Source organism: Oncorhynchus gorbuscha, linkage group LG09 (assembly GCF_021184085.1).
Source record: "Oncorhynchus gorbuscha isolate QuinsamMale2020 ecotype Even-year linkage group LG09, OgorEven_v1.0, whole genome shotgun sequence".
In the NCBI taxonomy this organism is placed as follows: Eukaryota; Metazoa; Chordata; class Actinopteri; order Salmoniformes; family Salmonidae; genus Oncorhynchus; species Oncorhynchus gorbuscha.
The window spans coordinates 49,396,153-49,457,100 of NC_060181.1; the positions used below are offsets into that span (position 1 = coordinate 49,396,153).

The 60,948-nt window shown below is 44.0% G+C and overlaps 2 protein-coding genes across 2 annotated transcripts in view; both read left to right on the forward strand.

Moving 5' to 3' along the window:
- The window catches only part of gpatch3 (G patch domain containing 3), a 22,812-nt gene extending 6,401 nt beyond the window's left edge, over window positions 1–16,411 (forward strand). The window contains exons 2-7 of the mRNA XM_046362629.1: window positions 10,788–11,227; window positions 11,515–11,689; window positions 11,813–11,872; window positions 13,026–13,150; window positions 15,840–15,967; window positions 16,136–16,411. Of these exons, the coding sequence (XP_046218585.1) occupies window positions 10,788–11,227; window positions 11,515–11,689; window positions 11,813–11,872; window positions 13,026–13,150; window positions 15,840–15,967; window positions 16,136–16,319 (1,112 nt within the window). The 3' untranslated portion in view covers window positions 16,320–16,411. The remainder of the gene's footprint in view (window positions 1–10,787; window positions 11,228–11,514; window positions 11,690–11,812; window positions 11,873–13,025; window positions 13,151–15,839; window positions 15,968–16,135) is intronic.
- A 32,406-nt stretch (window positions 16,412–48,817) lies between these two features.
- Window positions 48,818–60,378, forward strand: gpn2 (GPN-loop GTPase 2). The gene is made up of 6 exons (XM_046362631.1): window positions 48,818–48,917; window positions 50,402–50,859; window positions 51,569–51,725; window positions 51,869–52,029; window positions 52,317–52,447; window positions 59,679–60,378. Exons 2-6 carry the CDS (start codon window positions 50,440–50,442, stop codon window positions 59,749–59,751), a joined length of 942 nt encoding a protein of 313 aa, XP_046218587.1. The 5' UTR covers window positions 48,818–48,917; window positions 50,402–50,439; the 3' UTR covers window positions 59,752–60,378.
- The last annotated feature ends 570 nt before the right edge of the window (window positions 60,379–60,948 follow it).

Below are 60,948 nucleotides of genomic sequence, written 5' to 3' on the forward strand. Positions count from 1 at the left end.
AGAAAATAAAATGTGGCAGAAGCGCCAAGGCTGCTGGCCTGAAGCGGCTGACCCAGACCTCTGCCCTTCTCTCTCTGTCACTGAGTCCTCTCCACTTCCTCCTAAAATCTTATTCTACATAGAGATGATAAGCCAAACCATTACCTAGGATAACTATAGTTATTAGATAGCTATCATGAACATGTCACCTACTGTACACTCAGACACACGCACACGGTTATCTGACCAAATTATCAGGGGTACAGTATAGAGGTCGACCGATTTAATCGGAATGGCCGGTTAATTAGGGACGATTTCAAGTGTTCATAACGATCGGAAATCAGTATTTTTGGGTGCTGATTTTTATTTTATAAAATCCAATTTGATACCTTTTTATTTAACTAGGCAAGTCAGTTAAGAACACATTCTTATTTTCAATGACTGCCTAGGACCTGTGGGTTAACTGCCAGATTTTCACCTTGTCAGCTCAGGGGTTTCAATCTTGCAACCTCACAGTTAACTAGTCCAACGCTCTAACCATTGCACTCCACGAGTAGCCTGCCTGATACGCAAATGCAGTAGAAGCCAAGGTAAATTGCTAGCTAGCATTAAACTTATCTTATAAAAAACAATCAATCATAATCACTAGTTATAACTACTAATACAGTTTAGCAGGCAATATTAACTAGGTGAAATTGTGTCATTTCTCTTGCATTCATTGCATGCAGAGTCAGGGTATATGCAACAGTTTGGGCTGCCTGGCTCATTGCGAACTAATTTGCCAGAATTTTACGTAATTATGACATGCATCGAAGGTTGTGCAATGTAACAAGAATATTTAGACTTAGGGATGCCACCCGTTAGATAAAATACAGAACGGTTCTGTATTTCACTGAAATAATAAACGTTTTGTTTTCAAAACGATAGTTTCCGGATTTGATCATATTAATAACCTATGGCTCGTATTTCTGTGTGTTATGTTATATTTGATAGAGCAGTCGGACTGAGTAGCAGCAGGCCCGTAATCATTCATTCAAACAGCACTTTTGTGCGTTTTGCCAGCAGCTCTTCGCAAGCACGGCGCTGTTTATGACTTCAAGCCTATCAGCCTAATGGCTGGTGTAACCAATGTGAAATGGCTAGCTAGTTAGCTGGGTGTACGCTAATACTGTTTCAAACGTCACTCGCTTTTAGATTTGGAGTAGTTATTACCCTTGCGTTGCAAGAGCCGCGGCTTTTGTGGAGCGATGAGTAACGATGCTTTGAGTGTGGCTGTTGTCGATGTGTTCCTGGTTCGAGCCCAGGTAGGGGCGAGGCGGGGGACGGAAGCTATACTGTTACACTGGCAATACTATTAGTGCCTATAAGAACATCCAATAGTCAAAGGTATATGAAATACAAATGGTATACAGAGAAATAGTCTAAACCTCTTACCTTGGAATATTGAAGTCTCATGTTAAAAGGAACCACCAACTTTCATATGTTCTCATGTTCTGAGCAAGGAACTTAAACATTAGCTTTTTTACGTGGCACATATTGTACATGGCACATTTTTACATGGCACATATTACTTTCTTCTTCAACACTTTGTTTTTGCATTATTTAAACCAAATTGAACATGTTTCATTATTTGAGGCTAAATTGATTTTATTGATGTTTTATATTAAGTTAAAATAAGTTAACTCAGTATTGTTGTAATTGTCATCATTACAAATGTTTAAATAATAGTCCGATTAATCGGTATCTGCCTTTTTGGTCCTCCAATAATCGGTATCTGCGTTGAAAAATCATAATAGGTCGACCTCTAGTACAGTAGTATCTACCATTTCTATTATTAATTACCTGACATTCACACTCTTTCAAACATAATTATTTGGTAAGTTATCAGGCGTAGTAACTAGAATAATTTATGACTTTCTTTCACACACCTCATTGGCTAGGTTAGCAAGCTACGTTAGCTAGCTAGCTAACCACATCTAGCACAAGCTCACTACTTTACTGACCTGCAAATCCTACTATTGTGGACACTTGTCTCCAAGCAGTATTTTTTTGTGTTTATGTCCCTGTAGGTGTCAGTAGTTGTGTCAAAGACACGGTTTTGAGGATACTGCGAAAATGATTTTCTTCTCAATGTGTTCAACCGCATGCGACCAGCTGCAAAAGATACTTGCATCAGTATAGTTGCCTAGCTGCGCTACTGCTGTTATGCCGCAGTGATGCAAAAACACAGTCGGTGTGTTCGAAGCGTGAGGGTTTACGGCCGAGGGCTGTCTACTTGATTTTGAAACGCAGCCCTGGATTCGACGGGGATTCTCCCGAGGGAAAGTGGCTAGCGCGAGGGCTAAGGGGTTCAAATGTAATGTGATTGGACTCCAGCCCAATTCGGGATCTCGGGCGTCTTTTTTTAACTTATATATATATATATTTATTTATTTATTTATTTATTTATTTTTTATTAACAAAAATCAACAAACAAGTGGAATAGTCACATGCAAGCAAGCATACATAAACTTTTTATATTGCCAGGAATCCTAAACAAACAAATCATATTCATTAATAATACACGTTTTAATTGCCTTTTTGTTTTTCATTTTAGTTAATGAAGTAGTGCCATATTGTTTAAATTCATTTTATAAAGTAAAAAAAGCTAGGTTTGGAATTTGAGAATTTGCATTTGTGAATATAAAATGTACCTAGTATTACTAGCAGTTGAATTGAATTAAATGTATCTTTATTAATGTCAGAATTTCTGAAAAAATAATTTCAAAACCATTAAATTGTATGTAATAAAGTTGCGTGTGTCAATCCAAAACATTATACTATAAATACTGGTAAAAACTCACAATTATAGTCAATATTCAGCTTGAATCACATGTTTCACAGGATAAATTCTATGTAACATTTTAAATGAAACCTCTACCTTGTTACTGATACATTATTTTGTTAGCAATTTTCCATGCTTTCCTATGTTGTATATCACCATAGATATTCTACCCAAGAAATCCTGCTGAGGGAAGTGTATCACAAACAATATTCCTAATCTGTTTATTACTACATTTCTCTGAGGATTTTAATATTGCCAATGAATGTATTTTCATGTAACACTATTACTTCAACCACACAGGAATACAAATTTAAAAAATACAACTCCCCCTTGGAATTGAATCAAAAACAACATTCTCTAGTAAATTCTTATTCATTTTCCAGTAACCTATACTAACTTTTTTTGTTGACAAACCATTCATATTTATCTTTATTGAAATCCCTTTGTGGTCTGTTAAAATCGATGGTGCAATTGAGACTGTATCAACCTTGTCAGCCATAAATCAATATGGGATTGTATAGATACATCTTTGGTTCTCCATGTAACCATAATCTTATCTGGGTTCTTATGTCTCCACATATATAGAACACCTAACCATAGACATATATTCCTTATCTCACAAACAGATGGCCTCCTAAGGATAGCAATTATATCTAGATTATCATGTAATATTGTATTAAAATCTCCACCCCGTTTTACTTTGGCCAATGGAAATGTACACATTTTACTTCCTTTCCTCTCGATGTCTCTAAATAAAATAGTTACTTGACTTGTTATTGGTAGCATAAGTATTAACAACAAGGAATTGAATGTGGTTGACCTCTATCAATAGCACAATCCATCTCCCTGTATTACTTGCTTCATGACTTCATGACCCTTAAAGTTGCCTTTTAAAATTGCGTCACCTACTGACCCATTGGTGCCGAATATCATTCCCCCATTTGACATTTCCAATACGCAGTATCTGTGGAATTAAATAAAAGTTGTGACTCTTACCTTTTACAATACAAAAATAAAGATTTCCTTTTCATTTTACGGATTTCCCTGGCATTAATAGAAAAAACAGAAATCGACATTTACTATCACAGTGACTATATGAAGAATATTAAACTTGTATACGTTCACATGAACCGGGTTCTCACAAAATGAAACGTTCTTTCTAGTTGCAAATAAAAACAGTCCTTTGCACCATGCAGGTGGTAGACGTAAAGTATATTTTTATACAATTGCAAATAACATTGTGCCATAGATTGGTAAAACAAATAACAAATCAAGCTAACATTAAGTGAATTTCCCTGCCATAAAATAATTGGTTCACACACATAATGCTCTTTCTTTAAGAAATACATTTTATCAGTTGCAAATAAAAATCAGTCCTGCACCATTCACTTGGTAAATCCAGTAGTCATCAAGCTAGGCATCAGTGCAAATTTCCCTTCCATTTAACAAAGCCTTGGCTCCCGCAAAGTATGCACTTTTCCCCTCTTTCCTTGCTCTCTCAATCATCGGCCACAGACGATTCCGAGCTTCTTTGTCAACTGCTCGGGTTGTTGTTCTTTAAATAGTAATTTTTCTTTGCACTTTTCCATGTCCCTCGCTGTCCTGGAGATTAATTTCATGATCACTGGTCGTGGTGGCTGGTTCTTCCCATCTCTCAGCCTACCCAGGCACTGCACTACATCCAGAGAACCTGCAACAACATTTTGCTCGTCCTCCGGGACTATTGCCCTGCAAATGTCCTTCACTTTTGTTTTGATGTTCTCGTCAGATCTTTCTGTGATCCCATAAATTCGAAGATTCCATCTCCGACTATACCGGTCAGTCTTGTTTACCTTTGACTCCATTTCAGTGAGTTTCTTCTCCTGATTTGCAACCTGAGTTTTCAATGTTGCGTTCTGCTGCTTCAGAGTATTTACTTCCTCAGCATTGAAATCAATCGCTTTCCTCAGGTTAACGATGCTGAGTGTTCTTTTTAACCAAGTCCATGATGTCAGCTGCACTCTTTGATTTTAGCCGCGAGGATGCGGACGATGTTGTCCTGTAGCTGCCTCAGTGATGGTTCACTTCTCAACTTTGGAAGTTGCTCCTTGGTTGTGGTATTAGGGTATGAATCACATTCACCCCCTGTTTTACACTGCAAGCATATGAATGAGTTTCAGCAATGCTTCTTTTCTCCTTGGACGTTTCAACATCCATTATCTCAGCAACAGTTTGGTTATGTCCTGACTCCATGCTGCTAGTTATGAAGATGTTAGCTAGCTAACGTTAGCTAACTTTGATAGTTAGCTTGTTCTTTGGAAATCGTCCCCAAAAAAATATTTCAGTGGCTTGATTAATGACAAAATGTATATTACATTTACATTTACATTTAAGTCATTTAGCAGACGCTCTTATCCAGAGCGACTTACAAATTGGTGCATTCACCTTATGACATCCAGTGGGACAGTCACTTAACAATAGTGCATCTAAAACTTAGGGGGGGTGGGGTGAGAGGGATTACTTAACCTATCCTAGGTATTCCTTAAAGAGGTGGGGTTTCAGGTGTCTCCGGAAGGTGGTGATTGACTCCGCTGTCCTGGCGTCGTGAGGGAGTTTGTTCCACCATTGGGGGCCAGGGCAGCGAACAGTTTTGACTGGGCTGAGCGGGAGCTGTACTTCCTCAGTGGTAGGGAGGCGAGCAGGCCAGAGGTGGATGAACGCAGTGCCCTTGTTTGGGTGTAGGGCCTGATCAGAGCCTGGAGGTACTGAGGTGCCGTTCCCCTCACAGCTCCGTAGGCAAGCACCATGGTCTTGTAGCGGATGCGAGCTTCAACTGGAAGCCAGTGGAGAGAACGGAGGAGCGGGGTGACGTGAGAGAACTTGGGAAGGTTGAACACCAGACGGGCTGCGGCGTTCTGGATGAGTTGAAGGGGTTTAATGGCACAGGCAGGGAGCCCAGCCAACAGCGAGTTGCAGTAATCCAGACGGGAGATGACAAGTGCCTGGATTAGGACCTGCGCCGCTTCCTGTGTGAGGCAGGGTCGTACTCTGCGGATGTTGTAGAGCATGAACCTACAGGAACGGGCCACCGCCTTGATGTTAGTTGAGAACGACAGGGTGTTGTCCAGGATCACACCAAGGTTCTTGGCGCTCTGGGAGGAGGACACAGTGGAGTTGTCAACCGTGATGGCGAGATCATGGAACGGGCAGTCCTTCCCCGGGAGGAAGAGCAGCTCCGTCTTGCCGAGGTTCAGCTTGAGGTGGTGATCCGTCATCCACACTGATATGTCTGCCAGACATGCAGAGATGCGATTCGCCACCTGGTCATCAGAAGGGGGAAAGGAGAAGATTAATTGTGTGTCGTCTGCATAGCAATGATAAGAGAGACCATGTGAGGTTATGACAGAGCCAAGTGACTTGGTGTATAGCGAGAATAGGAGAGGGCCAAGAACAGAGCCCTGGGGGACACCAGTGGTGAGAGCGCGTGGTGAGGAGACAGATTCTCGCCACGCCACCTGGTAGGAGCGACCTGTCAGGTAGGACGCAATCCAAGCGTGGGCCGCGCCGGAGATGCCCAACTCGGAGAGGGTGGAGAGGAGGATCTGATGGTTCACAGTATCGAAGGCAGCCGATAGATCTAGAAGGATGAGAGCAGAGGAGAGAGAGTTAGCTTTAGCAGTGCGGAGCGCCTCCGTGATACAGAGGAGAGCAGTCTCAGTTGAATGACTAGTCTTGAAACCTGACTGATTTGGATCAAGAAGGTCATTCAGAGAGAGATAGCGGGAGAGCTGGCCAAGGACGGCACGTTCAAGAGTTTTGGAGAGAAAAGAAAGAAGGGATACTGGTCTGTAATTGTTGACATCGGAGGGATCGAGTGTAGGTTTTTTCAGAAGGGGTGCAACTCTCGCTCTCTTGAAGACGGAAGGGACGTAGCCAACGGTCAGGGATGAGTTGATGAGCGAGGTGAGGTAAGGGAGAAGGTCTCCGGAAATGGTCTGGAGAAGAGAGGAGGGGATAGGGTCAAGCGGGCAGGTTGTTGGGCGGCCGGCCGTCACAAGACGCGAGATTTCATCTGGAGAGAGAGGGGAGAAAGAGGTCAGAGCATAGGGTAGGGCAGTGTGAGCAGAACCAGCGGTGTCGTTTGACTTAGCAAACGAGGATCGGATGTCGTCGACCTTCTTTTCAAAATGGTTGACGAAGTCATCTGCAGAGAGGGAGGAGGGGGGGGAGGGGGCGGAGGATTCAGGAGGGAGGAGAAGGTGGCAAAGAGCTTCCTAGGGTTAGAGGCAGAAGCTTGGAATTTAGCGTGGTAGAAAGTGGCTTTAGCAGCAGAGACAGAGGAGGAAAATGTAGAGAGGAGGGAGTGAAAGGATGCCAGGTCCGCAGGGAGGCGAGTTTTCCTCCATTTCCGCTCGGCTGCCCGGAGCCCTGTTCTGTGAGCTCGCAATGAGTCATCGAGCCACGGAGCGGGAGGGGAGGACCGAGCCGGCCTGGAGGATAGGGGACATAGAGAGTCAAGGGATGCAGAGAGGGAGGAGAGGAGGGTTGAGGAGGCAGAATCAGGAGATAGGTGGGAGAAGGTTTGAGCGGAGGGAAGAGATGATAGGATGGAAGAGGAGAGAGTAGCGGGGGAGAGAGAGCGAAGGTTGGGACGGCGCGATACCATCCGAGTAGGGGCAGTGTGGGAGGTGTTGGATGAGAGCGAGAGGGAAAAGGATACAAGGCAGTGGTCGGAGACTTGGAGGGGAGTTGCAATGAGGTTAGTGGAAGAACAGCATCTAGTAAAGATGAGGTCGAGCGTATTGCCTGCCTTGTGAGTAGGGGGAAGGTGAGAGGGTGAGGTCAAAAGAGGAGAGGAGTGGAAAGAAGGAGGCAGAGAGGAAAGAGTCAAAGGTAGACGTGGGGAGGTTAAAGTCGCCCAGAACTGTGAGAGGTGAGCCGTCCTCAGGAAAGGAGCTTATCAAGGCATCAAGCTCATTGATGAACTCTCCGAGGGAACCTGGAGGGCGATAAATGATAAGGATGTTAAGCTTGAAAGGGCTAGTGACTGTGACAGCATGGAATTCAAAGGAGGCGATAGACAGATGGGTAAGGGGAGAAAGAGAGAATGACCACTTGGGAGAGATGAGGATCCCGGTGCCACCACCCCGCTGACCAGACGCTCTCGGGGTGTGCGAGAACACGTGGGCGGACGAAGAGAGAGCAGTAGGAGTAGCAGTGTTGTCTGTGGTGATCCATGTTTCCGTCAGGGCCAAGAAGTCGAGGGACTGGAGGGAGGCATGGGCTGAGATGAACTCTGCCTTGTTGACCGCAGATTGGCAGTTCCAGAGGCTACCGGAGACCTGGAACTCCACGTGGGTCGTGCGCGCTGGGACCACCAGAGTAGGGTGGCCGCGGCCACGCGGTGAGGAGCGTTTGTATGGTCTGTGCAGAGAGGAGAGAACAGGGATAAACCGACACATAGTTGACAGGCTACAGAAGAGGCTACGCTAATGCAAAGGAGATTGGAATGACAAGTGGACTACACGTCTCGAATGTTCAGAAAGTTAAGCTACGTAGCAAGAATCTTATTGACTAAAATGATTAAAATGATACAGTACTGCTGAAGTAGGCCAGCTGGCAGTGGGTGCGTTGTTGACACTACACTAATCAAGTCGTTCCGTTGAGTGTAATAGTTTCTGCAGTGTTGCTATTCGGGGCTAGCAGGCTAGCTAGCAGTGTTGTTTACGTTACGTTGCGTTAAAAGAACGACAATAGATGGCTAGCGAACCTAGAAAATCGCTCTAGACTACACAATTATCTTTGATACAAAGACGGCTATGTAGCTAGCTAAGTAGCTAGCTACGATCAAACAAATCAAACCGTTGTACTGTAATGAAAATGAAGTGAAAATGTGATACAACCTGTGAATGCGACCGGGTAGTTGAGTTCTATACAGAAGACGTTGGCTAGCGTTGGCTAGCTGTTGGCTAGCTAGCAGAGTCACCTACGTTAAGGACGACAAATAGCTGGCTAGCTAACCTCGGTAAATTAAGATAATCACTCTAAGACTACACACTCTAAACCTAAACAACACAATTATCTTGGATACGATGATACGATGATACGAAGACAGCAAAGACAGCTATGTAGCTAGCTGACACTAAACTAATCAAGTCGTTCAGTTGAGTGTAACAGTTTCTCCAGTGCAGCTAATCAGTGGACGTTAGCTAGCTGGCTAGTGAAGACTAGTGAAGACTACGTTAGGACGGCGAAATACGATAATTACGCAATTATCTTTTGATACAAAGACGGCTATGTAGCTAGCTGAGAAGAAATTGCTAAGATAAGACAAATCAAACCGTTGTGATATAATGATATAATGAGATATAATGAAAAAGTTATACTACCCGTTGGAGCGACGTGCAGATGCGACCACTCGCTCCAACCGGAACCGTGAGCAGTATATCTATGTACATATAATTTTTCCACATTTTGTTGTTACAGTTTGAATTTAAAATTGATTAAATTGAGATTGTGTCACTGACCTAGACACAATACCCCATCATTTCAAAGTATAATTATGTTTTTCAACATTTTTACAAATAAATAAAAAGCTGAAATGTCTTGCATCGACCCCTTTTGTTATGGCAAGTAAGTTCAGGAGTAAATTGCTGAACTCACTGTGTGCTAATAGTTAACATGATTTTTTTTTAAATGACTACCTCATCTCTGTACCCTACACATAAGATCCCTCAGTCGAGCAGTGAATTTCAAACACAGATTCTACCACAAAGACTAGGGAGATTTTCCAATGCCTCGCAAAGAAGGGCACCTATTAGTAGATGGGTAAAAAAAAACTGCCATTTGAGCATGGTGATGGCACATTATTCATTAAACTTTGAAGGGTGTATCAATATACCCTGCCACTACAAAGAGTCGTTCCTAACTGATAGGAGAGAACTGAGGATGGATAAACAAAATTGTAGTTACTCCGCAATGCTAACCTAAATGACAGTGGCAAGAAGGACTCCTGTACAGAATACAAAATATTCCAAAACATGCAAGCACTTAAGTAAAACTGCAAATGTGTCAAAAAAATAATATTTGTAAAAAAAAACAATTTGTCCTGAATACAAAGCTTTATGTTTGGGGCAAATCCAACGCAACACATCACTGAGTACCACTATTTTTCAAACATGGTGGTGGCTGCATCATGTGGGCATGCTTGTCATCAGCAAGGACAAGGGAAAAAATAATCAGAAAAGAGCTAAGCACAGGCAAAATCCTAGATGAAAAACCTGGTTGTCTGCTTTACAACAGACACTGGGAGACATTCACCTTTCAGCAGGACAATCACCTAAAACACAAGGCCAAATCTGCACTGGAGTTGCTCACCAAGATGACATTGAATGTTCCTGAGTGGCCTAGTTACAGTTTTGACAAAAATTGTCTTGAATATCTATGGCGAGACTTGAACATGGCTGTCTAGCAATGATCAACAACCAACTTGAGAGCTTTAAGATTTAAAAAAATAATAATATGCAAGTTTTGTACAATCCAGGTGTGTAAAGCTTTTGTAGAGACTTAAAGACTCCGCTGTGAAAGGTGATTCTAGCATGTATTGGCTCGGGGGGTTGAATATATATGCCATTTAGCAGACGCTTTTATCCAAAGCGACTTACAGTCATGTGTGCATACATTCTACGTATGGGTGGTCCCGGGGATCGAACCCACTACCCTGGCATTACAAGCGCCATGCTCTACCAACTGAGCTACAGAAGGACCAATAGAATCAATTTCAATCCCACCTTGTAACACAACAAAATGTGGAAAAAGTCAGGGAGGGTGTAAAATACTTTCTGAAGGCACTGTAACTGAACCATTACTCTAGTGTGGGCAATCTTGTCATGGGTTGTCTTGCGCATCAGACAATAGCCTGGGGATGAGGTCAGACATAAAACCATAAAATCTGCATCTTTGTATGCTATTCATAAAATGTAATGAATCTACATTTTTATTTCAGATGAGGATGAATTCCCCTACAAGACAAAGTCCGGGCACAGGCGCCACGTGGCACTAACAGAACGCTTCACAGAGGCGGACCTAAAGGGCTTACCAGAGCTGAACCCGCCTTCTCTTATGCCGGCTGGTAATGTGGGTACAACCGTAAAGGTATTCTTACAGCTTATTCAGTCATGCCGCCTACCCCCGCGCCTCATACGCAAGCTGGGCCTCGCCTTTCCCAAGACAAGCTGCAATCGGCGCTATGGTAATGTGCCCTTCCAGTACCATAACACCAGCTTAGCACCATCAACTGAGGAGAGTGTCTTCACAGCTGGTGGGCATGAAATATCAGGTCCTGGTAGTGTGGCCCCTCCCTCAGGAACCCAGGGGCCCACTGACCCCTCAGGGGACCCTGAAATACCAGAGGAAGACGAGGATGCCCAGTCAAATGCAGATGATGTGAGTCTAAATTTGTTACTGAGTATACTGTAAATATCCTATAACCTGTGAGCTACAGCACTTGCTGTGTTAAGTTCATAAGGGAATGATGTTGAAAAGAGGAAGGGCTTAAAATGGTAAAAAGCCAGAGTAAAGAAAAATACATCTCAAGGTAGAAACATCTGAGTAGCCTACATAACAATGGCTGGGTAATATGAGTGTATTCTTGTTGCTGTGAACTCTGGCTTTACAGATGCATTTGCCATTTCTTGTATTGCATATGATCCTTGTGTTCTTCTGTGCTGTAGGACGATGACCGCTGTGAGGAGTGGGAGCGCCATGAGACCCTACATGAGGACGTGACGAGCCAGGAACGCAGCAAGGAGCGGCTCTACGAGGAAGAGATAGAGCTGAAGTGGGAGAAGGGAGGCTCGGGCCTGGTCTTCTACACTGATGCCCAGTACTGGCAAGAGGAAGAAGGAGGTATAACAGGGGCTCCACTAGCCCTCTTAAAGATCTGCCCTTCTGATTTAATATTTCTGTCTTGTAAAACTCATAATTATACATTAGTCAAATAGTGATTATTGTTTTTTTCTCTCCGCCTAGATTTTGATGAGCAAACTGCAGATGATTGGGATGTGGACATGAGCGTTTACTATGACAAAGGTAACCTGACTTTGCATGTTTTCCTTCACAATTCAGGATCTATAGCTAGGCTTCCATCCAATTTGCAACAGATTTTCATATGAGTATTCTAAAATATGCATAAAGAAAATATGCTTGTGTTTCCACCAAACTGACTTGTTGCAAATACAAATCTGTGCGTGATTACGTAGTGCGCACATTTATTTTTACGTTTTCATGTACTAAATAAAACATTGAAGAATATTTAATGTCTTTCCATCGCATAGTTATGTCACAAATTGTTGCGTTTAAATAGCAAATGTGTCTACTATTGTTTTGGCACAAGCCAACAGCTTGCAGATACAGTATGGTTAGGCTAGTCTAAATGATGAGATTAGAGCGAGAATGTTTTGATTTGTCACAACGGCAGTCAAGCATCGATCATCATGTCATCATCATGTCATAAGACCCTCAGTATGTATTGGACCGGAGCATCAAGCTCATACCATGCACTTTCACCACCCTGTGAAGTTCATCATTAATGATTTAATCTGTAGCCTAATTTAAACTTTGTGGTTTCGAGCCGTAGTTGAAGGACCACACACCATGTCATTGCGTGACTCCAAATTGAATTCAATATTTGCGCATAAAGGCATTTCCACTGCCATTTCTAGCATAATTAATTTTACCAACACAAAAAGATCTCACCAAGTCGAACGAACAAATTATATTTTGGCATTTTATGAAATTATACCAAAAGTTCCTGTTTCCATCACAGCTGTCGAGACTTTACTGGCATAACTGGATTGAAACGTGGTTTACTGATTTGAAATCCTAGTGGACTAGGTAGGCATGCAGTCTTAAGACATTTGAAGGAACATTTAACCTTTGTTTTAACTTTGCAAGTCAATTAAGAACACGTTCTTATTTACAATGATGGCCTACCAAGATGTAAAAGGCCTGTGGGGATGGGCCTGGGATTCAAAATTTAGGACTACACACACAAAGATGTGAGAACCACATAAAGAGACATAAAACGACAACACATGACAACACAGTATGGTTGCATCATAACATGGCAGCGGCACAAACATGGTACAGACGTTGTTAGGCACAGACAACAGCACAAAGTGCAAAAAGGTAGTAATGGTGTACATAGAGAATGAATCTCGTGGGGGCCACTCTCTCCACACAGACGGGGGTGACATGGACTCCCGTGACTACGTCCGCATGCGGTATGAGAAGAGGCTGAGGGAGGGGCTGGAGGACCGGTCTGGAGGACAAGATCAGCCAATCGGCAACTTTGAAAAGTTCACAAAGGTATGGAAGCCCTTGTGCCAATCCACTTAATAAAGCATTTATAATGGATTACTCTATAAGATGTTTAATGTAGGTTTACTAATCTTTTTTTATTTATTTTAATTTTATCATTAGTTAAGTCTTTTTGTGTGGCCTTATCTAAAGTGTGGGCAATTTATACTTTGTAAATGTTTTGAGTGACCAGTAATTTCTTTCTCAAAAAATGGACATGCCATTGGAAGACATTCCAGCAGTACTGGATGCTCCTTACCTTAAGATTTCAAAATAGCCTAGAGCATATCAATGGTAAAACACAGGATGTTAAAGAACTACACTACATAATCAAAAGTATGTGGAACCCCCCCCCCTGCTGCTATAACAGCCTCCACTCTTCTGGGAAGGCTTTCCACTAGATGTTGGAACATTGTTGCGTGGACTTGCTTCCATTCAGCCACAAGAGCGAGGCCGGGAACTGAAGCGACTAGACCTGGCTCGCAGTCAGCATTCTAATTCATCCCAAAGGTGTTCGTTGAGGTCAAGGCTTTGTGCACGGGGGCATTGTAATGCTGAAACAGGAAAGGGCCTTCCTCAAACTGTTGCCACAAATTTGGAAGCACAGAATAGTCTAACATGTAGGTTGTAGCATTAATATTTCCTTTCACTGGAAGTAAGGTGCTTGAAGTATGGACAACAGCCCCAGACCATTATTCCTCTTCCACCAAACTTCAAAGTTGGCACTATGCATTGGGGCAGATGGTGAAGCGTGATTCATCACTTCATAGAACGCGTTTCCGCTGCTCTAGAGTTCAATGGCGGCGAGCTTTACACCACTCCAGCCGACGTTTGGCATTGCGCATGGTGATCTTAGGCTTGTGTGCGGCTGCTCTGCCATGGAAACCCATTTCATGAAGCTTCCGACGAACAGTTATTGTGCTGATGTTGCTTCCAGAGGCAGTTTGGATCTCAGTAGTGAGTGTCGCAACTGACAGATCATTTAAATGCGCTTCAGCACTCTGCGGTACCGTTCTGTGAGCTTGTGTGGCCTACCACTTTGTGAGCTGTTGAGCTGTTGTTGCTCCTAGATGTTTTGACTTCGAAATAACAGCACTTAGTTTACCTGGGCTGCTCTAGCAGGGCAGAAATTTGACAAACTGAATTTCTGGGCAAACCAAGATTAGACTGCTCTTAGGAGTGACTGCAATCCACGCAAAAGAAAAGAAAAGTCACTGCTGAGAAAAGCTTATGTTATTCTGCATATAGTGTGTCTGAAGCATAGGCGAAATTGCCAATGTAAAAGGCCTGCGGGGATGGCGATTGGGGGGAATATGTCCAGTTTTCGGGGGGCTTTCCACCTATACTGTGTTTTCAAAATACCTCTCTTTATACTCAAGACATAAGTCATGTCAAATTGTGTAGAACTGCAGGAGATGCGTTTTAAAATGTACAAAAATTTAATAATCTGCTCATCATTTAACCATTATGTTCTAGGGGTCATTTGGAGACCTGAAGGTTGTGGCGAAATCTGCACGGAGCCTTCACCGTGCACTGCCACTTTAACAGCGCATGAGCAGTAAGGAAGGAGGAAATAAAGAGAGCTCATTCAGCTCTTTGGGGAGGAGCTCTTGGGTGGCGCGACAGTTTGATTGTGTGGGCTGTGCTGCAGAAGTTTTGTTTGTTTTCAGCGTGTGTAGTTTATAAAGTATTTAACTCTATCATCGGTGTAATCGCTCTAGGTCGTGGTTGTTTTCGTTTGGGACCGCGCCTGTTATGGACTGCATGGATTAGTAGCAACATTGTTGCGAAGCTTTAACATACAAACCAACAAACCATTGGACAGTCAAGACAGTACACCGGCACGCCGGAAGACCACAGCTAATATCTCTCTTGTTCTCTTTCTCTTTTTCTCTTCCCTCTATCGTTCCAGTGCTTTACCCTGCAACAGACTCTCTATTTTTCCAATGCACTTCCCATTGAAGTTCATTAGAACTGGACTATTATTACCCTGCCAGAAGTATTTGGGTGGACATTTGTGTTAAAAGGGAGGTTGCTTGCAAGTTATGCATTGTAATGTGAACTGTATTGAGGTGTACTAATGACATGTGGCCGAGAAGATTGTGGACATTTTTAAGGCTTTTGTTGTCTATGAACACCCCCCACATTCATACCCTCTGCACTCCTCCACTGGACGATAATACATATTATTGCAAATCCTCTGTTGATGACTGGGTTCTTTCTTGTATGAAGTTGCTGTTAAATTGCTCTGCCATTATTAGTATTATTGTATGAGGTATTCTTGTTGGGGTTACCCCTGTGCTGTGATGTGGGTTTTATATGGTGTGTATTCTTTTTTTCTCTCCACTGGCTATCTGGTAAACAGGCTACACTCCAGGCAGTCTCTTCTGCTGATGTGTGTGGGTCTGGTAGTGGTACTCTCTCTATTCTACTCTTTTCCTTTCGGCATGGTTAATACCTGCCTGGCGCCCGAACAAAATCATTCTTTACCCCTCTCTAATAAATACCGCTACAAGGTACTGTTGGAATGTCTACCAATAGCATTTGCTGGAATGTCTACCCATTTACCTAGTACTCTGTTCTCATTTAGTGGGCAGAATGTAACTGGTGGGGTCTGAATTCCTCAAGCAGGAATGGGATTTTTCCACTGTCTGGTGCCTGGTACTAGGACTAGTACTGATCTTTTTATGTTGTCTAGGGTGTTGGTCGCCGGGTGATGGAGAAGCAGGGCTGGAAGGAGGGAAAGGGCCTGGGTAACAGTCAGGCAGGGATTCCAGAAGCCTTGGAGAATGAAGGACAGCATCCTAAATGCAAGAGGGGCTTTGGGTGAGTGCAACAATTACTATCACAATAATTACAATTACGATTAAATCTATGGCCTTTGTAACTTGGATATGTACAGGAAGGTAACGGAAAGTTGAAGGATATTACAAATTATTCTTGTTGACATCCAGGCAAATAAAAACCCTGATTACAATATGATGTTTTGTGCAGGTACCATGGAGAGAAGCTGAGCACCTACTTTGTGAAAAAGGCCAAACCAGACTTGTTCATATCCACTGTGTATGATAAACCCAAAGACATAGACCAAGGAGACCCCTTATTGCGGCGCAATCCCAAAACCAGCATGAAGTACAGAGGCTGGCAGCCAGGTGGCAACATTTTTCCAAAAAGATGACAACTCTGTATTTACATAATTTCTTATTACTAGAAGTTGTTACCATTAGAATTCATGATTTGTTTATATTAAAGCATTTATCATACAAGGAATTTGTTTAAATTATTTCGTCTTGTCTCCTAAATGAATTACACATTCGTAATTTTGACCATAGTATGATTGAAACCGAAGTAATTATTTTGGGCAGTAGAAGTTTGCATGACCTGCCTTCCGCCTGCAAGAATAAGGTCGTGACTGGCGATTTTCCTTCAAAAAAAAAATCCCGCAATGATGGTAAAATGTTTTATACCAATGGTAGAAATTTAACATTTTGAGGAAATGTTGGTATACTTAGAATTTTGTTTAACAATATGAAAGGAATACGGGTAATTGCCTTTTATAGCACATATTATAGCAATGGCATTCTTAACAGTATTAATTACTAGATATCATAGTAACAAGACATAATGCTATTAATAATATAATCAACTTTAGAAAACACTTAAATCCTATTGTTAATTAACTTATTCAATTTGCACGATGTTCAGCACGTTTTCCATACTGGACATACTACACAATTTCCTGTACATTGTGTCACAGAAATCAGGAGCACTTCTAATTTCCAATTTCATAGTGTACAACCCAAGGAGTGTCACCGCTCAATCTAAAGTGGCCTATCACCTTAAATGCAATACGTTTTTCATATTGGACATGCAGTATCAGTCAATTTGGACACACCTGCTCATTACAGAGTTTTTTATTTGTGCTATTTTCTTCTTTGTAGAATAATAGTGAAGACATCAAATCTACGAAATAACACATGGAATCATGTCGTAACCAAAAGTGTTACAAAAAAATCAACATATTTGAGATTCTTCAAAGTAGCTACCCTTTGCTTTGATGACAGCTTTGCACATTCTTGGTGTTCTGTCAACCAGCTTCATGTAGTCACCAGGAATGGGTTTAAATTAACAGGTGTGTTCATTTGTGGAATTTCTTAATACGTTTGAGCTAATCAGTTGTGTTGTGACAAGGGCTCTATTTGGCCCTATTTGGTAAAAGACCAAATCCATATTATGACAAGAACAGCTCAAATAAGCAAAGAAAAACAACAGTCCATCATTACTTTCAGACATGGTCAGTCAATATGGAAAATTTGAAGAGCAGTTGCAAAAAAAGCTGTGATGAAACTGGCTCTCATGAGGACCACCACAGGAAAAGTAGACCCAGACTTACATCTGCTGCAGAGGATGAGTTAAGTTACCAGCCTCAGAAATTGCAGCCCAAATCAATGCTTTAAAGTAACAAACATCTCAACATTACATTTACATTTAAGTCATTTAGCAGACGCTCTTATCCAGAGCGACTTAAAAATTGGTGCATTCACCTTATGACATCCAGTGGAACAGCCACTTTACAATAGTGCATCTAAATCTTTTAAGGGGGGGGTGAGAGGGATTACTTGATCCTATCCTAGGTATTCCTTAAAGAGGTGGGGTTTCAGGTGTCTCCGGAAGGTGGTGATTGACTCCGCTGTCCTGGCGTCGTGAGGGAGTTTGTTCCACCATTGGGGGGCCAGAGCAGCGAACAGTTTTGACTGGGCTGAGCGGGAACTGTACTTCCTCAGGGGTAGGGAGGCGAGCAGGCCAGAGGTGGATGAACGCAGTGCCCTTGTTTGGGTGTAGGGCCTGATCAGAGCCTGGAGGTACTGAGGTGCCGTTCCCCTCACAGCTCCGTAGGCAAGCACCATGGTCTTGTAGCGGATGCGAGCTTCAACTGGAAGCCAGTGGAGAGAGCGGAGGAGCGGGGTGACATGAGAGAACTTGGGAAGGTTGAACACCAGACGGGCTGCGGCGTTCTGGATGAGTTGTAGGGGTTTAATGGCACAGGCAGGGAGCCCAGCCAACAGCGAGTTGCAGTAATCCAGACGGGAGATGACAAGTGCCTGGATTAGGACCTGCGCCGCTTCCTGTGTGAGGCAGGGTCGTACTTTCAACATCAACTGTTCAGAGGAAACTGCATGAATCAGGCCTTCATGTTTGAGTTGCTGCAAAGAAACCACTACTAAAGGACACCAATAAGGAGAAGAGACTTGTTTGGGCCGAGAAACATAAACAATGAACATTAGACTGGTGGAAATCTGTCCTTTAGGACTGAGTCCAAATTTGAGATTTTTGGTTCCAACTGCCATGTCTTTGTGAGACGCAGAGTAGGTGAACAGATGATCTTTGCATGTGTGGTTCCCATCGTGAAGCATGGAGGAAGTGTGATGGTGCTTTGCTGGTGGCACTGTCAGTGACTAATTTAGAATTCAAGGCACTCTGCAGCAACACACCATCCCATCTGGTTTGCGCTTAGTGGGACTATCATTTGTTTTTCAACAATGACCCAAAACACACCTTCAGTTTTGTAAGGACTATTTGACCAAGGAGAGTGAAGGAGTGCTGCAACAGATGACCTGGCCTCCACAATCCCCCGACCTCAACCAAATTGGGATGAGTTGGACTGCAGAGTGAAGGAAAAGCCGCCAACAAGAGCTCAGCATATGTGGCAACTCCTTTTAAGACAGTTGAAAAAGCATTCATCATGAAGCTGGTTGAGAGAATGCCAAGAGTGCAAACCTGTCATCAAGGCAAAAGATGGCTACTTTGAAGAATCACAAATATAAAATATATTTTAATTTGTTTAAAACTTTTTTGGTTACTGCATTATTCCATGTGTTATTTAATAGTTTGTCTTCACCATTATTCTACAATGTTGAAAATAGTACAAATAAAGAAAAACCCTTGAAAGGGTAGGTGTGTCCAAACTTTTGACTTGTACTGTGTGTATATATATACACTTTTTTCTCACAAAAGTAGCGCACTGGGCCTTTACCTGTCCTGTATTAGTGGACAGATATAGCATGGGCGAAAAAATGTGCAGCAACCCCACCCGAAACATCTTCCCGTGGCTATGGACGCACTTGATATTGTATGCCCAGCAGAGAATCAGAGATGAAGGGCGGCATCAGGCACACATCGATATATAGCCTAATAAGCAACTAATTCTTAAACACTGAAGTATTGAAATTTCATCATTTCCAAATGACTGTGCATTCGGAAAGTATTCAGACTTTTTCCACTTTGATACTTTCAGGCTTATTTTAAAAATAATTAAATTCATTTTCTTCCTCTATCTAATCAATACCCCATAATGACAAATTGAAAAAAGTTTTTTATAATTTTTTGCTAATTTATTAAAAATATACATTTTTACCTAAGTATTCAGACCCTTTGCTCTGAGACTCGAATTTGAGCTCAGGTGCATCCTGTTTCCAATGATCATCCTTGATGTTTCTACAACTTGATTGGAGTCCACCTGTGGTAAAATTATATTGATTGGATATGATATGAAAAGGTGCATCCTTTCAATATAATGTCCCACAGTTGACAGTGCATGTCAGAGCAAAGCCGTGAGGTCGAAGGAATTGTCCTTAGAGCTCCGAGATAGGATTGTGTCGAGGCACAGATCTGGGGAAGGGTACCAAAATATTTCTGCAGCCATTGAAGGTCCCCAAGAACACTGCGACCTTCATAATTCTTAAATGGAAGCAGTTTGGAACCAACAAGACACTTCCTGGTGCTGGCCGCCAGGCCAAATTGATCAATCGGGGAAGAAGGGCCTTAGTCAGGGAGATGACCAAGAACCCGATGGTCACTCTGACAGAGCTCTAGAGTGCCTCTGTGGAGATGGGAGAACCTTCCAGAAGGAAAACCATCTCTGCAGCACTCCGCCAATCAGTCCTTATGGCCAGATGGAAGCCACTCCTCAGTAAAAGGCACTACAGCCCCCTTGGAGTTTTCTAAAAGGCACCTAAAGAATCAGACCATGAGAAACAAGATTCTCTGGTCTGATGAAACCAAGATTGAACTTTTTGGCCTGAATGCCAAGCGTCACGTCACGAGGAAACCTTACATCATCCCTACGGTGAAGCATGGTGGTGGCAGCGACAGGAAGACTAGTCAGCGACAGGAAGACTAGTCAGGATCGAGGGAAAGATGAACAGACCAAAGTACAGAGAGATCCTTGATGAACACCTGCTCCAGAGCGCTTAGGACCTCATACTGAAGGCGAAGGTTCACTTTCCAACAGGACACACAGCCAAGACAACGCAGTAGTGGCTTTGGGACAAGTCTCTGAATGTCCTTGAGTCGCCCAGCCAGAGCCTGGACTTGAAAAAGATCGAACATCTCTGGAGAGAACTGAAAATAGCTGTGTAGCGACGCTCCCCATCCAACCTGATGGAGCTTGAGAGGATCTGCAGAAACGAATAGGAAAAACTCCCCAAATGCAACTGTGTCAAGCATTTCGAGTCATACCCAAGAAGACTTGAGGATGTAATCGCTGCCAACGGTGCTTCAATAAAGTAGTGAGTAAAGGGTCTGAGTACTTACAGTATGTAAATGTGAGTTTATTTTTTAAAATAAATTAGCTCATGATGTCAGTTCGGTTGTCATCTGAGACATTCTCATCAATGATAGGATGACAAACTCTACAGTGGAAAGTCTGCACATTGTAGTTATCAGATTCACATGGAATTGTTCAATTTAAATGTTTCAATATAAAATTATTGGTGAAAAGATTAAATCTAATTTTAGCTTCCAAATGAGAAATTTGGGTTTTCATAAGGTTAGGGCCCTGCTCAATCAGTGGCCCACCCCTGTGAAGAGACCTGGGTTAGAAAACTTTTCAAACACACCCTTCTCGCGCCACTATATAAAGCCTTGACGAAAATGTAACCTCCTGTTCTGAGGATGTGAGGACGACGGTCCGATGTCAGAATGGTTCAGATAATAACTACAGAAGGAAGCCAACCTCAGCATGAGCTTTGGTTGCGAATGGTATGAATTTTGAACTCTTATTCACTACAGAAGTGATACCTCCTAGCAGTTCAGTTAGCAACAGCAGCTGCAAACGTGGGCTAGGAAAGAACAGACAGAGTATTCCGTCTACCACACAACAACGTTACTACAACGTATCCAATTTACCACCAGAGACATTCTTCAAAGGACTCTGTTGGGAAACACGGCCTTCCATCTACCACCAACCTACCGAAGCGCAGCTCAGACGAAATATTTATTGCATTTTCCTTTTCCAAATGGGCGGTAATTTAGAATGCATAAGATACTGTATTTACGATGGACACATCGATTCTCTCTTTGTTCCTCAGTCTTCCCGCTCTTTCACTCAAACCCAGCCGCTTTTCTTTGTGAAACCAGCTGTCATATCTGTTTCGCCCGCCAGGGACATTTTTCTTTATGATGTAATTTGTAATCAAGGGATGATTAATTCTGTGTATATGTAATTCCATGTGATTAGTTAGGTATTTAGTAAATAAATAATTAAACCAAATTTTGTATTGCTGATTCAACTTGTTAGCCAGGGTTCGTGAAGATAACCAAGGATTTACAACTTTCAGATAAGACTGAAATAAGGTGACGATTAATATTGAATGTTAAATATTACTAGGTCTTTAAGAGTTTATTCGGAAGATAACTGCTCTATAAATATTATTTTGTGGTTCCCCCGACTTTCTAGTTACTTACATTTACATGATTAGCTCAATCAGGTAATATTAATTACAGAGAAAGGATTTTATAGAATAGCATGTCATATCACTTAATGAGGGGAAAACATGATTTAATCCATTTTAGAATAAGGCTGTAACGTAACAAAATGTGGAAGAAGTCAAAGGGTCTGAATACTTTCTGAATGCTCTGTACATGACCCTCTCCTGGACTAGATGAATTTAAAAAAAGCTAAACCCTACCCTTGACTGGAATTGAAAAAGTATTACCTTCCCCCATTTTCCTCCAGGGACCCATTCTGTACATTTCAATCCATCCCTTATTGAGTAGCCAATCAGCAATGGTTTTCTCATACTGGAAATACATATTGCACCTCACACAATTACCTGTCCGGTATGTCGCTGTAAATGGTCAATTTTACTCAGGAGCATTTCTAATTTCTAAATCCACAGAGTTTACACACAGAGGAGTTTTGCTGCTCTTCTTGCGGCCCTTATAGTGGCCCATCAGCTTAAATCCAATTGTCTTTCCATATTGGACATAGTGCCTTGGGGACGTATTCAGACTCCTTTACTTTTTCCACATTTTGTTAGGTTACAGTCTTATTCTAAAATTGATCAAATAGTCCCCCCCTCAATCTACACAGAATACCCATTAATGACAAAGCAAAAACATTTTTTTACATTGTTTTGCAAATTCATAAAAATAAATAAAAATCATATTTACATAAGTATTCAGACCATTTACTCAGTACTTTTTTAAAGCACCTATGGCAGTGATTACAGCCTCAAGTATGACACTACAAGCTTGGCACACACATTTGAGGAGTTTCTCCCATTCTTCTCTGCAGATCCTCAAGTTCTGTCAGGTTGGATGGGGAGTGAGATGTTCGATCGGGTTCAAGTCCAGGTTCTGGCTGGGCCACTTCAGGACATTGAGACTTGTCCCGAAGCCACTCCTGCATTGTCGTGGCTGTGTGCTTAGGGTCGTTGTCCGGTTGGAAGGTGAAACTTCACCTAAGTCTGAGTTCCTGAGCGCTCTGGAGCAGATTGTCATTAAGGATCTATCTATACTTTGCCTTGATCCTGATTAGTCTCTCAGTCCCTGCCGCTGAAAAACATCCCCACAGCATGATGCTGCCACTACAATGCTTCACCGTGGAGTTGGAGTTGGTGCCAGGTTTCCTCCAGACGTGACTCTTGGCATTCAGTCCAAAGACTTCAATCTTGGTTTCATCAGACCAGAGAATCTTGTTTCTTATGGTCTGAGAGTCTTTAGGTGCCATATCTCAAGACTGGTAAATAAAAAGAAAAGATTAAGATGGGTAAAAAAGAACACAGACACGGGATCTCTGCCTAGAAGACCAGCATCCCGGAGTCACCTCTTCACTGTTGACGTTGAGGCTGTTGTTTTGAAGGGTACTATTTAATGAAGCTGCCAGTTGAGGACTTGTGAGGCGTCTGTTTCTCAAACTAGACACTCTAATGTACTTGTTCTCTTGCTCAGTTGTGCACCGGGGCCTCCCACTCCTCTTTCTATTCTGGTTAGTGCCCGTTTGCGCTGTTCTGTGAAGGGAGTAGTACACAGCGTTGTACCAGATCTTCAGTTTCTTGGTGATTCCGCTCATGGAATAGCCTTCATTTCTCACAACAAGAATAGACTGACAAGTTTCAGAAGAAAATTCTTTGTTTCTGGCCATTTTGAGCCTGTAATCAAACCCACAAATGCTGATGCTCCAGATACTCAACTAGTCTAAACAATGCCAGTTGTATTGCTTCTTTAATAAGAACAATAGTTTTCAGCCGTGCTAATATAATTGCAAAGGGTTTTCTAATGCTCAATTAGCCCTTTAAAATTATCAACTTGAATTAACTAACAACATGCCATTGGAACACAGGCGTGATGGTTGCTGATAATGGGCCTCTGTACGCCTATGTAGACATTCCATTAAAATCAAAAATCAGCCGTTTCCAGCTACATTAGTCATTTACAACATTAACAATGTCTACACTGTATATCTGATCAATTTGATGTTATTTTAAATGGACAAAAAAATGTGCTTTTCTTTTAAAAACAAGGACATTTCTAAGTGACCCCAAACTTTTGAACGGTAGTGTATTTCAATTTTATATTTAATTTATTTGCAAAAGTTTCTAAACCTGTTTTCGCTTTGACATTTGGGGGTATTGTGTAAAGATTGCTGATTTTTTAAATCAATTTTAGAATAAGTCTAACGTAACAAAATGTGGAAAACGTAACAAAATGTGGAAAAAGTCAAATGGTCTGAATACTTTCCGAAGGCCCTGTACATATTGCCATTTTCTTTATATTGTGTTGCAGTTAAAGGGTTGTCCATTCTACTCAGGAGCACCTGTAGTTTCCAAATCCACAGAGCTTACACCCTCAAGGGTGTCACTGCTATTATTTTGGCCTTTTAAGAGTGGGAAATCAGCTTACATCAAGATATTTGCATAGTAGATAGCTAGGTTTTATTTATTTACACATCCATGTTGCACAATAGATCAATAACTATTTACACAGAAATGTACTTTAAAACAGCTGTAAAAATAGCAGACAAAAAAACAACAGCAAAACCTACAATAATCAGTCTTAGGAATGAGTACGTATTAATCAGGGCTGGTTCAACCTGCTCTTAAGGACCCACAGGGTGTGCAAGCCTTTGTTCAGGTCCAGTTCTACATGTTTCTACTAAAAAGCTGATTAGTAGAGCCAGGTTTAGTAGAACGGGGCTTGAACATGAAGCCACCCTTGATACAAAATACTAACATCATAAACTGCTTGGAAAAAGATAAGTCTTTAGACAATTACAAAGTCCTAAAATCTATGCATTCAAACTTTTGCAAATACATTTCATAAGTAATACTTAATACTCTGAATTTGGAAACTGGAAGTGTTCTTGAGTATTTAACATTTATTTAACTAGGAAAGTTAGTTAAGAACTAATTCTTATTTACAATGACGGCCTACCAAAAGGCAAAAAGCATCCTGCGGAAACGGGGGCTGGGATAATGTATATATATTTTTTAAATAGGACAAAACACACATCAGAACAAGAGAGACACCACAACACTACATAAAGTGAGACCTATAAGACAACAACAATAGCATGGTATCAACACAACATGGTAGCAACACAACATAGTAACAGCACAACATGGTAACAGCACACCATTGTACAAACATTATTGGGCACAGACAACAGTACAAAGGGCAAGAGGGTAAAGACAACGATACATCAAGCGAAGCAGCCACATCTGTCAGTAAGAGTGTCCATGATTGAGTCTTTGAATGAAGAGATGGAGATAAAACTGTCCAGTTTGAGAGTTTGTCATTCCATTCGCTAGCTGCAGCTAACTGAAAAGACGAGCGACCCAGGGATGTGTGTGCTTTGGGGACCTTTAATAGAATGTGACTGGCAGAACGGGTATTACAGTGGGGCAAAAAAGTATTTAGTCAGCCACCAATTGTGCAAGTTCTCCTACTTAAAAAGATGAGAGGCCTGTAATTTTCATCATAGGTACACTTCAACTATGACAGACAAAAGGAGGAAAGAAAATCCAGAAAATCACATTGTAGGATTTTTTATGAATTTATTTGCAAATGGTGGTGGAAAATAAGTATTTGGTCAATAACAAAAGTTGATCCCAATACTTTGTTATATACCCTTTGTTGGCAATGACAGAGGTCAAACGTTTTTTGTAAGTCTTCACAAGGTTTTCACACACTGTTTTTTGGCCCATTCCTCCATGCAGATCTCCTCTAGAGCAGTGATGTTTTGGGGCAGGATCAGTTAGATCCGCCATTCAGCCAGGATCTGCCCGATCTGCCAGTCGGCCAGGATCTGCCAGTCGGCCAGGATCCGCCAGTCTGCCAGGATCCGCCAGTCTGCCAGGATCCGCCAGATCTGCCAGTCGGCCAGGATCTGCCAGTCGGCCAGGATCTGCCAGTCAGCCAGGATCTGCCAGTCAGCCAGGATCTGCCAGTCAGCCAGGATCCGCCAGTCGGCCAGGATCTGCCAGTCAGCCAGGATCAGATAGATCCGCCAGTCTGCCAGGATCCGCCAGTCTGTCAGGATCCGCCAGTCTGTCAGGATCCACCAGTCTGCCAGGATCCGCCAGAACTGCCAGTCAGCCAGGATCTGCCAGTCTGCCAGGATCCGCCAGTCTGCCAGGATCCGCCAGTCAGCCAGGATCCGCCAGTCGGCCAGGATCTGCCAGTCAGCCAGGATCTGCCAGTCAGCCAGGATCCGCCAGTCGGCCAGGATCAGTTAGATCCGCCATTCAGCCAGGATCCGCCAGAAGTGCCAGTCAGCCAGGATCTGCCCGGTCGGCCAGGATATGCCAGTCAGCCAGGATCCGCCAGTCTGCCAGGATCCGCCAGTCTACCAGGATCTGCCAGATATGTCAGTCGGCCAGGATCTGCCAGTCGGCCAGGATCTGCCAGTCGGCCAGGATCAGTTAGATCCACCATTCAGCCAGGATCCGAAAAGTGTGCCAGGATCCGCCAGTGTGCCAGGATCCGCCAGTGTGCCAGGATCCGCCAGTCAGCCAGGATCCGCCAGTCAGCCAGGATCCGCCAGTCAGCCAGTCAGCCAGGATCCGCCAGTCTGCCAGGATCTGCCAGTCTGCCAGGATCCGCCAGTCTGCCAGGATCCGCCAGATCTGCCAGTCGGCCAGGATCTGCCAGTCGGCCAGGATCTGCCAGTCAGCCAGGATCTGCCAGTCAGCCAGGATCTGCCAGTCAGCCAGGATCCGCCAGTCGGCCAGGATCTGCCAGTCAGCCAGGATCAGTTAGATCCGCCAGTCTGCCAGGATCCGCCAGTCTGTCAGGATCCGCCAGTCTGTCAGGATCCACCAGTCTGCCAGGATCCGCCAGAACTGCCAGTCAGCCAGGATCTGCCAGTCTGCCAGGATCCGCCAGTCTGCCAGGATCCGCCAGTCAGCCAGGATCCGCCAGTCGGCCAGGATCTGCCAGTCAGCCAGGATCTGCCAGTCAGCCAGGATCCGCCAGTCGGCCAGGATCAGTTAGATCCGCCATTCAGCCAGGATCCGCCAGAAGTGCCAGTCAGCCAGGATCTGCCCGGTCGGCCAGGATATGCCAGTCAGCCAGGATCCGCCAGTCTGCCAGGATCCGCCAGTCTACCAGGATCTGCCAGATATGTCAGTCGGCCAGGATCTGCCAGTCGGCCAGGATCTGCCAGTCGGCCAGGATCTGCCAGTCGGCCAGGATCAGTTAGATCCACCATTCAGCCAGGATCCGAAAAGTGTGCCAGGATCCGCCAGTGTGCCAGGATCCGCCAGTGTGCCAGGATCCGCCAGTCAGCCAGGATCCGCCAGTCAGCCAGGATCCGCCAGTCAGCCAGTCAGCCAGGATCCGCCAGTCTGCCAGGATCTGCCAGTCAGCCAGGATCCGCCAGAACTGCCAGTCGGCCAGGATCTGCCAGTCGGCCAGGATCTGCCAGTCGGCCAGGATCTGCCAGTCGGCCAGGATCAGTTAGATCCGCCGTTCAGCCAGGATCCGCCAGTCTGCCAGGATCCACCAGTCAGCCAGGATCCGCCAGAAGTGCCAGTCAGCCAGGATCTGCCAGATCCGCTAGTCAGCCAGGATCTGCCAGTCAGCCAGGATGTGCCGGAACCACCAGCCAGCCAGGATCTGGTAGATCCATCAACCTGCCTGAGCTTCCTCTCACTCCTGAGCTTCCTCTCACTCCTGAGCTTCCCCTCGGTCCCGAGCTTCCCCTCAGTCCTGAGCTACCTCAGTCCAGTGGGGCCCATTGTTAGGTTTCCTAGGCCAAGGTTAGCGGCGAGGGTCGCCACTCAAGGGACACTAAGGAGGTGGACTAAGACAATTACGGAGTGGGGTCCACGTCCAGCGCCAGAGCCGCCACCGCGGAGAGATGCCCACCCAGACCCTCCCCTATAGGTTTAGGCTGTGCGTTCCTTGGGGGGGGGGGGTTCTGTCACGTTCTGTCCATCGTTCGTATGTGTTTTCCTTGTTTTAGTGTTGGTCAGGACGTGAGCTGGGTGGGCATTCTATGTTGTGTGTCTGGTTTGTCTATTTCTATGTTTGGCCTGATATGGTTCTCAATCAGAGGCAGGTGTTAGTCATTGTCTCTGATTGGGAACCATATTTAGGTAGCCTGTTTTGTTTTGGGTTTTGTGGGTGATTGTTCCTGTCTCTGTGTTTTGCACCAGATAGGGCTGTTTTTGGTTTTCCACGTTTATTGTTTTGTAGTGTTCATGTTTATCCATTTTTATTAAACATGAGTCAATATAACCACGCTGCATTTTGGTCCTCCTCTACTTCACCACAGGAAAACCCTGACAACTGTGATGTTTAATGTACAATTTCAATCTATTTAATCAAATATAATCCACAGATTGCAAGCTGGAGATAAATACTTTTACTAAGAGTATTAGTTATTGACTGACCCGGTCTCTCCAGATCTCCTAACAGTACTATTTCTAGGGTCAATTTTAGATCAATGCTATGCATTTTCAGCCATTCCTGAACCTGAGACCAGAAACAGGTAACCTGAGGGCAATACCAAAATAAATGGTCTATTGATTCTGTATCCTCACAACAAAATCTGCAGAGCTTCGATGATTTTATGCCCCAAATATTCAAATTTTGTTATTGGCAAGAATTCTATATAATAATTTTAGCTGAAAAGCACGATGTCTTGAATCTTGCGTTGTTTTACTTCGAACTACTAATTTTAAATATGACTCTCTCCAGAAATAAGTCTCTCACTGTTGCCACCTGCTACCGACCCCCCTCAGCTCCCAGCTGTGCCCTGGACACCATTTGTGAATTGATCGCCCCCCATGTAGCTTCAGAGTTTGTTCTGTTAGGTGACCTAAACTGGAATATGCTTAACACCCCGGCAGTCCTACAATCTAAGCTATGTCCTCAATCTCACACAAATCATCAAGGAACCCACCAGGTACAACCCTAAATCCGTAAACAAGGGCACCCTCATAGACGTCATCCTGACCAACTGGCCCTCCAAATACACCTCCGCTGTCTTCAACCAGGATCTCAGTGATCACTGCCTCATTGCCTGTATCCGATATGGATCCGCAGTCAAACGACCACCCCTCATCACTGTCAAACGCTCCCTAAAACACTTCTGCGAGCAGGCCTTTCTAAACGACCTGGCCCGGGTATCCTGGAAGGATATTGACCTCATCCCGTCAGTTGAGGATGACTGGTCATTCTTTAAAAGTAACTTCCTCACCATTTTAGATAAGCATGCTCCGTTCAAAAAATGCAGAACTAAGAACAGATATAGCCCTTGGTTCACTGCAGACCTGACTGCCCTCGACCAGCACAAAAACATCCTGTGGCGGACTGCAATAGCATCGACTAGTCCCCGAGATATGCAACTGTTCAGGGAAGTCAGGAACCAATAGACGCAGTCAGTCAGGAAAGCCAAGGCCAGCTTCTTCAGGCAGAAATTTGCATCCTGTAGCTCTAACTCCAAAAAGTTCTGAGACACTGTAAAGTCCATGGAGAACAAGAGCACCTGCTCCCAGCTGCCCACTGCACTGAGGCTAGGTAACACGGTCACCACCGATAAATCCATGATTATCGAAAACTTCAACAAGCATTTCTCAACGGCTGGCCATGCCTTCCTCCTGGCTTCTCAAACCTAGGCCAACAGCTCCGCCCCCCCCGCAGCTACTCGCCCAAGTCTCTCCAGGTTCTCCTTTACCCAAATCCAGATAGCAGATGTTCTGAAAGAGCTGCAAAACCTGGACCCGTACAAATCAGCTGGGCTTGACAATCTGGACCCTCTATTTCTGAAACTATCCGCCGCCATTGTCGCAACCCCTATTACCAGCCTGTTCAACCTCTCTTTCATATCGTCTGAGATCCCCAAGGATTGGAAAGCTGCTGCAATCATCCCCCTCTTCAAAGGGGGAGACACCCTGGACCCAAACTGTTACAGACCTATATCCATCCTGCCCTGCCTATCTAAGGTCTTCGAAAGCCAAGTCAACAAACAGGTCACTGACCATCTCGAATCCCACCGTACCTTCTCCAATGTGCAATCTGGTTTCTGAGCCGGTCACGGGTGCACCTCAGCCACGCTCAAGGTACTAAAAGATATCATAAACGCCATCGATAAAAGACAGTACTGTGCAGCCGTCTTCATCGACCTAGCCAAGGCTTTCGACTCTGTCAATCACCATATTCTTATCGGCAGACTCAGTAGCCTCGGTTTTTCTAATGACTGCCTTACCTGGTTCACCAACTACTTTGCAGACAGAGTTCAGTGTGTCAAATCGGAGGGCATGTTGTCCGGTCCTCTGGCAGTCTCTATGGGGGTACCAGAGGGTTCAATTCTCGGGCTAATTCTTTTCTTTGTGTATATCAATGATGTTGCTCTTGCTGCGGGTGATTCCCTGATCCACCTCTACGCAGACGACACCATTCTGTATACTTCCGGCCCTTCCTTGGACACTGTGCTATCTAACCTCCAAATGAGCTTCAACACCATACAACACTCCTTCCGTGGCCTCCAACCGCTCTTAAACGCTAGTAAAACCAAATGCATGCTTTTCAACCGTTCGCTGCCTGCAACCGCATGCCCGACTAGCATCACCACCCTGGATGGTTCCGACCTAGAATATGTGGACATATATAAGTACCTAGGTGTCTGGCTAGACTGTAAACTCTCCTTCCAGACTCATATCAAACATCTCCAATCTAAAATCAAATCTAGAGTCGGCTTTCTATTCCGCAACAAAGCCTCTTTCACTCACGCCGCCAAACTTACCCTAGTAAAACTGACTATCCTACCGATCCTCGACTTTGGCGATGTCATCTACAAAATAGCTTCCAATACTCTACTCCACAAACTGGATGCAGTTTATCACAGTGCCATCCGTTTTTGTTACTAAAGCACCTTATACCATCCACCACTGCGACCTGTATGCTCTAGTCGGCTGGCCCTCGCTACATATTCATCGCCAGACCCACTGGTTCCAGGTCATCTACAAGTCCATGCTAGGTAAAGCTCCGCCTTATCTCAGTTCACTGGTCACGATGGCAACACCCACCCGTAGCACGCGCTCCAGCAGGTGTATCTCACTGATCATCCCTAAAGCCAACACCTCATTTGGCCGCCTTTCGTTCCAGTTCTCTGCTGCCTGTGACTGGAACGAATTGCAAAAATCACTGAAGTTGGAGACTTTTATCTCCCTCACCAACTTCAAACATCTGCTATCTGAGCAGCTAACCGATCGCTGCAGCTGTACATAGTCTATCGGTAAATAGCCCACCCAATTTACCTACCTCTTCCCCATACTGTTTATATTTATTTACTTTTCTGCTCTTTTGCACACCAGTATCTCTACCTGTACATGACCATCTGATCATTTATCACTCCAGTGTTAATCTGCAAAATAGTCATTATTCGCCTACCTCCTCATGCCTTTTGCACACAATGTATATAGACTATTTTTTTCTTCTTTTTTTCTCTACTGTGTTATTGACTTGTTAATTGTTTACTCCATGTGTAACTCTGTGTTGTCTGTTCACACTGCTATGATTTATCTTGGCCAGGTCGCAGTTGTAAATGAGAACTTGTTCTCAACTAGCCTACCTGGTTAAATAAATATAAAATTGAAATCAACTCATACACCCTGTACCATGGAATTGGTACATCAAAAATCTCTTTCCAACTATTTTGCAATCTGTATGACACAGTTGTTAACATCCTGGTCCTCAAATGAAACTATATATACTTTCCTATTTGTGCTATTTTTATTCCTCCGCCAGTTTTTACCCTTTATATTGGGCATACAGACCAGTTCCCTACCTCCTCCCACTGCCACCTGCCTCCTCCATGTTTGGGGCAATGCTGTCATCAATTGTTTGTACTCTTTGATTGAGCAGACCTTTCCATACAATTCTGATAACTCCATGAAGGACATAACTCTACCATTCCAATTTACAATATAATTTAAGAACAAAATACCCTTCTCAAAACATCTTTCCCATAAATACAGGTATTTCATCAACCAGCACATTTGAGTTCAGCCATAATATTTGTTTTATCTTTTCAGGGGGATGAAATCGAAATTGTAGCCAGCTCTGCAATGCTTGATTGAAAAAGAGAGATACTTTGAAAAAAGTATCATTTTCAATTAATCGAAAATGAGACATGGCAATCTGCACAAAGGCAAAAAGGCCATTTTCAAACAATGGATGTGCTTTTCTTAGTAATCTACTTGAGAACTATTTAGGGCTCAAATAAAACTTTTGAATAAGTGAAGCTTTTAGAGAGAGGTTTAGTGCTTTTATATTTAATAATCTCAACCCACCCAATTCATTTACATTACATTTACATTTAAGTCATTTAGCAGACGCTCTTATCCAGAGCGACTTACAAATTGGTGCATTCACCTTATGACATCCAGTGGAACAGCCACTTTACAATAGTGCATCTAAATATTTTAAGGGGGGGGGGGTGAGAAGGATTACTTTATCCTATCCTAAGTATTCCTTAAAGAGGTGGGGTTTCAGGTGTCTCCGGAAGGTGGTGATTGACTCCGCTGTCCTGGCGTCGTGAGGGAGTTTGTTCCACCATTGGGGAGCCAGAGCAGCGAACAGTTTTGACTGGGCTGAGCGGGAATGTACTTCCTCAGTGGTAGGGAGGCGAGCAGGCCAGAGGTGGATGAACGCAGTGCCCTTATTTGGGTGTAGGGCCTGATCAGAGCCTGGAGGTACTGAGGTGCCGTTCCCCTCACAGCTCCGTAGACAAGCACCATGGTCTTGTAGCGGATGCGAGCTTCAACTGGAAGCCAGTGGAGAGAGCGGAGGAGAGGGGTGACGTGAGAGAACTTGGGAAGGTTGAACACTAGAAGGGCTGCGGCGTTCTGGATGAGTTGTAGGGGTTTAATGGCACAGGCAGGGAGCCCAGCCAACAGCGAGTTGCAGTAATCCAGACGGGAGATGACAAGTGCCTGGATTAGGACCTGCGCCGCTTCCTGTGTGAGGCAGGGTCGTACTCTGCGGATGTTGTAGAGCATGAACCTACAGGAACGGGCCACCGCCTTGATGTTAGTTGAGAACGACAGGGTGTTGTCCAGGATCACGCCAAGGTTCTTAGCGCTCTGGGAAGAGGACACAATGGAGTTGTCAACCGTGATGGCGAGATCATGGAACGGGCAGTCCTTCCCCGGGAGGAAGAGCAGCTCCGTCTTGCTGAAGTTCAGCTTGAGGTGGTGATCCGTCATCCACACTGATATGTCTGCCAGACATGCAGAGATGCGATTCACCACCTGGTCATCAGAAGGGGGAAAGGAGAAGATTAATTGTGTGTCAATTCATATTCATTATATAGATCGGCACGTTTTATTTTGTCTGGTTTAGCGTCCCAGATAAAGCGAAATACTTTTTGCTCAATTGATTTGAAAAACGAATCACCAGGAGTAGGCAATGCAATAAGTAAGTGCGTAAGGACATTAGAACTCTGTGTTGTCACACAGGGCATTTTTTTTATAAATAGACAGGCATCCATCTCTCCATGATTGCAGGATCTTGTCTATTTTTACAAGTTTTCTATTGAAATTCATTGTGGAGAGCTTATTTATATACTTTGTGATATGAATACAGAGTATGTCTACTTCACCATCAGCCCATTTTATAGGTAAACTGCACGGTGATGTAAAAGTTGTATTTTTTAAGGATCCAATACGTAATATTGTACACTTATCATAATTTGATTTTTGTCCAGAGAGTACAGAAAAGTTATCTAGATCTTTAAATGAGACATTGCAAGGATCTAGCTTGCGGACTTAATATAAAACTTGAGTCATCGGCATACATGGAGACCTTTGTTTTTAAGCCTTGGATTTCTAATCTCTACTGTTGTTATTGGATATGATTCTAATAGCTAGCATTTCAATGGCCATAACAAATAGACACGATGACAGCGGACACCCTTGTTTAACTGGGGTTGCTATACAAATCCAGGCATTTATAAATAAAATCCAGTCTTACGTGATCAAAATCTGCTATAAATACCATTCCTGGCTTCTTATATGTTTCATGATGTTCTATCATTTCTATTAGTTGTCGTATATTATCTCCAATGTATCGTCCATGTAAAAAACCTGTCTGATCAGGATGAACAATACCTGGTAAAACCCTTTTAATTCTGAGTGCTATGCATTTTGCTAGTATTTTTGCATCACAACATTGAAGTGTAAGGGGCCTCCAGTTTTTTTAGATAGACTTGGTCTTTATATTCACCATCTGGGTCTTGTTTTAATAATAGAGAAATCAGACCTTCCTGCTGAGTATCTGACAGATTGCCATTTATATAGGAGTAATTAAAACAATCTAACAATGGAGCTTTTAGTATATCAAAAAATACTTGATATACCTATACCGGTATGCCATCAAGCCCTGGGGTTTTTCCAGACTGAAAGGATTTAATAGCCTCAAAGTTCTTCCTCTGTAATTTGGCCTTTGCACTGATCTTTCTGTACATTTGTTAATTTTCCATGTTTTATATTATTTGGAAAGAATTCCTTACCATAATCTTAATTCAGTGGGAAAGGATGAGACGGAAAATGACCCACCTTCCTCATTCCTGACTATTTGCACATTCAGATCGAAATGTTTGAGTTCCTTTGTCCATGACAGAAAATTATTTCACCACCTGTTACAACTTATAACAATGGTGAGTGGAGGAGTCAAGCGCAGAGAGCAGGTAATTCTGTACGTGGATATTTTATTCCAAAGACTGTGGAGCCACGGACATGCAAAGCACCAGGGCGCATGAAACAACCCGTCCCCTCCTAGTCCACGAGGTACTGTGCAGGCCCCTCACCCGGCGTCTCGAGTCCAGAATAGCTCGTACTATGTATGCCGGGGACCCCTCGATGTCCAGAGGGGGGTGGAGGAACCTCCGGCACCTCACCTTCCTGTAGGGGACCAGCTACCACCGGCCTGAGGAGAGACATGAAACGAGGGGTTAATGGGATAGTAAGAGGGAAGTTGCAATCTATAACACACCTTGTTTATCCTCCTCAGGACTTTAAATGGCCCCACACACTGCGGCCCCAGCTTCCGGCAGGGCAGGCGGAGGGTCGAGAGCCAGACCCTGTCCCCTGGTGCGAACACCGGGGCCTCACTGCGGTGGCGGTCAGCATTTCTCTTCTGCCGTTCACTGGCCTGCCTGAGAGAATCCTGGACTGCCCGCCAGGTCTCTCTAGAGCGCTGTACCCACTCCTCCACCGCAGGAGCTTCGGTCTGACTCTGATGCTACGGAGCCAGGACCGGCTGGTAGCCCAGTACGCATTCGAATGGCGACATATTCGTGGATGAATGACGAAGTGAGTTCTGGGCCAACTCTGCCCACGGGACGTACCTCGCCCATTCTCCAAGCAATACGACCTCAGAAACCTACCCATTTCCTGGTTTACTCTCTCCACCTGCCCATTACTTTCGGGGTGATAACCAGAGGTAAGGCTGACCGAGACCCCCAGATGCTCCATAAATGCCTTCCAAACCCGGGACGTGAACTGGGGACCCCGATCAGATACGATGTCCTCTGGAACCCCGTAGTGCCGAAATAAGTGGGTAAATAGAGCCTCTGCAGTCTGTAGGGCCGTAGGGAGACCAGGCAATGGGAGGACACGGCAGGGCTTAGAGAACCGATCCACAACGACCAGAACGGTAGTGTTCCCCTGAGATGGGGGAAGATCCGTAAGGAAATCTACCGAGAGATGGGACCAAGGCCGTTGTGGAACCGGAAGGGGTTGTAACTTCCCTCTAGGCAGATGCCTAGGAGCCCTACTCTGAGCACATACCGAACAGGAAGAGATAGAGCTTCACATCCTTAGCTAAGGTGGGCCATCAGTATTTCCCCCTAAGACCCTGCACTGTCCTATCAATCCCCGGATGACCCGAAGACGGCAGTGTGTGAGCCCACCGAATCAATTTATCACGGACACCAACGACCGGTCGGACACTGTGTAGGCGCAGGTTCAACCCTCAACGCCTGCTCGATGTCCACGTCCAACTCCCCTACCACCGGGGCCACCAGCCGAGAGGCTGGAAGGATGGGAGTGGGTTCGATGGACCAGTCCTCGGTATCATAGAGACCGGACAGCGCGTCGGCCTTAGTGTTAAGGGAACCTGGTCTATAAGAGATCGTAAATCTAAAGCGTGTAAAGACCATGGCCCACCTAGCCTGACGCGGATTCAGTCTCCTCGCTGCTCGAATATACTCCAGATTGCGGTGGTCAGACCAGATGAGGAAAGGGTGTTTAGCCCCCTCTAGTCAGTGTCTCCACGCCTTCAGGGCTTTCACCATAGCTAGTAACTCCCGGTCCCCCACATCATAGTTCCGCTCCGCCGGACCCAGCTTCTTAGAAAAGAAAGCGCAGGGATGGAGCTTCGGTGGCGTGCCCGAGCGCTGAGACAGCACGGCTCCAACCCCAGCCTCGGACGCATCCACCTCCACTATGAATGCTAACGAAGGGTCCGGATGCGCCAACACGGGAGCTTCAGTGAACAGCGCCTTCAACTGGTTGAAGGCTCCATCAGCCTCTGCTGACCACCGCAGACGCACCGCCCCCCCCCCTTCAGCAGTGAGGTAATGGGTGCCGCTACTTGGCCAAAACCCCGGATAAACCTCCGGTAGTAATTGGCAAACCCTAAAAACCGCTGCACCTCCTTTACCGTGGTCGGAGTCGGCCAATTACGCACGGCATTAACGAGGTCACACTCCATCACCACCCCCGAGCTGGGAATGCGATAACCCAGGAAGGAAACGGCTTGTTTGGAGAACACACATTTCTCAGCCTTGACGTATAGGTCATGCTCCAGCAGTCGCACAAGAACCTTGCGCACCAGGGAGACATGCGCGGCGCGTGTGGCAGAATAAATTAAGATGTCGTCAATATAGACTACCACCCCCTGCAAGTCCCTGAGAATCTCATCTACAAAGGATTGGAAGACGGCTGGAGCATTTTTCAACCCATACGGCATGATGAGGCACTCATAGTGGCCTGATGTGGTACTAAACGCTGTTTTCCACTCGTCTCCTCCCCGAATAAGCACCAGATTATACGTGCTCCTGAGGTCCAGTTTTGTGAAGAAACGTGCTCCGTGGAATGATTCCACCGCCGTAGCGATGAGAGGTAGCGGATAACTAAATCCCACTGTGATCGAATTGAGACCTCGATAATCAATGCACGGACGCAGACCTCCCTCCTTTTTCATCACAAAAAAGAAACTTGAGGAGACGGTTGACATGGAGGGCCGAATGTACCCCTGTCTCAGAGCTTCTGGGACATATGTCTCCATAGCCAACGTCTCCTCCTGTGACAGTGGGTACACGTGACTCCGGGGAAGTGCAGTGTTCTCCTGGAGGTTTATCACGCAATCCCACCGTCGATGGGGTGGTAATTTGGTTGCTTTTTTCTTACTAAAAGCGATAGCCAAATCGGCATATTCTGGTGGAATGCGCACGGTGGAAACCTGGTCTGGACTCTCCACCGTCGTGGCACAGATGGAAACTCCTATACACCTACCCGAACACTCGACTGACCACCCCTGAAGAGCCCCCTGTTTCCAGGAAATGAGGGGATTGTGAATAGCCAGCCAGGGAACCCCCAACACCACTGGAAACCCAGGTGAATCAATAAGGTAAACTGATCCTCTCCCTATGATCCCCCTGCGTTACCCATGTCCAGCGGAATCGTGGCCTCCCTGACCAGCCCTGACCCTAACGGTCGGCTATCTAAGGAGTGCACGGGGACAGGTGGGTCTATCTGCACTAACGGAATACCCAATTTACGGGCGAGTCCGCGATCCATAAAACTCCCAGCTGCGCCTGAATCGACTCGCGCCTTATGCTGAAGAGAGGGAAAAAACGCAGGGGAAAAAATAAACAAAAACATGTGACCAACAGGGAGCTCTGGGTGAGTTTGGTGCCTACTCACCTGGGGTGGCCGAGAAGTGTTCCGCCAGCCAGCTCGACTCCCAGAGGGACTCCTCCGAAGTGTGTCCTCTCCGTCCACAATAGGCGCAGGAGGAGCTTCCTCCTCCGGTCTCCCTAGATGCAGCTCCTCCCAACTCCGATGGAGTTGGGAGGAGGTGGAATTGGAATTGACAGGACCCCTTCTGAACGCCCGTGGGGTGGAAGGTGGAATTGATAGGACCCCTTCTGAACGCCCGTGGGCAGCTAGCAGGTTGTCCAGTCGAATCAACATGTCTATCAGTTCATCAAGGAAGAGAGTTGCGTCCCGACAAGCTAGCTCCCGGCGGACGACCTCCCGGAGACTGCAATGGTAATGGTCCATCAGGGCCCTGTCATTCCACCCAGCACCAGCAGCCAGGGTCCTGAACTCCAACGCGAAGTCCTGCGCACTCCTCATCTCCTGTCTAAGGTGGAACAGTCGCTCACCCACCGCTTTGCCCTCTGGTGGGTGGTCGAACACAGCTCGAAAACGGCGGGTGAACTCCGGGTAGTGGTCCCGAGCCGAGTCTGGGCTGTTCCAGACAGCGTTGGCCCAGTCCAGGGCCCTACCCATCAAACAAGAGACGAGGAGGCTCACACTCTCCTCACCCGAGGGAGCCGGACGCACGGTAGCCAGGTAGAGCTCGAGCTGGAGTAAAAATCCCTGCCACACAGCCGCCACTCCATCGTACTCCCTCGGGGGGAGAGACGCAATGTGCTGGACCCAGAGGACGACGTAGGTGGCGTCGTCTGTGGGGGAGCTGGGGTAGACGTCGGTAGACCACTCCTCTCCCATCGCTCCATCCTCTCCATCATCTGGTCCATCGCTGAACCGATCCGATGGAGGACAGCTGTATGGTGAAGGACGCGCTCCTCCATAGTTGGGAGAGGGGTGGTCCCTGCTCCTGCTGACTCCATTGAAGTTGCGGGCTTCTGTTACAACTTCTAACAATGGTGAGTGGAGGAGTCAAGCACAGAGAGCAGGTAATTCTGTACGTGGATATTTTAGCTTTGTTTAAAGCTTGGGAAATCTTTTTGTATCCAAATCCGGCTTTAAACTTCTTCAAAACAGTATCTCGGACCTGCCTGGTGTGTTCCTTGTTCTTCATGATGCTCTCTGCGCTTTTAACGGACCTCTGAGACTATCACAGTGCAGGTGCATTTATACGGAGACTTGATTACACACAGGTGGATTGTATTTATCATCATTAGTCATTTAGGTCAACATTGGATCATTCAGAGATCCTCATTGAACTTCTGCAGAGAGTTTGCTGCACTGAAAGTAAAGGGGCTGAATAATTTTGCACGCCCAATTTTTCAGTTTTTGAATTGTTAAAAAAGTTTGAAATATCCAATAAATGTCGTTCCACTTCATGATTGTGTCCCACTTGTTGTTGATTCTTCACAAAAAAATACAGTTTTATATCTTTATGTTTGAAGCCTGAAATGTGGCAAAAGGTTGCAAAGTTCAAGGGGGGCGAATACTTTCGCAAGGCACTGTATAGTGAGAGTGTGTACGATGTCTGTATGAGAGTAAGACTATAATCTGTGATGTCCAAATAAATAATAACTCCAATTTGCATGTGTGTAACATTTAGTGCGTATATCCTTGATATTCATGATGATAATTGTAATCCATATCGTATCACCATCATCGTTGCATCATAATTACCTTTAACATAATTGAAAAATACATCCCAGCATTTCCATAGCAATTGATGTTTCACATGATCATGAAAGAGACCTTGCTTGCATTACTCAAGAGACGGCTTTACTAAAGTACATATGTATTCCATACAATATGTTATTATTCCCCAATGCCCCTATTCTGAAATCTTCCCCTTGCTTGTTGTAAACATATATAAACTTGTAGACAAATACATAAAAAAAGATAGACAAACAATAAACACATTAAATTATAAAACAGTTCTCGACAATGGAGAGGGAGAGAAGAGAAAAGAGAGAAAGCGAGAGTGAGAAAGGAGAGCGAGATCAGGTGTGTGTGTGTATGTATAAGTCCGTATGTGTAAGCAAGCATGTAATTAAGTATGTGTGTGTTCCTATCCACTTCATAGTGTTCAGATAATTTTACAGTTCCCATAACTTATTTTTTTCCGTAACCTGAAGTCCCTGTAGAATTTAGTACAGCCACGGTGTTATGGAGCTGTCTCGGAATAGCTGTCCATATATAAAGAGTTTGTCCACAATGAGAAAGGAACGCTTACCATCCTCCCTCTGTTGTCTTTGTACCGGTTACAGTCTCTTAGGACGTTCGTTTATCTCCCTTGGAAATTGGTCATTGAGACCAAATTTGGTCTCTTTAAGCTCCCTTTCTCTGCTTTTGATCAGCTCCTTTTGTTGGTAGTGTTGGGTTCGACATTTTGAACATTGAGATATTATATAAATGATAGAGAAGAAGCATAAAATTACATTTACATTACATTTAAGTTATTTAGCAGACGCTCTTATCCAGAGCGACTTACAAATTGGTGCATTCACCTTATGACATCCAGTGGAACAGCCACTTTACAATAGTGCATCTAAATATTTTAAGGGGGGTGAGAAGGATTACTTTATCCTATCCTAGGTATTCCTTAAAGAGGTGGGGTTTCAGGTGTCTCCGGAAGGTGGTGATAGACTCCGCTGTCCTGGCGTCGTGAGGGAGTTTGTTCCACCATTGGGGAGCCAGAGCAGCGAACAGTTTTGACTGGGCTGAGCGGGAACTGTACTTCTTCAGTGGTAGGGAGGCGAGCAGGCCAGAGGTGGATGAACGCAGTGCCCTTATTTGGGTGTAGGGCCTGATCAGAGCCTGGAGGTACTGAGGTGCCGTTCCCCTCACAGCTCCGTAGGCAAGCACCATAGTCTTGTAGCGGATGCGAGCTTCAACTGGAAGCCAGTGGAGAGAGCGGAGGAGCGGGGTGACGTGAGAGAACTTGGGAAGGTTGAACACTAGACGGGCTGCGGCATTCTGGATGAGTTGTAGGGGTTTAATGGCACAGGCAGGGAGCCCAGCCAACAGCGAGTTGCAATAATCCAGACGGGAGATGACAAGTGCCTGGATTAGGACCTGCGCCGCTTCCTGTGTGAGGCAGGGTCGTACTCTGCGGATGTTGTAGAGCATGAACCTACAGGAACGGGCCACCGCCTTGATGTTAGTTGAGAACGACAGGGTGTTGTCCAGGATCACGCCAAGGTTCTTAGCGCTCTGGGAGGAGGACAAAATGGAGTTGTCAACCGTGATGGCGAGATCATGGAACGGGCAGTCCTTCCCCGGGAGGAAGAGCAGCTCCGTCTTGCCCAAGTTCAGCTTGAGGTGGTGATCCGTCATCCACACTGATATGTCTGCCAGACATGCAGAGATGCGATTTGCCACCTGGTCATCAGAAGGGGGAAAGGAGAAGATTAATTGTGTGTCGTCTGCATAGCAATGATAGGAGAGACCATGTGAGGTTATGACAGAGCCAAGTGACTTGGTATATAGCGAGAATAGGAGAGGGCCTAGAACAGAGCCCTGGGGGACACCAGTGGTGAGAGCGCGTGGTGAGGAGACAGATTCTCGCCACGCCACCTGGTAGGAGCGACCTGTCAGGTAGGACGCAATCCAAGCGTGGGCCGCGCCGGAGATGCCCAACTCAGAGAGGGTGGAGAGGAGGATCTGATGGTTCACAGTATCGAAGGCAGCCGATAGGTCTAGAAGGATGAGAGCAGAGGAGAGAGAGTTAGCTTTAGCGGTGCGGACCGCCTCCGTGATACAGAGAAGAGCAGTCTCAGTTGAATGACTAGTCTTGAAACCTGACTGATTTGGATCAAGAAGGTCATTCTGAGAGAGATATAGCGGGAGAGCTGACCAAGGACGGCACGTTCAAGAGTTTTGGAGAGAAAAGAAAGAAGGGATACTGGTCTGTAGTTGTTGACATCGGAGGGATCGAGTGTAGGTTTTTTCAGAAGGGGTGCAACTCTCGCTCTCTTGAAGACGGAAGGGACGTAGCCAGCGGTCAGGGATAAGTTGTTGAGCGAGGTGAGGTAAGGGAGAAGGTCTCCGGAAATGGTCTGGAGAAGAGAGGAGGGGATAGGGTCGAGCGGGCAGGTTGTTGGGCGGCCGGCCGTCACAAGACGCGAGATTTCATCTGGAGAGAGAGGGGAGAAAGAGGTCAGAGCACAGGGTAGGGCAGTGTGAGCAGAACCAGCGGTGTCGTTTCACTTAGCAAACGAGGATCGGATGTCGTCGACCTTCTTTTCAAAATGGTTGACGAAGTCATCTGCAGAGAGGGAGGAGGAGGGGGGAGGGGGAGGAGGATTCAGGAGGGAGGAGAAGGTGGCAAAGAGCTTCCTAGGGTTAGAGGCAGATGCTTGGAATTTAGAGATGGTAGAAAGTGGCTTTAGCAGCAGAGACAGAGGAGGAAAATGTAGAGAGGAGGGAGTGAAAGGATGCCAGGTCCGCAGGGAGGCGAGTTTTCCTCCATTTCCGCTCGGCTGCCCGGAGCCCTGTTCTGTGAGCTCGCAATGAGTCGTCAAGCCACGGAGCGGGAGGGGAGGATCGAGCCGGCCTGGAAGATAGGGGACATAGAGAGTCAAAGGATGCAGAAAGGGAGGAGAGGAGGGTTGAGGAGGCAGAATCAGGAGATAGGTTGGAGAAGGTTTGAGCAGAGGGAAGAGATGATAGGATGGAAGAGGAGAGAGTAGCAGAGAGAGCGAAGGTTGGGACGGCGCGATACCATCCGGGGGGCAGGTGGGAAGTGTTGGATGAGAGCGAGAGGGAAAAGGATACAAGGTAGTGGTCAGAGACTTGGAGGGGAGTTGCAATGAGGTTAGTGGAAAAACAGCATCTAGTAAAGATGAGGTCGAGCGTATTGCCTGCCTTGTGAGTAGGGGGGGAAGGTGAGAGGGTGAGGTCAAAAGAGGAGAGGAGTGGAAAGAAGGAGGCAGAGAGGAATGAGTCAAAGGTAGACGTGGGGAGGTTAAAGTCGCCCAGAACTGTGAGAGGTGAGCCGTCCTCAGGAAAGGAGCTTATCAAGGCATCAAGCTCATTGATGAACTCTCCGAGGGGACCTGGAGGGCGATAAATGATAAGGATGTTAAGCTTGAAAGGGCTGGTAACTGTGACAGCATGAAATTCAAAGGAGGCGATAGACATGGGTAAGGGGAGAAAGAGAGAATGACCACTTGGGAGAGATAAGGATCCCGATGCCACCACCCCGCTGACCAGAAGCTCTCGGGGTGTGCGAGAACACGTGGGCGGACGAAGAGAGAGCAGTAGGAGTAGCAGTGTTATCTGTGGTGATCCATGTTTCTGTCAGTGCCAAGAAGTCGAGGGACTGGAGGGAGGCATAGGCTGAGATGAACTCTGCCTTGTTGGCTGCAGATCGACAGTTCCAGAGGCTACCGGAGACCTGGAACTCCATGTGGGTCGTGCGCGCTGGGACCACCAGATTAGGGTGGCAGCGGCCACGCGGTGTGGAGCGTTTGTATGGTCTGTGCAGAGAGGAGAGAACAGGGATAGACAGACACATAGTTGACAGGCTACAGAAGAGGCTACGCTAATGCAAGGAGATTGGAATGACAAGTGGACTACACGTCTCAAATGTTCAGAAAGTTAAGTTTACGTAGCAAGAAAAAAATCAAAGGAGAAAGTTAAGGGTTCTCTGTAGAAAGCCAGAAGGCTTTGGAATGTTTTTGATGGAGGTGAGGAGAACGACGTGTTGATATAGGGAAGACAGATGGATATCTATGGATTAGGTGAAGGAGGGGTTGAGGTCAGCAAATGAGGGGTGAGGTCAGTTCCCCTTAAGGGAGTAATCAGGGTAGTATTTGGTTACATTCTTCCTGTTGGGGCATAAACTGTATGGATTGGAGAGAGGGAGTGTCTTAAGGGGGATATACATATCTGGATGGGACACATTTTGGGTTGTCTGATTACAGCTCTACAGAACCCTTGGGCAGAATTAAACTTGGTTAAAGCTTCTATAGTGTCCGTGTGTTTTTTACTCTGAAAAATATGAACCTAACAGTAGTGTTCAAATTTTGTGATGATCGGTTGGGGACCCTTGGTCTTATGGAAAGCCGGTGGAAAGCCACCTTGTTTACAGTCTCTATAGGAAGTTTCAAGGCAGATTGCATGAATTCTCTGATCGTGCCCTCTGGATTATTGGAAATCCCATAAAAATCCCATAAAGGAATCCCATAAAAAAAATATTTTCACGCATGCTACGACTTTGTATGTCTACTCCTTCATCACCCTGTTTTCCCTGAGTAGACAATCCATGTTGGAATTGTGGATTTTGGCTGTGAGTGTCTTGTTTTCTCTTTGGAGCTTGAGAATTACACTCTGTCTGAACTCCAAACTCCCCCTCAGCCCTGCTACCTCCTCACACAACTTTTCCAGTGTTGCATGGATTCCAGCCAGAGCATCTACCTCAATGGTAAGTAAATCACCTGTGTCTGTAGATTAATGTTTTTTTTGAGGGGGGGTTAAAGTTATTTTGTGAGGTGGTCGCATCTTTCCATGAAGGAGTATGTTGTTCCTCCATAGCGTAAAGCTGTTGGTACTCGTCAATTTCCCTCAGGATCTCCTTAGTATCCAGATTATCAGGAGAGCATCCCTGGTCATCTCTACTGCCTCTGATCTTGCGGACTCACTAAACACATGCTTCATTTGTAAATGACCTCGGAGTGTGTACTCCCTAGCTATCCGTAAATTAAAACAATGTGCTATCTGTTTTGTTTATTAAAAGGAACTTGAAATTATTACTTTTGATACTTAAGTATATTTTAGCAATTACATTTACTTTTGATAAGTATATTTAACCAAATAGTTAGATTTTTACTCAAGTAGTATGTTCCTTTAGTCATTTTCTATTAAGGTATCTTTACTTTTAATAAAGTATGACAATTGTGTACATTTTCCACAAATGGTGCTAATTATTAAATGTGCATGTTAATTGAAAGACGTTAGTCAGTAAACCATGTTTTACACGTTTCTGCGCTAACCTGGCTAGTTTCTTAAACACAGTCCACCTTGGGATCCCAAGGATTGCAGGTTTTGGTGTTTGCCTTAACACTACACAGCTGATACAACGCCTGATGATTAGTTTATTATTTGAATCAGTTGTGTAGTGTTATGGCACTCCTTGGGGTCCCAAGGACCGAGTTTGGGAAACCCTGATCTAGACACATAATAGCTGATGAACGCTCAACTCCGTTCTCTTAAATCGAGGCGAATGTTTGCTAGTAAAATGTATCAAAACTCAACTCCGCCTCGATAAGACAACGGAGTTGAGCGTTCCTCAGCTAGCCCAATAATATACTATTTAACACACCGACAGCGTCATTGCCCAAAATAGTATGCTGCATCATCTGGATATGTAACACCTGTGTCTGTAGATGAATGTTTTTTTTGGGGGGGGGGGGGTTAAAGTTATTTTGTGAGGTGGTCGCATCTTTCCATGAAGGAGTATGTTGTTCCTCCATAGCGTAAAGCTGTTGGTACTCGTCGATTTCCCTCAGGATCTCCTTAGTATCCAGATTGGCTCTTTACTGCAACCAGTTGTTTTACGAAAAGATAACAATGAGTCTTTCCTACGACGACGACAGGTGTCTGTAGTACAGCCAACCAGCACTCGCGGAATCCACACAAAAAAAGGTATTTCTACTGCATCTTGCCTATGCCGCACGCCATCGCTCATCCATATATTTATATGTACATATTATATTCCTCCCTTTACATTTGTGTGTATAAGGTAGTTGTTGTGAATTTGTTAGATTACTTGTTAGATGTTACTGCATAGTCGGAACTATAAGCACAAGCATTTTGCTACACTCGCATTAACATCTGCTAACCATGTGTATGTGACCAATTACATTTGATTTGATAAGGAGCATTGGTGGCAAATCTGATGGCTGAATGGTAAAGAGCATCTAGCCGCTCGAGAGCACCTTTACCTGCCGATCTATAAATTACGTCTCTGTAATCTAGCATGGGTAGGATGGTCATCTGAATCAGGGTTAGTTTGGCAGCTGGGGTGAAAGAGGAGCGATTACGATAGAGGAAACCAAGTTTAGATTTAACCTTATTCTGCAGCTTTGATATGTGCTGAGAGAAGGACAGTGCACCGTCTAGCCATACTCCCAAGTACTTGTATGAGGTGACTACCTCAAGCGATAAACCCGCAGAGGTAGTAATCACACCGGTAGGAAGAGGAGCATTCTTCTTACCAAACCACATAACCTTTGTTTTGGAGGTGTTCAGAACAAGGTTAAGGGCCTAGAAAGCTTTGTTGTAGAACGTTTAACACAAAATCCGGGAAGGAGCCAGCTGAGTATAAGACTATCATCTGCATATAAATGGATGAGAGAGCTTCCTACTGCTTGAGCTATATTGTTGATGTAAATTGAGAAGAGCGTGGGGCCTAGGATTGAGGCATGGTGACAAGCAGTGGCGGAGACGGCAGATGTTCTGAATTTATACACTGCACTCTTTGAGAGAGGTAGGTAGCAAAACAGGCCAAGGACCCTCAGAGTCACCATTACTCCTTAGCCGGCTCACAAGAATGGAATAGTCTACAGTATCAAAAGCTTTGGTCAAGTCAATAAAAATATCAGCACAACATTGCTTAGTCAGGGGCATTTAGGACCTTTAAGGTTGCCATGACACATCCATAACCTGAGTGGGAAACCAGATTGCATACCAGAGAAAATACTATAGACATCAAGAAAGCCAATCAGTTGATATTTGACAAGTTTTTCCATCAGTTGATATTTGACAAGTTTTTCCAACACTTTTGATAAACAGGGCAAAATAGAAATTGGCCTATAACAGTTAGGATCAGCTTGATCTCCCACTTTAAATAAAGCATGCACAGTGGTTGCCTTCCAAGCAATGGGAACCTCCCTAAAGAGTATGTTTGGGGTACAAATCATTACAATCCAGATAGAAAATATTTACACAAGAAGCAAACTAATATCACACAGTCAAACTTTCAGTCATTTAGTAAGTTCCCCATTCTGCAGGTTAAAAAGGTCAGAGATAGGCTTGGTGATGATAGGGGCAGCAACCTTAAAGAAGAAAGGGTCTAAACAATCTGACCCAGATGTTTTTTGGGGGTCAAGTTTAAGGAGCTCCTTTAGCACCTCGGACTCAGTGACCACCTGCAGGGAGAAACTTTGTAGTGGGGCAGGGAAAAAAGAGGGAAGAGCATCGGGGCTAGTCACATGAGAAGGGGTAGGAGATGAGGAAATGTTGGACAGGCAAGGAGGCATGGCTGTGTCAAATAGGAATCCTGACTTAATGAAGTGGTTTTTAAAGAGCTTATCCATGTGGTCCTTGTCAGTAACAACCATGGGCAGCTGTGAGGAGGGTTTATTCTCCAGGTCTTTAACCGTTTTCCAGAACTTCTTAGGGTTAGACCCACAAAGAGAGAATGGCTTCTTAAAGTAACTCACTTTGGCTTTCCGGATAGTGCACTTATAGATCACGGTCGATCCAGGGGCTGAACCCGTTTTTAAATTCTCATTATCTTTATGGGGCATGTTTGTTAACAATACAACTGAAAATGTGTGTCTTTGACAGAAGGGATCAAGCTAATTCTATACCATTTTACAGAGGCCAGGTCACGAAGGAAGGCTTGCTCATTAAAGATTTTTAGCAGGTGTCTATGACAAATAAGGACAGGTCGTTTCACTGAGCAGCCATTACAAACACAGGCTGTAAAATAGTGATCACTAAGGTCATTACAGAAAACACCAGACTGATACCCATCAGGATTATTTGTGAGGATAACATCAAGGAGAGTAGCCTTTTCTGGGTGTTTGGTGTCATACCTTGTGGGATTGGTGATAATCTGAGAAAGATTTATGGAATCCCATTGCTTTAGGACCTGGTCAGGTGGTTTAAGCATGTCTCAGTTTAGGTCACCTAGCAGGACAAATTCAGACTTTAGTGTAAGGGGCCAGGAGAGAGCTTAGGGCATTTAGGGTACAGGCCGGTGCTGTTGGTGGACGATAACACCCAGCAATAGTCAACAAAGAGCTATTTGAAAGTTTAATGCTTATAACCAGCAAATCAAATTGTTTGGGGACAGACTTGGTCGAGACAACCAAGCACTGAGGTTGTACCTTGGTAAAGATTGCCACTCCACCAGCTTTGGGAGATCTGTCTTGCTGAAAAAGGTTATAACCAGAAAGGTTAAGATCAGTGTTCAAAAAACGATTTCTTAACCACGTCTCAGTAATGACCAACACATCTGGATTGGAGCTGTGAACCCACACTTTCAATTGATCCATTTTAAGCTTCTAGTGTTAATGTGCAGAAAACCCAGGCTTTTACGAGAGCAGAAATCAGTGAAGCAGATATCCGAGCACAAGTTATAATTGGGGCTAGAAAACAGTAGATGGGTGTACATGCACATTTCCAGATATCATCAGCATTAATACAATCAGGGCACTGCAGAGAACAGGGAAAGCTCTGCAGTGCTGATTTGTGACATTTGAATGTGCATTAGATGGCAACAAGATCATATTGTACAGCAACATTTTATCAGGTAACATGAATAAAAAAACGGCAAAAAGTGGTTAGAATAAACACTCTGTCCCACAGTTGGGTAAACAAGCAAGTTCATAGTTAACAAAGCATGCAGGAGTCATGAGGAAAATACCATAAAGCACAATAAAAAAATATAGTAACTTGGGACTAGCCATTGTAAGTTCAGTGTTACTGCGACACAATATACAGCATCTTTTTAAAGTTGCAATTAATACACACACGAAAAACATTGTTGACCATTTAGGCTTTAACATTTTATGACATAAAATCTTACAGAAATACGTAGTTCTTTGTAGGATAAGAAGTCAAAGATATCGATAATTGTGCTCATTATAGCCCTAATTATTCCTTTACGAAGTATACAGGACGGGACTTTTATTCTGAAGAATTCCAAAAACCGTGACCCGGAAGTAGTTAGTTATTCTTAGATGTTTCACAGCAGTGTTGTCTAGGTTTTGGGTAGCTTCTCCAATAACCAAATTTAACGGCGGCAAGTGGCGCTGGTTAGTACATTTCACTCGTATCGTAATGTAATATTTACAACACTTATTTGTTCTCATAACATATCTTTTTGGGAGCATTTTGCTAGCTATTTTAGCTACTTGTCGTGATACATTTGCTACGCTGCTAATTAGCAAGCTAGCTGCAATATGACTAACTAGCGCATCATCACTTCGTATGACATTGTGCATTGAATGCTCTTCTAACCAGTGGTGTAAAGTACCTAAGTTAAATTACTTTAAAGTACTACTTAAATCGTTTGGCTGGTATCTGTACTTTTTAGATTCGACACATTTTACGACCCTACATTCCTTTAAAAAAGAAGCATTTTTTTTACTCGATACATTTCCCTGACACCCATTCGTTACATTTGGAATGCTTAGTAGAACAGAGAAATCGTCAAAATCACACTTATCAGGAAAGCATCCCTGGTCATCTCTACTGCCTCTGATCTTGCGGTATCACTAAACACATGCTTCGTTTGTAAATGACCTCGGAGTGTGTCCCTAGCTATCCGTAAATTAAAACAATGTGCTATCTGTTTTGTTTATTAAAAGGAACTTGAAATTATTACTTTTGATAATTATATTTTAGCAATTACATTTACTTTTGATAAGTATATTTAACCAAATAGTTCGTTTTTTACTCAAATAGTATGTTCCTTTAGTCATTTTCTATTAAGGTATCTTTACTTTTAATAAAGTATGACAATTGTGTACCTTTTCCACAAATGGTGCTAATTATTAAATGTGCATGTTAATTGAAAGACGTTAGTCAGTAAACCATGTTTTACACGTTTCTGCGCTAACCTGGCTAGTTTCCTAAACACGGTCCACCTTGGGATCCCAAGTGTTATGGCACTCCTTGGGGTCCCGAGGACCGAGTTTGGGAAACCCTGATCTAGACACATAATAGCTGATGAACGCTCTACTCCCTCCTCTTAAATCGAGGCGAATGTTTGCTAGTAAAATGTATCAAAACTCAACTCCGCCTCGATAAGACAACGGAGTTGAGCGTTCCTCAGCTCGCCCAATAATATACTATTTAACACACCGACAGCATCATCTGGATATGTATGTAACAAAAGTTCAACATTCACCTTCTGCTACCATTTCTGTGAAGCCTTCCACGCATACAGTTTGACGCATACGGAAACGTTTCATTGGAAATTAGTGTAATTCATGTGTACCAAAATGCAATGACGCTGTAGGATGCGTTCGAAGTGCAACCCTATAAAGGTGTGTACTAATTTAACCTTTCATTTTTGGAAAATTATTTCCTGCTTATATATAACATACATATAACATATTTTTTCCCAAACCGTATCGGGGCACCCAACAAAACTCCCCCGGCCAGAAGTTACTATCATTAATAGGCGCTAAAAGCTTCTATGAATGGGCTAACCTGAGGCAAGGAGCATATGTGGTGGTTAGTGGCTCAGTACTGATGGTCAGTGATGGGTATGTACCATTTGTTTTCTCCTCAGATGGGAATCTAACAAGTCAGAGCTTTGGAGAAGTAATCATGGCCACCCAGCCCTCACAGACTCCATCCTTACGCTTTGGCCAGGTGGTCATAGGACCTCCTGGCTCAGGTAAAACCACATACTGCCGGGGGATGCAGGAGTTCTTGAGTCACTTGGGACGGAAGGTAGTTGTGGTGAACATGGACCCTGCAAATGAAGGGCTCCCATACCCCTGTGCCGTGGATATTTCAGAGCTGGTCACCCTAGATGACGTGATGGAGGGTTTGAAGCTGGGGCCCAATGGTGGACTCCTGTACTGCATGGAGTACCTGGAGGCCAATCTGGACTGGCTGGAAACCAAGTTAGAGGAACATAGCGACTGTTACTTTCTGTTTGACTGTCCGGGTCAGGTGGAGCTGTACACCCACCAGAACTCAGTGAAAAACATATTTGCTCAGCTGGCCAAGTGGAACTTCAGGGTGAGATGGTTCAGGATTCTAAGATGTTTGTGCCCATTGGTGCTGGAATGTTGTGATTCCTAGTATGAATGATTCCCCAAAATAAACACTGTGTAGTATGTCAATACATGCATGACACATTCAGTATCATTTAGGCTAACTTAAGAAATGTATTGTTTTCCACATTGATGGAGAATTTGGGGCTTTGACAAGTAGGCCTAGCTATTTGTATCGGGTGTTTATGGGCATGTGCTTTATTAGTATTGAGTCATAGTGTCTGTAGGTTGTGCTCAAATCACTGAGTGAGTTCTATTAACCTGAGCAGCGGTGCACCAGTCAATGACTCGTGACATTAACGGTCAAAATCAGTCAGGGAGGAGCTCCCTTCTCAAATCACACAGTGTGGTGCATTGTCCAGAAACGCATCTCTTTCCATGAAATATATGTTCGAATTTTCAAACAAGTTTTTATTGGGAAGGCAGATAGTGTTTTTATTAAAAGCAATCACTTTTGCTTTTAATAAAAGTAGAAGCATACTCATTACTCCACATGCTTAATCTAGCCTAGGCTTTGAACAGGGCACCTGGCTCACGCCCGGGGGGGCAGCCTGTTTCCAAAACAAATGCATTCGCTTTTCACCCTGTGCGAAAACACCCCACCGGGATAACCTGGGCCAGTTAGTTGAATCCCTGCACTGTCTCACTAACACTCCCTCTTTAATTACTCTCAGCTGACTGCAGTGCACCTTGTGGACTCTCATTACTGCGCTGACCCAGCTAAGTTTATCTCAGTGCTGTGCACCTCCCTCTCCACTATGCTGCACGTGGAGCTACCCCACGTCAACGTCCTCTCCAAGATGGACCTCATCGAGCAGTACGGCAAACTGGGTGAGATGAGATATCCTGGGTGATTATGAATATGGGCTTTGTATGGCTATATTCCCTCAGTTTCCCTCAAGTGTTTGATTTGACAGTTTGTCTTTAGCTGTGAAACTTGTTTCATTTTTGCACTTACTCTGTCTCTGGAATAGCCTTCAACCTGGACTTCTACACAGATGTTATGGACCTGACATATCTGCTGGATCACTTGGCTGCTGACCCTTTCTTTAGGAAGTTCCTCAAACTAAATGAGAAACTTGCAGGGGTCATACAAGACTATGGCCTTGTCTCTTTTGTGCCTCTCAATGTGCAGGTGAGACTCTGCTACTACCTTTAGACGTTCACTGGTTCTGCTGTTTCTGGGTCATATTTATTACGGGACATGAAGTTCAGTACCTCCCTGTTTCAGATATTTTTCTTCTGCTTTGTGTCTACTAGTGAACACAACCACAATACTTTGTCAAAACTCATAATAAATACTGGTCCATTTTAGAAGGTGGGGTAAGGTTAAAACACTAGTCTCAACCACTAGTCTCAACCTGGAGGATGACATTTTTTGCCACTTAACCACTGACATCCTGCACTGTGCTCTATCTCCAGGACAGGGAGAGCATGACTCAGGTCCTGCGGACTGTTGACAAGGCCAACGGCTACTGCTTCGGCAACCTGGAGGAGAGGAACCTGCAAGCAATGATGTCAGCCGCTGTGGGAGCAGACTTCCAGTTCACCGCGTATCCTTTACTCACAGCTGCTATATTGATTTATGTGTTTGTTATTAAACCAGTCTATTCCACATGCTCAACCTATGAAACAAAGCCATTTTAAATGTAAAAAATGTTAAAGGCCAGGTTCAGACCAAAACTAGATTTTCCTGTGTGGTATTTATAAATAGATATACAGTACCAGTAAAAAGTTTGGACACCTACTCATTCAAGGGTTTTTCTTTATTTTGACTATTTTCTGCATTGTAGAATAATAGTGAAGACATCAACACTATGAAATAACACCATGTGGAATCATGTAGTAGCCAAAAAAAGTGTTAAACAAATCAATATCTTTCCTATTTGAGATTCTTCAAAGTAGCCACCTTGATAACAGCTTTGCATACTCTTGGTATTCTCTCAAACAGCTTCAAAATTTGAGATTTTGGTTCCAACTGCCTTGTCTTTGTGATGGAATAGGAGGTATGATGGTGTGGGGGTGCTTTGCTGGTGACACAGTCAGTGATTTATTTAGAATTCAAGGCACACTTAACCAGCATGGCTAGCACAGCATTCTGCAGCAATATGCCATCCCATCTGGTTTGCGCTCAGTGGGACTACCATTTGTTTTTCAATAGGACAATGACCCAAAAAACGCAACTCCAGGCTGTGTAAGGACTACTTGATCAAGAAGGAGAGTGATGGAGTGTTGCATCAGATGATCTGGCCTCCACAATCACCTGACCTCAACCCAATTGAGATGGTTTGGGATGAGTTGGACCGCAGAGTGAAGGAAAAGCAGCCAACAAGTGTTCCTCCTTATGTGGGAACTCCTTCAACACTGTTGGAAAAGCATTCCCCAAGAAGCTGGTTGAGAGAATGCTAAGACTGTGCAAAGGGTGGCTACGTTAAATATTTTGATTTGTTAAACACTTTTTTGGTTACTACATGATTCCATATGTGTTCTTTCATAGTTTTGATGTCTTCACTATTATTCTACAATGTAGAAAATAGTTAAAGTAAAGAAACTCTTTGTAGGTGTGTCCAAACTTTTTTTGACTGGTACTGTGTCGTGTCTTTGGCATCATTAAAGGTGAAGACTGTTATTTTATTCAATTCTCAGTAATTATTATTACCTGATTAAACTAATCTTGTAAATTTAATTAACAAGGATGTCGGTGCTATCTGCACGAACCCAGCCTAAACCATGAATCATCCATACACCAGTTGGCTTAATCATGTATTTATTAACTAACTAAATAATCACAGAAATGCATAAACAAACAAACAATAGATATTGGTTACTAACAAGGATAGGAAAGTCCCTATTGAGCTAAGCAAAAACAGTTTGGTTATAACACAATAGATTCAGAGAAGAGAATGGGTTTTGGGAAGGAAGGCGAAGGAACATTGGTCTTTATCGGGCCTGGGAAGCTATTCTCACATAAATACATATGCTACTAACGATCGTTCATTCGGAAAAGCAATGCATTGTATTTACATGAAGTTGATTATGGTTTGTCCTGTCCTTTGTGGAATCTTGTTTTGTGGTCAAGTGGTCTGAGAGGTTCATCTCACTCTGGAAATTCGTCCATGTCGGTCAGTGTTCTCGTACTAGATTTGTGCATATGTTCAGCTGCAGTCTGATATATGCTGGTTTAGTATGCACTTCTTTAGGTGATCAATAGTTCAGAGTTCATACCATTTCATGTGTGTTGCAAGCTCTCATGTTTCCTGGCCTGTAGGGTTGAAATTAAAATGCGCCCTTTTTAAACATGAGGACAAATCCTCCCATTATTTGGAACTCCGGTGACTTTGGGTAACGGGCTTTTATAGAAATGTAGAAAAGGGGTTCATCATTTCCAACCAATGCCTATTCACTTGGGCGTGGCTCCTGCCTTAGTTAAACTTGAAAGGGAAGATGATTTTCTCATTTTAAAAGTTAACAACATATTACATCATTTTGCAAATAGTTTCATCTTTACTCATTCATTTTATACAATAATTAGATGCAAACCTCATAACTGAGGCACCTGTATAAACAGAGTTAGGGTAGTGTGGCTATATATTGCCTTTCATAAGGTCACAAATATTAAACAAAACGGACCGGGTCATAGCTGGCTTCACCGACCGTTTACACATTTACCAAAATATGGATATTGTTCAGTTCTCCAATTCTGTGATGTTGTAGAAGTTCCTTTGTTCTACTGTGAAACTCTCTCCATACTGCATGGCCAGGGAGAGTCTCCATATGGAATTTATGACGTGGGGGTTAAGTTGTAAAACTCCCCCTCCCCTCCTAACAGGAGAGGGGGTTGTTCACATCTCTGCTAGCCAATTCACTAAAATAGTTCTGGTCCATTTAAAGGTGCAAGATTTTTTATTTATTTATTTTATTTGACGTTTATTTAACTAGGCAAGTCAGTTAAGAACATGTTCTTATTTTCAATGACTGTCTAGGAACGGTGGGTTAACTGCCTTGTTCAGGGGCAGAACGACAGATTTTCACCTTGTCAGCTCGGGGGATCCAATCTTGCAACCTTACAGTTAACTAGTCCAACGCAATAACGACCTGCCTCTCTCGTTGCACTCCACAAGGAGACTGCCTGTTACGCGAATGCAGTAAGCCAGGGTAAGTTGCTAGCTAGCATAAACATATCTTATAAAAAACAATCAATCATAATCACTAGTAAACTACACATGGTTGATGATATTACTAGATATTATCTAGCGTGTCCTGCGTTGCATATAATCTGACTGAGCATACAAGTATCTGACTGAGCAGTGGTAGGCAGAAGCAGGAGCGTAAACATTCATTCAAACAGCACTTTCGTATGTTTTGCCAGCAGCTCTTTGTTGTGCGTCAAGCATTGCACTGTTTATGACTTCAAGCCTATCAACTCCCGAGATGAGGCTGGTGTAACAGAAGTGAAATGGCTAACTAGTTAGCGCGCGCTAACTAGAGGGACGGAAGCTATACTATTTCACTGGCAATACTAAAGTGCCTAAAAGAACATCCAATAGTCAAAGGTTAATTAAATACAAATGGTATAGAGGGAAATAGTCCTATAATAACTACAACCTAAAACTTCTTAACTGGGAATATTGAAGACTCATGTTAAAAGGAACCACCAGCTTTCATATGTTCTCGTGTTCTGAGCAAGGAACTTAAACGTTAGCTTTCTTATATAGCACATATTGCACTTTTACCTTCTCCAACACTTTGTTTTTGCATTATTTAAACCAAATTGAACGTGTTTCATTATTTACTTGAGGATAAATTGATTTTATTGATGTATTATATTACGTTAAAATAAGTGTGCATTCAGTATTGTTGTAATTGTCATTATTACAAATAAAAATACAAATCGGCCAATTAATCGGTATCTGCTTTTTTGGTCCTCCAATAATCGGTACTGGCGTTGAAAAATAATAATCGGTCGACCTCTAGTTTTGACCATGATAGTTTGTTGGTGATGTGGACACCAAGGAACTTAAAGCTCTCAACCTGCTCCACTACAGCCCCTTCGATGAGAATGGGGGCGTGCTCTGTCCTCCTCTTCCTGTTGTCCACAATCATCTCCTTTGTCTTGATCGCGTTGAGGGAGAGGTTGTTGTCCTGGCACCACACGGCCAGGTCTCATCCTGTAGGGAGGAGGTCAGTCTCATCGTTGTCGGTGATCAGGCCTACCACTGTTGTGTCATCGGCAAACTTGAGTGAACAGGCAGTACAGGAGGGGACTGAGCACGCACCCCTGAGGGGCCCTTGTGTTGAGGATAAGCATGGTGTATGTGTTGTTACCTACCCTTACCACCTGGGGGCGGCCTGTCAGGAAGTCAGGAATCCAGTTGCAGAGGGAGGTGTTTAGTCCCAGGGTCCTTAGCTTAGTGATGAGCTTTGGTGTTGAACGCTGAGCTGTAGTCAATGAATAGCATTCTCACATACAGTGGCAAGAAAAAGTATGTGAACCCTTTGGAAATACATGGATTTCTGCATAAATTGGTCATCAAATTTGATCTGATCTTCATCTAGGTCACAACAATAGACCAACAGTCTGCTTAAACTAATAACACACAAACAACTATATGTTTTTATTGAACACACCGTGTAAACATTCACAGTGCAAGGTTGATAAAGTATGTGAACACTTGGATTTAATAACTGGTTGACCCTCCTTTGGCAGCAATAACCTCTTCTGTATTTGCGGATCAGACCTGCACAATGGTCTGTTTCAGTTCAGCAATATTCTTGTGATGTCTGGTGTGAACTGTTCTCTTGAGGTCAGGGCTCTGCCTGGGCCACTCCAGAAGTTGTATTTTCTTCTGTTGAAGCCAGTTTGTTGTTGATTTACTTCTGTGTTTTGGGTTGTTGTCCTGTTGTATCACTTAACTTCTGTTGAGCTTCAATTGGTGGACAGAAAGCCTAACAGTCTCCTGCAAAATGTCTTGATAAACTTGGGAATTCATTTTTCCGTCGACGATAGCAAGCTGTCCAGGCACTCAGGCAGTAAAGCAACCCCGCCACCATACTTTACAGTTGGGATGAGGTTTTGATGTTGGTGTGCTGTGCCTTTTTTTTCCTCACATAGTGTTGTGTGTTTCTTCCAAACAACTCAAATGTATTTTCATCTGTCCACAGAATATTGAACATCATTATTGTTTAGTGTTTTACGTATCGTAGTATCGTCAACAGAGATGTTAGCATGTTCCAGAGCATGTTAGCATATTTCTGTAAGTCTTTAGCTGATACTTCTTTACCTCATTGAGTGTTCTGTGCTGTGCTCTTGCAGTCATCTTTGCAGGGCGGCCACTCCTAGGGAGAGTAGCAACAGTGCTAAACCTTTTCCATTTATAGACAATTTGTCTTTCCGTGGACTGATGAACATCAAGGCTTTTAGAGATCATTTTCTAACCCTTTCCAGGTTTATGCATGTCAACAATTCTCAATCTTAGGTCTTCTCTTTTGTTCGAGGCATGGTTCACGTCAGGCAATGCTTCTTGTGAAAAGCAAACTCAAATTTTGAGAGTGTTTTCTGTGAATGTTTAAATGATGTATTCAATATAGACAAGAAAAATATAATACTTTTTGTGTTATTATTTTAAGCACACTGAGTTTGTCTATTGATGTGACTTAGATGAAGATCAGATCAAATTTGATGACAAATTTATGCAGAAATCCAGGTAATTCCAAAGTGTTCACATACTTTTTCTTGCCACTAGGTGTTCCCTTTGTCCAGGTGGGAAAGGGCAGTGTGGAGTGCAATAGAGACTGCATCATCTGTGGATCTGTTGGGGTGGTATGCAAATTGGAGTGGGTCTAGCGTTTCTGGGATAATGGTGAGCCATGACCAGCCTTTCAAAGCACTTCATGGCTACAGATGTGAGTGCTACGGGTCGGTAGTCAATTTAGGCAGGTTACCTTAGTGTTCTTGGGCACAGGGACTATGGTGGTCTGCTTGAAACGTTGGTATTACAGACTCAGTCAGGGACAGGTTGAAGATGTCAGTGAAGACACTTGCCAGTTGGTCAGCGCATGCTCGGAGTACACATTCTGGTAATCTGTCTTGCCCTGAGGCCTTGTGAATGTTGACCTGTTTAAAGGTCTTACTCACATCGGCTACGGCGAGCGTGATCACTGTCGTCTGGAACAGCTGATTCTCTGATATATGTTTGTGTTACTTGCCTCGAAGCAAGCATAGAAGTAATTTAGCTTGTCTGGTATGGTCGTGTGACTGGGCAGCTCGCAGCTGTGCTTCCCTTTGTAGTCTGTAATAGTTTGCAAGCCCTGCCACATAAGACAAGCGTTGGAGCCGGTGTATTACGATTCAATCTTAGTCCTGTATTGACGCTTTTCCTGTTTGATCTTTCGTCGGAGCGCATAGTGGTTTTTCATATAAGCTTCCAGGTTAGACCCGCTCCTTGAAAGCGGCAATCCTACCCTTTAGCTAATTGTGGATGTTGCCTGAAATCGATGGCATACTTCTCAATGCCATCAATGTCATCGAAAGAATCCTGGAACATATTCCAGTCTGTGCTAGCAAAACAGTCCCGTAGCTTAGCATCTGCTTAATCTGACCACTTTTTTATTGACTGCGTCACCGGTGCTTTCTGCTTTAGTTTTTGCTTGTAAGCAGGAGGATAGAATTATGGTCAGATTTGCCAAATGGAGGGCGAGGGAGAGCTTTATACGCGTCTGTGTGGAGTAAAGGTGGTCAAGAGTTATTTTCCCTCTGATTGCACATTTAACCTGCTGATAGAAATGAGGTCAAACAGATTTAAATTTCTCTGGATTAAAGTCCCCGGCTACTAGGAGCGCGAGCTGCGCGTAAAACCCGCCCGCTGTACGTTCTTCATGTCGTCATTCAGCCTCGACTCGGTGAAACATAAGATATTAAAGTTTTAAATGTCCCATAGGTAGGATATACGTGCCCGTAGTTCGTCTATTATATTATCCAATTATTGGCTAATAGGACCGATGGTGAAGGCATATTACTCACTCGCCATCAGATCCTTCGAAGGCACCCAGATCTACATCCCTGATATTTCTGTCTCTTTCTCCTGTGAATGACGGGGATGAGGGCCTTGTCGGATGTCTGGAATAAATCCTTTGCGTCTGACTCGTTAAAGAAAAAATATTTTAGTACGGGGTGAGTAATCGCTGTCCTGATATCTGGAGGCTCTTTTCAGTCATAAAGAGACTGTGGTAGAAACATTATGTACAAAATAAGTTACAAATAACGTGAAAAAACACATAATAGCACAATTGGTTAGGGGACCGAGAATTGGTTAGGGGACCGGGAATTATCACTTAAATAGACCAACAAGAGTTCCAAACCCCTTTGCCAATAACAGCTAGTTTTCCATTTTCCCCTCCCCACTCAGACCATTCCCAGACTGTCCTAGCAAAATTCTTGCTTGAGAAATTGATCTTTGCTAAGAAGCTATTTTTGTTTGTTTTTATTTAAAATGGTCAAGAAGAATCTGTATGATACTTAATTGTTACCCAAAAATGATTTGATATTGAGATAAAAAAAACTGCTGCATTTCGACTTTTTTTTTTTTAAAGCAGTCTCAGCAAGTGGTGACAATTATTTGAGTTTGAATATTGTGTTCTGCTGTAAACAGATCTGCCTGTATAGTGCTGCTTAACATAGATGACTGGTCAACACTCCTAAGCATTTCACTGTTGGTCTACACCTGTTGTTTATGGTGCATGTGACGAGTAGCATTTTGATTAGATTTTCTTAAATTTGACCCCTAGAACTCTAGGAGTGCAAGAGAGGTATGTTGAAGATGGTGAAAAGACCGTGGAGGAGGAGGTGATGGATCTGTAAAACAACAGACACCCATCAATGGATGCTGCTGACTTCGATGTTGCTTGCACTGGACCAGCAAAGGACCGACAGTACAACATTTGTCCCGTGGAATTGGAGTGTCAAACGCACCAAATGCTATTCTTCTTTCACTCTTTGACTGAACACGTAAATAACTTTTATCTTGATATGGCTGCCTCTGGTTATATAGAGAGGAGAGAAGGGTGGAGAAAGGGTTAGAAGCATCAGTCTGCAAATAGAATCCAAATCAACTGCTTCTTACCACACAATCCAAGAATTGGATCAATCTGGGTTAAGAGTTTGAATTTATATATCCTTGGCTTTGTGGCTGGTTTATAATGCTAATGTTAGTACAGACTACAGTGTGTTGTTTAGTTGGATGCAAATGTTGATCTCTTATTCTGCCAGTGAAAAAGATGGACAAATCCAGGAGCTCTGGACTACAGATAATTATTTACATATTGAAATGAGAAATACCCTGGTGTGGGGCAGTTTGGTCAGCCCTTCAGTCTATAAGGTGTGTACATTGGGTATGAATCCCTTTGCAGATCAGCAAAATCAACTGTTAAACGTGTTTTTTACATTTCATGAATAAAGTTTGTGAAGAGTTGGTCTTACATGCATGTACAGATGTGCCCTTTTGTGTTTGTGTGGACCTATAGTGTATTAGGTGCAGACCAGCAGAGGGTGAGGTGGACTATCTCAAACTGAGCATCATCATCTCCCTATCTACCCCAGACCTGCGACACATTTAGATTAGGAAGAGGCAGAGAGGGAGAATTCAGAGTGGAGCTTTAGTCAGATCAGCAGCATAGGTACTGGTACCCTGATGCAGCAGTTCCCTTCATTTCTCTCCAGAATTTAATCAGGTAACTGTTGTTCTCCGTAGGTGGCAGCTGATAGCCAACAGAAAGAAGCTCGCAGGCGGATTAAAACAATAGACGTGTGCAAAACAGTAGGCAAGATTCCTAACCAAACCTGATTTAGATGCTCACTTTAACGATGTAAAATGATACACAGAAGTTTAAAATACACACACAAAATATACACTTATGTAAAATGATACACAGAGGTTTAAAATATATACACTTATATATATATTCCCTGTAAAACCAAGAACATTGGCAGTATATTGGCTGTCAAAACTAACCCTACTTAAAGAAACATCAATAAGTGCATCAATGACGTCTTCCCCAC

Excerpts from the sequence above, each read along its gene's own strand:
- gpn2 (XM_046362631.1), top strand. The coding sequence starts at position 50,440 with ATGGCCACCCAGCCCTCACAGACTCCATCCTTACGCTTTGGCCAGGTG. Across the intron at positions 52,030-52,316 it reads TTGTGCCTCTCAATGTGCAG|GACAGGGAGAGCATGACTCA; the intron begins GTGAGACTCTGC and ends CTCTATCTCCAG. Across the intron at positions 52,448-59,678 it reads GCAGACTTCCAGTTCACCGC|AACTCTAGGAGTGCAAGAGA; the intron begins GTATCCTTTACT and ends TTTGACCCCTAG.